The sequence below is a fragment of the Zingiber officinale genome, chromosome 5B, assembly GCF_018446385.1.
Source record: "Zingiber officinale cultivar Zhangliang chromosome 5B, Zo_v1.1, whole genome shotgun sequence".
Classification (NCBI taxonomy): Eukaryota; Viridiplantae; Streptophyta; class Magnoliopsida; order Zingiberales; family Zingiberaceae; genus Zingiber; species Zingiber officinale.
In genome coordinates this window covers 106,033,156-106,105,244 of record NC_055995.1, presented here as the reverse complement: position 1 = coordinate 106,105,244, position 72,089 = coordinate 106,033,156, and the positions used below count along the sequence as shown (strand labels likewise).

At 36.7% G+C, this 72,089-nt stretch overlaps 3 protein-coding genes and 1 long non-coding RNA gene across 4 annotated transcripts; all 4 read left to right on the top strand.

The window, feature by feature from the left end:
- Nucleotides 1-40,184: 40,184 nt before the first annotated feature.
- LOC121986893 (ethylene-responsive transcription factor 3-like) lies at nucleotides 40,185-40,481 on the top strand. The gene has a single exon (XM_042540821.1). It carries the CDS (start codon nucleotides 40,185-40,187, stop codon nucleotides 40,479-40,481), a length of 297 nt encoding a protein of 98 aa, XP_042396755.1.
- A 51-nt stretch (nucleotides 40,482-40,532) lies between these two features.
- On the top strand, nucleotides 40,533-41,467 carry LOC121985275 (60S acidic ribosomal protein P2B-like). Its single transcript, XM_042538623.1, has 2 exons — nucleotides 40,533-40,686; nucleotides 40,754-41,467. The coding sequence occupies exons 1-2, from the start codon at nucleotides 40,599-40,601 to the stop codon at nucleotides 41,032-41,034; spliced, it is 369 nt and encodes a 122-aa protein (XP_042394557.1). The 5' UTR covers nucleotides 40,533-40,598; the 3' UTR covers nucleotides 41,035-41,467.
- Nucleotides 41,468-41,885: 418 nt separating this feature from the next.
- LOC121985276 lies at nucleotides 41,886-42,327 on the top strand. Its single transcript, XR_006113109.1, has 3 exons — nucleotides 41,886-42,011; nucleotides 42,089-42,179; nucleotides 42,271-42,327. It is a non-coding gene; the product is annotated as an uncharacterized LOC121985276 (long non-coding RNA).
- Nucleotides 42,328-42,428: 101 nt separating this feature from the next.
- LOC121986892 (probable magnesium transporter NIPA6) lies at nucleotides 42,429-43,534 on the top strand. The gene is made up of 7 exons (XM_042540820.1): nucleotides 42,429-42,448; nucleotides 42,496-42,500; nucleotides 42,585-42,641; nucleotides 42,712-42,802; nucleotides 42,893-43,053; nucleotides 43,184-43,311; nucleotides 43,385-43,534. The coding sequence occupies exons 1-7, from the start codon at nucleotides 42,429-42,431 to the stop codon at nucleotides 43,532-43,534; spliced, it is 612 nt and encodes a 203-aa protein (XP_042396754.1).
- The last annotated feature ends 28,555 nt before the right edge of the window (nucleotides 43,535-72,089 follow it).

Sequence of the window (72,089 nt, the reverse complement as noted above, 5' to 3'; positions counted from 1 at the left end):
ATCAAAATAATTTAAAAAATATAAAGAACTCCTCCTCAATTTATGCCTTAGTTTTTTTTTTTTAAAACTTTTAAGTACTTATTTTGGACACAAATTTTGAATACAAAAATACTTAAATCATTATTTTGTTTTAAAAAAGTTTGAAAAATTAGGTAACACATGAGTAAAACCCTAGAGTCCAAGCATGTATAAAATAAAATGATTAATTTTAAAAAAAATATTTAAATATACTTCATTTATTAGCTTTAATAAATATGTCTAACCTTTAGGTTGAATCTATATAATAATTCTTTCTAAGGGGATAATGTAGTTTAAGTCCATAGCTCAATGTTAAAAATATTGATTTTAGAAAGATAGAGTTTAAAGTTTAAAACATATTAATTTTAAAAATAGAAATATTGAAAACAAATTTTTAAAGTAAAAATTAAAGACTTAAAAATAAGCAAGTTATAAACCAACTTATGACACCTTGCACATTTCTAACTGCCTTCTAAGTGTACTAAACTCAAGTAAGTTATAATTGTCTTCATGCTTTCTATATCAATAATTTTGGGTATATTGAACTTCCTGATTTTCCATCTCACTCATTCTATGTTTTCAAATATGTTAAACTTATGAGTTTATGTGAGATGTAGTTAAGTTAATCTTAGCTTTTAAGTTGATTTTAAGTTTGAATTTTGAAAATATTAAGTTTGAATTTTTAAAAAATAATTATGTTTTCAGTTTGGAAAATGTTAAGTTTGAATTTTTAAGAAATAAAATTATGTTTGAATTTTGAAAAATGTTAAGTTTAAATTTTTAAAAATAATTATGTTTGAATTTTTGAAAAATAATTAAGTTTGATTTTGAAAAATGTATTTTTTAAAAAATTTAAGTTTGAATGATATTAAAGTTAATTTAAATTTAATTTGGTTTGTATTTGACCAATTTATTTGAATTTGATTCAATTGACTTGAATTTAATTGATTTAAATTTGATCAATTTATTTTAATTTGATTGATTTGAATTTGATCAATTTATTTGAATTTGATTCAATTGGTGTTAGGTTAAGTAAGTTGATTAATCAATTCTAACATCTCACCCATTCCTAGGTTTTAAATCAAGAAACCTTATAGGTTTTCGTGAGATGTTTTTATTTTCAATTTAATTTGAAATCTAAAAATTGATTTACATTTAAATTAGATTTAAGTGTTACAGTTAGTAGGTCAAATATTCATTTCAATAATTGACTTCTAGACTGTGGCGAGGCACAAAGGTCTTCTTAGTTATTAGAGCAATAACTACTTCTAGACAAAGCCTTTTAAGAAAATTGAATGTTTAACTTTCTTTATAAAAATCCTTTGTTTAACTAGTTAAGTATCGATCAAGCTTAAGTCCTTATCTAATCATCCTAATCTAAGCAAAAATAAAGAAAGTAGTAAATAGAGTATTCAAGCAAATCTATTTAACAATAAAGATGACAGATCTATTTAACAATAAAGATGATCTTTCTATTTGATCCTCCTGGATTATAGCCTCGATAAAGTCTATCAAGGTAATGGATTTAATCTTTGGGGATCCAAAATTGATTAAGTCTAATTTGATTAGTTATGTTAGACTTACGGACCTATGCTTGGACTATGTTTCTATTTGTTTGATTCACTAAAGATAAGTAAGATTTGAATCGATGTTTGGCCTTGTATCCAAGTCCAAATTGATTGTATACATTTCCAAGGATTAGATCAAGGTTCTTGGAACTCAAAGTTAACTGTTCCAATGTGTCCTTCAGTTTCTTGACTTGACTTTTCAAAGTGGAATTCTCTTCCTCAAGTTGTTGGACTTGAGTTGAGGTTCCATCTTGAACTTGGTCAGTCAAGGAATTTAGGTTAGTCACTTTCTTAAGAGCTGTAACCTCCTTTTGGAGTGACTTAACCCGAACTTTAGACTTGGCTAACTTTCACATCAACTAATTAATTAAATTATACAACCGTTCTTCTATAGGAGAATATACCTCATTATTTGGATTGTCTAAAACAGATATGGATCCATGGGTTTACTCAGACTCAGCTTCGAATTTAGCTCTGGTTTCAAACTCGGACTTAGTTTCAGTAATGTAAACTTGTATTAGTAGAGCAAGGAAGTTCGCTTGCTCGTGTTCTTCATCAGAGTCTTTCAAGGAAGATTCGTCCCAAGTAGCCTTAGGGCCTTTTTTCTCCTTTGCTTCATTTCTCCTTTTAAGTTCAGAAACTCTGACTTGTAGTGCCCTTTCTTGTTACAACCGTAGTAGGTTACGTCTGAGTTGCCTTGTGTACTTTTATTTAGGCTTTGCTTCTTATCTTTTATATAGATCACCTTTTTCTTCTTAAGTATTTTATGAACTAGTTTGACTAGTTCGGCGATGATCTTGTCTTCGTCTTCGAGTTCAAGTTGGTAGTTGACCTTCAACTTCTTGTTTGTGAGTTTTTCTGCAAGTAGTATGATACCTTTCTTGATCGGAGTAGTATTAGATTGTTCATGAAGTTCAAACTCGGAAAATAATTTATCTAATCTAATTAAAGAAAGATCCTTAGAGCCTTTATAATCATCTAACATGGATACCCACAAAGTGTTCCTTAGAAAAGCATTTAAGGCATAACTAATAACATCATAGTTTTCCACTTTCTGATCGATCGCTTGGAGACCATTGAGCAAGTCTTGGATCCGAGCGTGTAATTAACTCATCGATTCACCATTCTGCATTTTAATATTATACAACTTATTTAAAATATGGTTGTGTTTACTTACTTTTGTATTGGAGGTGCCTTCGCATTGTTCGATCAGCTTCTCCCATAGGTCCTTTGCACTTGAAAATGGACCGACTCGATTCAGCTCTTCTTTGGTCAATTCACACTGTAATGTTTGTGTTGCCTTTGCATCGGTCTCAATCTAGGACTTTCATCTTGCTTAAGATCACTTAGTAATTTTCTGCACACTTGGTCATACTTGTTAGAACAATAATAAATCTCAACTTTGAACCTTTTACCATTATCAAAACTCAGGTTCGATCATCTGGTGTTTCTTGCACCAATAATAAGGGTAACTTAAGTTTATTTCTGATTTATCGATTAGTTAGTGATACTTAGATAGAAAATCTAGGTATTTTCTTTATGCTAAAATTACCATGATTGTGTGCCCTATCACATGCTATGACATCATTTCTTTTGTATTCATATTTTTATGAAAAATGTTCCATATCATACATACATCATTTAGCTATGATAGTTTCTCCTTTGAAAAATACTCATGATGTATGCCATAATCATTCTCATGCATTATTTTTAATTTCTTGTAATTAAGGACAATGACATTAATTGACATCCTAAGTTGGATGATCAAAGTTTAATTATCTAGTTAAAAATGCATAATTCCTTGGTTTAGGGCAAACATAATTTTTACATCTCATAAAACTATAAGGTTAACTTGTGTGTGCATTAAGACACAATAGATACAAGTGAAATGCTAGGAAGATGAACAAAACTCAAAATATTGATCTAGTGCATCTTTTAAGTTTTAGTATCATTAAAATAAATGACTATGTGAAGTCCAATCATGGGAAAAGCAAGTGTACAATTCATGTGCATTTAGCTTAAAGATCATTGTTGAAAATTTATTTTAAAAAACCTTGGTGAAATCTATCTTTTGATAAGGATTACTATTGATTGGTTAGATATAAAATAGAGTGAAACATTGAAGTTTCAATAGTTTTCAATTTTATATTAATCTTTAAAAATGGGATGTATTTTTATAAAAATATATTTTTTTACTGAGAGTATATGACATAAGTAATATCTATATAAAGTTTCATAATTTTTAAAATTTTATAGAATTATTTATATATTTCTGAATTTCAGATAGAAATCAAAAATAGAAATCAGATATTTTAATCGATTTAGCACTGTACCCAATCGATTGAACCATGGATGAATCGATTGGAAGCCAACTCCAATCAATTAAGACATGTTGAAATCAATTGGGAGCTTCTCCAATCGATTGGCATGCTGTGTTTGGGTTGAAATGGTTTGATTTCAGTTTATTAAGTCATGTTTAGTCAACTTAATCATCCCTAAGCCGATGAAATACCTTGATAAGTATCTAAGGGGTAATTTTCTTGAAGAAAATAAGAAAGGAGATGTTAAAAGAGATTAATTTGGAGTTAAGGAGAAGGTTTGGATTCAAAGTTAAATTTTCAACCTAAAAACTTCAATTTTGGGTTTCCTAAAGATTTAGGAATTCCAAATCATTGTTGGTGTAATGATAGAAGTTGGAGCATACTTTGAAGGGGAGGACTTCCTTAAAGACATGATTTTGAATTTTCTAATGAGGAGACAATAGAAGGTTCAGAACCTTCATTATGTTGGATGCTCTAGGTTGAGCATTGGAGACAATGAAAGGTTGGAAATCTTTATTGTGATACATATATATGCTCAAGGGTGAGTATAAGATACAATGAAAGGCATGAGACTTTCATTGGGTTGTTTTTGAACAAATTGACTCTTAAAAATAGTTTTTGATGTGTGTCAAAGGGGGAGAAGAATGTAGGGTTTAAGTTATAAACTCTCATGCAATGAGTTAGTATAACTTAAACATATTGTCAAACATAAAAAATGGAAAGATTATTGGTACAATCATCCTCGGGTCAAGGTTGACCAATTTAATTAAGATCGAGTGGATTCGAGCTTGAATTTCAATATTTGGACAATATGTGAGAAGTAGTCAAATAGATCAAGGTTGACTAGATACTTGACAATATGTGAAAAAGAAAATCGAAGTAGGTCAAGGAGGACAGGATACTTGGTGTGAAAGTCCAAGTGGGTCAAGGAGAATCACACGTTTGCAATGAAAGCTCTAACTACGGTTAGGCAAAGGAAAGTCCAAGTACATTAAGGAGGATCAGACGTTGACAAAGGGAAGCCCTAATTGAGGTTAGGTAGGGTGAAAGTCTGTCGAGTGACTAGGCAAAGGGAAGTCAAAGTAGGTCAAAGAGGACCGCACGCAGGTAAAAGAAAGCTCTAACTAACGTTAGGTAGGTTGAAAGTCTACCGAGTGACTAGTCCTAACTGAGGTTAGGCAAGAGGAAAATCTAAGTAGGTCAAAAAAGATCACACTTGGTGATTGAAAGTTCAATGGAAGTTGGCAATAGATGAAAAATCCAACTAGGTCAAGGGTTGATCAGACACTTGGTGAGAAAGTCTCAAAAGGTTACAGTTGATCTGATGTTGGGCAAGAAAATCCTAGACTCAGATTCGAGGTGCTAGGGTTGAGAAATCGATTGGATAATTGATTGAGACAGAACCAATCAATTAGGGTAATCAATTAAACCTTGTCAATCGATTGGGCAATATTTTGTCGCGAAGAGCGGGAATCGATTAGGTTAATCGATTTCAGCATCCCTAATCAATTAGGGCAATTGATTAAGTGCTAGTTTGTGAAAACACAGTGAGTTGGGTGATCGATCGGTCAATCGATTTAGCCCAAGCCAATCAATTTAGGCAATCGATTGGGAAAAGTTTGTGAACAAATAATAGGATTCTAAATTGATTGGGTGATCGATTGGGAAGATCCTTAATCGATTAAGGTTAAGACTTAATCGATTAAGAGAAGTAGAAAAGAACCGTTGCGAGTTTTGACGGCTAGATTGATCTGATATAACATGACAATATTGGGGTAAGGCCAATCGATTTGGAGTTCTAAATCAGCGCGATATAAAGGATTTCGTGAAGATTCATATCATATTTTCTTCTCTGCTATTCTCCGCCGATGCTTGGGACGTTAAGGAAGAAGTGCTGCAATATTTCCAACCGATCAAGAAGCATTTTCGCACAAGAAGAAAGCAAGCTAAGCAAGATTCAAGTACTGTAATCATTTTCAATTTCATTTGTATTTGCTTGTGCATTTTTTATTGTATTTCTCATATTTGCTTGTACGAGACTTCTCCGCCTCTGAGAATGAGGTGTTCATAGTGGAGCTGTAAGTGTGAGGAGCGAACCCTTGGATTAATCACTTCAAAGAGGTGGATACCAAGTAAAATCTAATGAGTTAGCATTGCTTCGAGTTTCTTCTATAATAAATTATCAATGAAATGATTGACCCTCGTAGCTATCAAAGTGTCCTAATAGTTGGCTGAGGTCGATTTGATACTGGGCAATGGTTTAAGTCATAGTTTGCAAAATCGCGATCCGGATCGTAGGATCGTACGATCCTACGATCCGGAAACCCAAAATCGATCCAGGATCGTGCAGAATCGTTTTTGCAGTAGGATCGCAGTAGGATCGGTAGGATCGGTAGGATCGGAGCAGGATCGGTAGAATCGGAGCAGGATCGGTAGAATCGGAGCAGGATCGGTGGAAGCTTTGAGAGGTCATAACTTTTGACTCGGATTGAACCACGGAGCCTATAATATATCAAATTAAAGCTCGTTCAGAGATCTTTAATAAATTTCAAAGTTTATCCTTAACCATTATATTTTTTTCATCTTATTAGAGTTTTAAATTATTTAAATATATGTTTATTTGTTTTTGAGTTAGTTTTTTTATCAATAACATTCTGTAATTTATTTTTCTCAAAATAATAAGTTTTTGGATGCCTATTGTCTAGTATTGTGTGACATCAACCAGTCTTTAGAAGATTATTTCCAGCATTCATATTTGAATCAAAGGATTCAATAGCTTCTCTTATATACTTTAGATGCTTTGTTGACATTTAAATTGAATTATCTTATAAATCAAGGAAATATTTTTGACATTGTATGTGTTATTATTATTGTGTTAATAGATGTTTTATATTCTTTCATTTTATGATATGAAAATATAAATATTATTACTGTGCGAGAATGATAGTTGAATTATAAGTTAATTTAAATTTGTACATGTAGTAATGTAATTTGATGTGTTGAGTGTAAATAATTGTATATATATACAAAATTAGTTATTTATTTATATGTAAATGAGTTTTTTAGATATTTTTTCTAATTATTAATCATGTATGATAAAATTTTAAGGATTTTTGATAGGATCGTACGATTCTACGATCCGATCCTAACCGATCCGATCCGATCCGATCCTGACCCTAAATCGATCCTGCGTAGGATCGCGATTCTACAAACTATGATTTAAGTCTCATGGACTAGGAGTCCTTGGGCATGGAAAATTCTAGTAGATTGAGGTCAATCTAATATTGGATGAAGTTTAAGTCATGATAAGTCAAGGTTAAGATGTCCTAGGCAGACAAAAAGTCCCGGAGGCTTAGGATTTTTTGGCATGGTACATTCTCAATTTTAGTGTGACTAGAGTTTGAATTCTAGTCTATTAGTGAAGTAGTAGCAGTCGATTATTGATAAATCTAGAACTATAAAACAATTATATGGTTGAATTCATGGCCAACTGATGGATATGGTCTAGTCTGCTAGTTCATCGGAAATCATGAAATTTTAATTTGAACAAATATAGGAATTGCAAAAATAGACTGTGGCCGATGGTTGTTGACTAATTTAGCAACTGATTTGATAGTCGACTCATGCTAAAATTCTAAGAATGGAATATTTCTATTTAAAGACTAGTCAACTATGATGTCGACTGGTGCATCACGGTCGGCTGGTGATAGTCAGTAGACGATGTGGATAGCCGAAACATAAGACGAAGTCATGACCCAAAGGATTCGGTCTTAATTTTATCTCATCTAATCAATTGATGGTAAGAAAGCAATTGACTGAGGAACCAGTCAATGAATGAATATGTCCGATTCCAAGCGAAATGCTAGTAACGTACATAATGTTTTTTTTGGGGACCGGTTAATTAGACAGTTGATTGAACAATGAAAAAGTAAATGCATCTATTCACTCCTCCCCACTCTATCCGCATTGAACGGTCCCAACAATGTATTTGTGCAACCTCTTGCAACCAAAAGGTCAACATGACATTTTAAAGATTTATTCCAATAGCTCTATTTTGCTGGTCTCTAGTTGATTGCTTAAACAAAAAGGACCACTGAACAACTACTATATCACGAGTCAATTGGAAGTTCTTTCCAATTATTGGTCAAGCCTCAAATTTAGTATTGCTCAATTTTTTTATATATTCATCGAAACCTCATGTTCAATCAACTTTTAAGTCAAAAGGACCCTTCAATCGATTGAGGTCCACCTCAAGTCGATTGAATTGAGTTGGTAATCCCTCCTTGACTTGATATTTGTTAGAGTGTATATTAAAAGTCTAGCTTTTGTAAATATTTATTTGTTGAAATCAAAGAATCACACTGGTCAATATTTATATTTATTTGTTAAATGTATTTGTTCAATTAATTTATATAGTAGATAACATGGAGTATGATGTCACACTCAGAAGATCATGTTGTCAGTTCTCTATAAATTATAAACAATTGCTCGCGACTAAGATAGAAAGGAACAAACCATCAGAATAGTCGTAGTGTAATTAAGTATTAGTTTATCTTAACTAATAAATTACACTGATACACTTTAAGTGTAAAACACCGGAAATAGCCAAATATTGATAAGGGAATTTTCTGGAATTTTTGAAAATTTTTCGGGAATTATTTGGAGCTCGTATGGATGAGTTAACGGGGATAATATTTGGGTTCCGGGAAAGCCTGTTTAGGCTACCCATTTAAGTGAGGAATTGTTTATTTTATAAATTCCTTTTTCCTTATTCTTTTTTTTATTTTCCCCGCTGATTCCTTTCTCCCTGCCGAACTCGCGCCGACGCCAAGCCTCCTCCCGATCCTTACCCTAACCGCCTCTCCCAATCGGCGATGCAAACCGCCGTCTCCTCTCGCGGATAAACCCTCAGCCAAGCTCGCTTTCTTCTTCTTCTCCTCTGCCGACGCCGACCCTTTTTCCCTGTGCCCTAGTTGCCAGCCCCCGAGACATTCTTCTTCCTCTTTCGAGGGCCGGAGCCGATCCCTAGCCGCGTCGCCGCCAATCCGACCCGACGCCACTGTCGCCGGCGACGCACGGAGCAGCGCCTCACCTCTGGTGCCCCAGCATCGACCACCACAGTGCCACGACCCTTTTCCCTCTTTGGAGCTGAGCGCCGACATCCGAGCCCTTCCTCCGATCATTGAGTAGAGCCCTTCTCCTCTTCCCTAGCCACCTCCATCGGCCGACCAGTTTCTCCTCAGCCCTAGCAGTCGAGCCTTCCTTTCTTCCTCTACCTTCTGCCCCAACGTCCACTGCCGACGCCAGGGTCCAGCAACATTCTGCCGTGCTTCAGACTTCACTGGCGGGTCTTCCTTCTTCGCCACCAGTCGCCGGCAGAGAGGAAACAAGGGGGGGTATTGAGTAGGTAAGGCATGTTAGGTATTTGGATTGTTGATTTGGAATCCTATGTTGGATTTGTTGGTGATTACAGTGGTATTTGTCACTGATTTCTCACAGCAGTTTCTCCGGATCTCGGCAGTAAGTTCTCCAGGATTTGAGCAGTGTTGAAGCATCGGAAAATTTGGGTAAGGTTTGTGTTAAGTTAACTACTGCATAAGGTGAGGTGTAGGAGTTGATATATTTTGGTAAATCGATTTCTAAATTGTATTAGCAATAATTGTTAACCTAGATATCAGTGAAAGGTAAGGTTTTTGTTTAACGTTGGTGGATTTAGGTCTTGATGTGGACAAGTTAATCGATGGCCAGTTAAGGTTGATTAATAATTTTGGTTTTCTTAATTGAATTAGGGGTTTGATTTAGTTATTTGATACATGTTGAATAACTAAATTATATGTGTTGAATTTGGTATGTTGTTGATTATTATTTAGGGTTTTGCCCTAAATAGTTTTAAGGATTTATTTAGCAATTCATTTGAACTTTAGCTAAATAAAAATATACCTATTGGAATTTCAGGACTTTGACGCGAGACGAGTATCTCGACGTCGTGTTCGGACCAGATTGGACATTTCCTATTGGAGGCGGGTACTTTTGACTTATGTCATTTGATATACATTGTAGTGAATATAACAAATTGCATTAATTATGTTTCTCATTCTGTTTCGGTTAATCACTATCCAAAACTTGATACATGCTTGATTGATTGATTGGTTTGCATCTCATGTATACATTACCTGTTTATACATGCTTGTAGGGGTAGTGATATACCATGCTTCACCATGTTCAGGACCTAGGTTTTATACCTTCTGTGTACCTTTGATTTGATTTGACTCGTTGACCTATGGTGCACTTTTATATACACATGGATTAGGTCAGGATATTTTGTGGTTAGTGTCATGCACCATTTGCATGATTGCATGCTGTGCGATAGTCCGCTCCATTATTGTTGAGCACATCGCCAGTTACATGGATCTGCACACACCACCACTCATGGGTTAGTGGTCGATTCAGGCAGAGTGTGTTGCAGCAGGGACTCTGTTAGGCATCGTTGGTCCGCTCATGGGTAGTGTGACACAACGTGTTATCCGGCAAGGATTCCTCCCCCGTCATCGTGTACCGGGAGTTGAGAGCATTGCGCTCCCCCATTTATGATTTGGGTTAGGAGGATAGGTGTACTCCGACAGCATCCCGTCCACTCGGTCACTCATCAGGAGTAGTGACGACAGAGTGCACGGTTGTCACAACCCTACCCATTCGGCCTCACTTTTGTGTGAGATAGTTGACTGGCGTCAGGGGTGACCAGGACGCATCATTGGCATCATATGCATGATGCATTTATTGCTTGTGTTTGTGTTTGATGCATTTATATGCTGCATATTGTTTGGATACCTATGTTTGACATGCATACAGGATTTCCATATCACTCGGACTGTTTGTCCTTATACCCAGGTCCTGGTTAGTACAGTTTCTTCCTGTTTACTTCAGATGCATTTTTATCCTTCATATATCAGGAGACTGTACGCATGATTAGTGCTAGGTGTTATTTTCTTACTTTGTATATCAATTGTACCTGCTGAGTGTTGGACTCACCCCGCCTCCATTGTTGTTATTTTCCAGGTTGATGCTGTCAGGAGAGAGTTCCAGTTGCTAGTCCCTGCATACCACAAGCTATTTTTTATCTTTTGGTTTGTTATTTAGACTGTGTTAGACTTATTATGTTTGAGGATTTGGATATTGTATGGATTCTTATGATCGATGGATTTTCGTATGGTTTAGATTTATTCTACTACATGCCTGCCTGGACGGCAGAAGAGGTGAGTTCATCGGATTTGAGCTTTACTAGTGTAGTTGAGTAGGGTTGATTTTGAGTCATGGTATTACTGCTTTGGTTTGCTTATATTTATATAAACTGCGTGGTGATGATTTATTTACATGTTATTATTCCAGCCGCATGTGGCTGAGGTATATGAGGATGTAGAAAAGTTTCAGATTGTCCGCCGTACAGGGGAGATGCTGTCGAAATTTTCTCGGACAGAGACTCCTCCGGGGCGTGACATTAAGTGTATTGAGTAGGATCATTTAGGTATGTTCTTTTTGTACTGACTTAGTAAAAGAACTAGACCTTAGTTATTATGGAAGTGTGTGCTCTTAATCCTAATATCATAACAAGCACATATATTTAATATTTATTTCTTTGACTTATCAAAGGGTGAGGTTTAGCTCGATAAATCAATATGCCCGATAAGTTGGGAAATGATATTACTTATAGTGTGTATTGTTGATTATAGAAGGAATCTGTGTCCTAGTTATCTAGGTTGAGAATGTCTCCAAGAGGATCTCATAAGGATTGCCATGTTAAACCCTGCAAGTGGACCTAGTCCGACATGACAATAAAGTTGAGTGGTACTACTCTTGGAGCTAGATATTAATTAAGTGAGTTGTCAGTAACTTACTTAATTACTGGACATTCGTAATCTTAAACACAGGGAGACTAACACACTCATGATAAAAAGGAGCCCATAATGTAATTTGGGATTGGTGCGGTAGTGCGGTAATAACTCTCTAGTGGAATGAGTTATTATCGATGAACTTGAGTTGTGTGTTCAGGGCGAGCACGGGATACTCAAGCTCATCGGAAGGTCAAAACCAATTTCTCCTCTAGGTCCCTGTCGTAGCCTCATTATAGCCTCAAGTCCATCCAAATGTAAGGCTCTTCTTGGTGTTCAAGAAGGGGGTCGGACCATTGCTTGGTGACCAAGCAATGGCCGGCCACATCCTCTTATAGGGGCCGGCCCTATAACTTGGTGACCAAGCTTGTAGGGGCCGGCCAAGATTAATTCAAATAGGAGGGGTGTTTTGAATTTTTAAAATCTTCTCTTTGTAGAAAACTATAAGTTTTAAAAGAGAGATTTTAATTTTTAAAATTTTCCTTATTTTGAATTAGGCCACATGTTTTAATAGAGAGTTTTAAAAGTTTTAAAACTTTCCTTTTTTAACCATCCTCATGGTTTAAGAAAAAAAAAGGGAGATAAGTTTTAAAATTAAAATTTTCTATCATCATGTTAAAAAAGAAAATTTTATAAGAGAGTTTTAAAATTTTTAAAACATGGTTTTAATTTTTAGAAACTTTTATTTTTTAACTCTAGGAAAGAGAGCTTGTAAAATTTTGTAAGAGTTTTTTCTCTTGTAAAATTTTATAAAAAAAATTATTATTCCTTTCCTAAAACATGGTGGCCGGCCATCTTTCTTGGTGCCCAAGCAAGGGGCTGGCCAAGCTTAATCCTAAACCAAATAGGATTGATCTCAACCATTGATTGATGATTGATTCAATCAAGAGGAAAGAAAAGGGAAAATAAAAAGGGAAAAGGAAAAACTCTTGGATGATTTTATTTTTGTAAAAGGTTTTTCCTTATTTGCCTTGGGCAAGTAATATAAAAGAATGGGTAAGGGGGCTTCATGAGACACAACTCTTATTCTTTTGCTTGGGTGATCTCTTGGTGGCCGGCCCTCTCCTTTCTCCGTTTCCCTTTGCTCTCTTCTCCTTGGTGGTGGTGGTGGCCGAATCTTAGAGGAAGAGGAAGGATTCTTTTGGGTGGTGTTCATCTTGGAGGATCGTCACCCACACGACGTCCAAGGCGAGGCGAGGAATACGGCAGAAGATCTTGAGGACATTAGCTTACAAAGAGAAGGTATTGTTGGAACCCCAAGGTTGGTTTTGGTGTGATCAACAAGTTAAGTTAGGTTCTGTTGTTTTCTAACCTTGTGTCTAAGTGTGCAGGAGCTTAGGAGCACAGGTACTCGAGCGGAAGACGCAGCTAGCGAGAAGGACGGCACGCTGTGCGTCCGAGGGACGAGGCGCTGCGGAAGAGTACACCGGCGGACGAGAAGGAAGCGCGCGGTGGTTCCGAGGGACGAAAGCCAGAGCGGAAGATTGCTCGGGGAGCAAGAGACGCAGCTAGCGAGAAGGTCGACGACCGAGGGACGAAGACTGCGGATGAGTACGCTGGCGGACGAGAAGCAAACACGCGGCAATTCCGAGGGACGAGAAGCCGGAGGGAAGCACGCTCGAGAAGACCGGAAGTTGGGGAAGGCAGAGATCACCCAAACGAGCGGATCCGGAGCGGAAGAACCGGACCGAAGCGGGACTGAACCAGAGAAGCGGTCCCGGATGAAAAAGTCAACTGTGTTGACTTTTGGGGTCCGGGGCGCCCGGAACTGACCGGGGCGCCCGGACCCCTCCGGGGCGCCCGGACCCCTCCGGGGCGCCCGGAACCCTTCCGGGCGCCCGGAACAGTAATTTTGACCAGATCGAGAATTATCTCGATCTGAACGTTGGAGGATAAATTTTATCCCCCCCAGGGCGCCCGGAACCTTTCCAGGCACCCCGACCAAGGCTATAAATATAGCCTTGATCCAGAAGCTCTTCATCAGTTCAGAAATTGTAAACAACACTTGTGTGCTTCCACTGTTTAGATTAGCTTCTGTCTTTTTGTGCTTACACTGCTGTAAACGAGGCTTCTCCGCCTGAAGGAGCTCTTAGTGCGATCTTCATCCTTGGATTAACAACCTCCCCGGTTGTAACCAAGTCAAATTCGGTGCCTTGTTTTTATGCTTTATTTTCTAGTTAATCTATCTTTTATGTGTTAGCTTAATCGTACGAGAAAGGGTTGTGCTTGATTTTTCAGGGCTATTCAACCCCCCCCTCTTCTAGCCGGCCGCATCGGTCTTACAAGTGGTATCAGAGCCGAGGCGCTTCAGGAGGACTAATCGCCGAACGAAGCAACAAGATGGCCGGATCCAACATCCACGCACCAAAATTCGAAGGGGACTTCGCTAGTTGGAAAAATCGAATGGAGGTATTTCTTGAAACAGATTATGATTTATTACTAACAATGGAATTTGGCTATGAAGCACCAGAGGGCAAAGCAAGAAATCAATGGTCAAAGAAGGAGCAGGCTGACCACGTGGCAAACAAGAAAGCAGAAATTGCATCTGCTAAGTGTACTTCCAACACAAGAAGTCAATCGAGTCGGTACCTACAACTCGGCAAAGGAGCTTTGGGAGAAATTCCTTGAGCTACACGAAGGAACATCCGAAGCCAAACTTGCAAGACGGGATTTACTTCGTAACCAGCTTACAAACCTCCGATTTGAAGAAGGTGAAACAATTGCACATCTACACTCGAGGATTCAGGAACTCATCACTAGACTTACGAATCTCGGAGAAAAGGTAAGTAACCGAGATTCGCTAAGGTATGCCCTAAATTCCTTTCCTAGAAACTCAAAATGGGCATCACTAGTAGATGCCTTTTACATTTCAAAAGATCTAGAAAAAATTTCATTAGACGAATTCTTTTCAACTTTTGAAGTGCATGAGTCAAGATGTGCAGGTCCGAAGGAGCCCAAGAATAATGTCGCCCTTAAAGCTTCGAGAGACGAACCTGAGTCAGAATCCTCTCTCGACGACGAGGAAATGGTAATGATGGTAAGACGATTTAAAAATATTTGTAAATCTAGGAAATCTAACCATCCGCAGGGAAGAAAGAAAAGAACCATCTGCTGCTACCATTGCGATGAAGAAGGGCACGTCAAGGACAATTGCCCTAAACTGAAGAACAACGGGAAGGACAAGGGTAAGAAGCCTATCCAAAAGCGCAAGGCCCTAAAAGCGACGTGGGACGATACGTCGTCGGAATCGGAAGTCGAGGAGTTCTCCGGGCTCGCGTTAATGGCGAGTCATCAAAACGATGATTGCGAATCAAGCTCTTCCGAAATGAGCATCGAAAGCATCAATGAAGGGGGAGCCACGTCCGAAGAGAGCAGCAGTTCAGGGGGAGAAACCGACAACGAGATCGACAAGGTAAGTGAGGTACGATCTCTTCCTCCTGATAAAATGTTTAAATTCATTAAAATTTTAACAAAAGATTGCTGCAAATTAGAAAATGAAAATAAAGATTTAAAAGCAATATTAGCTACATCTTGTCCGTTAGAAATGCTAGATAAATCAAATTTAGAAAATGAAAAATTAAAATTAGAAATTCAAAATTTAAAAATTCAAGTAGAAAACTTGGAAAACTCTGCTTGCTCATCTAAAACCAATTTTAGAAGGTTCAATAATTTGAATTGGTATTATAGATATCACCAGGGGCAAATTAAAAATATCTCTAGAAAATATGTCCCTAAGAAATTTTTAGTTAATCCAGTAGGTTGGAACCTGTATTGGGTTCCTAAATCTTGCTTAGTGTAAATTTTAAAATCAAAGTTAGCGCTTTAAGTGAGAAAATTAAACAAAAATTTCTTTATGAGCTTTGACTAGAAAGTGGTTGTTGCTCCAATAACCAAGAAGGCCTAGTGCCTCGTCACTGCCTGGAAGCCAAATATTGAAATAAATGTTTAATTAATAAGTTAAAGCTTTTTAATGCTTTAAAAAGTTATTCAAACATGTTTCAAAATTTTGACTTAAATTTTTTTTTTAAATAATTAATTTTTTTTTTAATTCTATTTTCAAAAATACCTTTTACTTAGAGTGTTTTCAAAAATTATTTTTTTTCCTAAGTTAAAATCTAAAAAAAAAAATAAATAAAATAAATCTTAAAATTCTTTTACTTAAAATTTTACTTAGAATTTTTTTCTGCTTTTATTGATTCAAAAATATTTTTCAAAATATTTAATTAAGTTTTATATTGAAAAATTCTCTTTCTAACTTAGAATCTTTTGACTTAGAATCTTTAACCCTTAGATTTTGTCTTGGAACCCCATTTTTTTGTGATCAAAGGGGGAGAGAATAAGTATAAGTCTAGGGGGAGGTAGCCTAAAACTATTTTTTTCTATCTTTGTGCACTAAATTGTAAATTTAGTTAGTTTATTTTTTGTCTAGTTAACCCTAGCTTAACTTGGGTTGATCACACCAAAAAGGGGGAGATTGTTGGAACCCCAAGGTTGGTTTTGGTGTGATCAACAAGTTAAGTTAGGTTCTGTTGTTTTCTAACCTTGTGTCTAAGTGTGCAGGAGCTTAGGAGCACAGGTACTCGAGCGGAAGACGCTAGCGAGAAGGACCTGTGCGTCCGAGGGACGAGGCTGCGGAAGAGTACACCGGCGGAGAAGAAGGGCGGTGGTTCCGAGGGACGAAAGGCGGAAGATTGCTCGGGAGCAAGAGAGCTAGCGAGAAGGTCGATGACCGAGGGACGAAGACTGGATGAGTATGTTGGCGGACGAGAAGGAAACACGGCAATTCCGAGGGACGAAGCAGGAAGCACGCTCGAGAAGACCGGAAGTTGGGTTGGGTGAGCCCTTTTCCGGAGGCCGAGATCACCCAAACGAGCGGATCCGAGCGGAAGAACCGGACCGGCGGATGAACCAGAAGCGGTCCGGATGAAAAGTCAACTGTGTTGACTTTTGGGGTCCGGCGCGCCCGGACCTAAGCCCCCGGACCATTGATTTTGACCAGATCGAGAATTATCTCGATCAACGCGTTGAGGATAAATTTTATCCCCTGTGGCCGGAACCTTTCAGCGCCCACCAAGGCTATAAATATAGCCTTGGTCCAGAAGCTCTTCATCAGTTCAGAAATTGTAAACAACACTTGTGTGCTTCCACTGTTTAGATTAGCTTCTGTCTTTTTGTGCTTACACTGCTGTAAACGAGGCTTCTCCGCCTGAAGGAGCTCTTAGTGCGATCTTCATCCTTGGATTAACAACCTCCCCGGTTGTAACCAAGTCAAATTCGGTGCCTCGTTTTTATGCTTTATTTTCTAGTTAATCTATCTTTTATGTGTTAGCTTAATCGTACGAGAAAGGGTTGTGCTTGATTTTTCAGGGCTATTCAACCCCCCCTTCTAGCCGGCCGCATCGGTCTTACAGGTATAACTAGTATTTTTCTTCCGCATCATTCTAGTTATTTTTCTTTGTATGAATTCTAAATACAAGAGGCAATTAGATCTAGTTTATCGAATTTATTTTTCGATTTTGTGTTTTCTTCTTTTTCGAATTTGTGATTCGATTGTTCTTTTCGGTTAACCTAGAGTTATTTAAGGAAATAAATATTAGCTTTCCTTAAAAGGCTTTGCCTAGGCGGTGGTGGTTGCTCCCATATCCAAGAAGGCCATGTGCCTCGCCATGCAGTCCTGGAAGCCAATTTTGGAAATTAATATTTATGGAATTAATAATCTAGGTAGATTTGAATCAATAGTGTTAAGTTCCGTTTGCGATTCAAATTTAAACCATTAAGAACAGATAACTTAAATTTGGAATCAATGATGTTAAGTTTCGTCTGCGATTTCTAATTTAACTTTTAAAGAATACAATAGGTTATTTAAGGAAAGGTTCGACACTTGTAAAAAAATTTTTGTACAGTGGAACCGGTATATTTTCCTAGGATTAACCAACAATCACCCTCATAAGCTTATGAAAAGTCCCAAGATTAAGCTTAACCACCAATTACAACCAAAAAATATTTTCCATTAGTTAAAGGCTTCATCCAAGCCACTTGGTAGTCTACCCTACCTAGCTAAACACATTATCCCTAAATGATGTTGCTCAAAAGAAAAGGCATAAGATTACACATCACCCACAATCTCTTACAACATTTATACCTATAGATTTTTCAACCTTAGCAATGCTGTTTGTTGCCTAAAAGATTACCTAAAGTTAGGCCCTCAATCCTTGAATGCTCAAGATCTGCAAGTTTGTTTAGTATGTCATCCTTCTCCTTTTACATAGAAGGTTACCACTCTTGGAGCTACTTTATGGTACACCTCACATTAGACCTCGTGTACCTAAAATGCATCAAGATCTATGAATTTGCTCCATGATTTATCCTTCGCCCTCACCTTCTAGATTCATCATAAAAGTACACCTCGTGTGAAGCCTCTAGCACCTCATATGGACTAAGCTCTCAATGTTTGGTCTAAGTTTCATTTCTCTCTCCTCGCTTTTTAAGTAGTCTTTTCTGTCAAACCTTTGAGCCATCAAATTAGCAATATACTCAACTCTGCTCTGTTAGATCATCCACCAAATCAACTCGATTTCACTAAGTCATCAAGATCTCTGAGGTCTTATATAAATTATAGAAAGTTTTTACATATTGGATCCACATGATAAAAAATAAAGTCAAACCTAATTTAAACTATTTATCAAACACACTAAAATAACTAAATCAAACTCGATGGCATATAAATATCATTTCAACATTACTTCATAATTGATCATCTTAACCTAAATTAACTTATTTCTTGAGCATATATACAATCTCCCATGACCTCAAAGTGAAGGTATAACACTACAAAAAAATACAACTTTGGGGACAAAAGTTTGGAACAAAAAAAATTCGTCCCAAAATTGGGACAAATTTAGGGTCGAAAATAAATTTTGACCCAAATAACCAACAAAACTTGCAACAAAAAAATTTCGTTTCAAGTTTGCAACGTAAAAATAATTCGTTGCTAAATTCGTCCCCAAATCTGGAACGAAAAAAGAATTTGTCCCAAATTTAGGGACAAATACTGGATTCGTCCCAAATTTGGGAACGAATCGAAGATTCATCCCAAATTCTGGGACGAATCTAGGATTCGTCCCAAAATTTGGGACGAATCCAGAATTCGTCCCAAAATTTGGGACGAATCCAGAATTCGTCCCAAACTTAAAAATATTTTTAAATAAATAAAATGAAACATGTAAGGCTTAAATATGGACCTAGAGATCTCGGATTTTGATGAAACAAGTTTCTATGCATTCGTATCGTTGAGCTGATCGTAAATACGTCATCATCCATAATTTTTAATTATTATTTTCAGTGATTTGAATTTTTAACACCAAATTGGGATTAAAAAATTCCAAATATATATATATTTGGTAAAAAATATTTTTATTGATGGATTTACGATCAGGACAATGAGACGAGCACATAGAAACTTGTTTCATCAAATTCCGATGTCTCTAGGTCCGTATTTAATCCGTCCAATTTTGTTTTTTTTTTTTTAAATAATTAAATATTTGGGACGAATTCTGGATTCGTCCCAAACTTTGGGACGAATTCCTGGATTCGTCCCAAAATTTGGGACGAATCCAGAATTCGTCCCAAACCTAAAATTATTTTTAAATAAATAAAATGAAACACGTAAGGCTTAAATATGGACCTAGAGATCTCAGAATTTGATGAAACAAGTTTCTATACATTCGTATCATTGAGCTGATCTTAAATACGTCATCATCCATAATTTTTAATTATTATTTTCAGTGATTTGAATTTTTAACACCAAATTAGGTCAAATTGGGATTAAAAAATTCCCAATATATATATATTTGGTAAAAAATATTTTTATTGATAGATTTATGATCATGACAATGAGACGAGCATATAGAAACTTGTTTCATCAAATTTTGATGTCTCTAGGTCCGTATTTAAGCCGTCCAAGTTTATTTTTTAAAAAAAAAATAATTAAATATTTGGGACGAATCTCTGGATTCGTCCCAAACCTAAAATTATTTTTAAATAAATAAAATGAAACACGTAAGGCTTAAATATGGACCTAGAGACCTCGGAATTTGATGAAACAAGTTTCTATGCATTCGTATCGTTGAGCTGATCGTAAATACGTCATCATCCATAATTTTTAATTATTATTTTCAGTGATTTGAATTTTTAACACTAAATTGGGATTAAAAAATTCCAAATATATATATATTTGGCAAAAAATATTTTTATTGATAGATTTATGATCATGACAATGAGACGAGCACATAGAAACTTGTTTCATCAAATTCCGATGTCTTTAGGTCCGTATTTGAGCCGTCCAAGTTTGTTTTTTTTTAAAAAAATAATTAAATTTTTGGGACGAATCTCTGGATTCGTCCCAAATTTTGGGACGAATCCAGAGATTCGTCCCAAACCTAAAATTATTTTTAAATAAATAAAATGAAACACGTAAGGCTTAAATATGGACATAGAGATCTCGGAATTTGATGAAATAAGTTTCTATGCATTCGTATCGTTGAGCTGATCTTAAATACGTCATCATCCATAATTTTTAATTATTATTTTCAGTGATTTGAATTTTTAACACCAAATTAGGTCAAATTGGGATTAAAAAATTCCCAATATATATATTTGGTAAAAAATATTTTTATTGATAGATTTATGATCATGACAATGAGACGAGCACATAGAAACTTGTTTCATCAAATTCCGATGTATCTAGGTCCGTATTTAAGCCGTCCAAGTTTATTTTTTTTAAAAAAAATTATTAAATTTTTGGGACGAATCTATGGATTCGTCCCAAATTTTGGGACGAATCCAGAGATTTGTCCCAAACTTTGGGACGAATCCAGAGATTTGTCCCAAACTTTGGGACGAATCCAGAATTCGTCCCAAACCTAAAATTATTTTTAAATAAATAAAATGAAACACGTAAGGCTTAAATATGGACCTAGAGACCTCAGAATTTGATGAAACAAGTTTCTATGCATTCGTATCGTTGAGCTGATCATAAATACGTCATCATCCATAATTTTTAATTATTATTTTCAGTGATTTGAATTTTTAACACTAAATTGGGATTAAAAAATTCCAAATATATATATATTTGGCAAAAAATATTTTTATTGATAGATTTATGATCATGACAATGAGACGAGCACATAGAAACTTGTTTCATCAAATTCCGATGTCTCTAGGTCCATATTTGAGCCGTCCAAGTTTATTTTTTTAAAAAAAAATAATTAAATTTTTGGGACGAATCTCTGGATTCGTCCCAAACTTTGGGACGAATCCAGAATTCGTCCCAAACTTAAAATTATTTTTAAATAAATAAAATGAAACGTGTAAGGCTTAAATATGGACCTAGAGACCTCGGAATTTGATGAAACAAGTTTCTATGCATTCGTATCGTTGAGCTGATCGTAAATACGTCATCATCCATAATTTTTAATTATTATTTTCAGTGATTTGAATTTTTAACACCAAATTGGGATTAAAAAATTCCAAATATATATATATTTGGTAAAAAATATTTTTATTGATAGATTTATGATTATGACAATGAGACGAGCACATACAAACTTGTTTCATCAAATTCCGATGTCTCTAGGTCCGTATTTAAGCCGCCCAAGTTTGTTTTTTTTTTTTTAAATAATTAAATTTTTGGGACGAATCTCTGGATTCGTCCCAAATTTTGGGACAAATCCAGAGATTCGTCCCAAACTTTGGGACGAATTCCTGGATTCGTCCCAAAATTTGGGATGAATCCAGAATTCGTCCCAAAATTTGGGACGAATCCAGAATTCGTCCCAAACCTAAAATTTTTTTTAAATAAATAAAATGAAACACGTAAGGCTTAAATATGGACCTAGAGACCTCGGAATTTGATGAAACAAGTTTCTATGCATTTGTATCATTGAGCTGATCTTAAATACGTCATCATCCATAATTTTTAATTATTATTTTCAGTGATTTGAATTTTTAACCCCAAATTAGGTCGAATTGGGATTAAAAAATTCCAAATATATATATATTTGGTAAAAAATATTTTTATTGATCGATTTACGATCAGGACAACGAGACGAGCACATAGAAAATTGTTTCATTAAATTCCGATGTCTCTATGTAGATATTTTTTAAAACATCTATAGATTGATACTAACTAAAAATGTGTTGTGTATTGAACGGTTGTAAATTAGTGTCCGAAAGCTTAAATATGGACCTAGAGATCTCAGAATTTGATGAAACAAGTTTCTATGCATTCGTATCGTTGAGCTGATCGTAAATACGTCATTATCCATAATTTTTAATTATTATTTTCAGTGATTTAAATTTTTAACACTAAATTGGGATTAAAAAATTCCAAATATATATATATTTGGCAAAAAAATATTTTTATTGATAGATTTATGATCATGACAATGAGACGAGCACATAGAAACTTGTTTCATCAAATTCCGATGTCTCTAGGTCCGTATTTGAGCCGTCCAAGTTTGTTTTTTTAAAAAAAAATAATTAAATTTTTGGGACGAATCTCTGGATTCGTCCCAAACTTTGGGACGAATCCAGAATTCGTCCCAAACTTAAAATTATTTTTAAATAAATAAAATGAAACATGTAAGGCTTAAATATGGACCTAGAGACCTCGGAATTTGATGAAACAAGTTTCTATGCATTCGTATCGTTGAGCTGATCGTAAATACGTCATCATCCATAATTTTTAATTATTATTTTCAGTGATTTGAATTTTTAACACCAAATTGGGATTAAAAAATTCCAAATATATATATATTTGGTAAAAAATATTTTTATTGATAGATTTATGATCATGACAATGAGACGAGCACATAGAAACTTGTTTCATCAAATTCCGATGTTTCTAGGTCCGTATTTAAGCCGCCCAAGTTTGTTTTTTTTTAAAATAATTAAATTTTTGGGACGAATCTCTGGATTCGTCCCAAATTTTGGGACAAATCCAGAGATTCGTCCCAAACTTTGGGACGAATTCCTGGATTCGTCCCAAAATTTGGGACGAATCCAGAATTCGTCCCAAACCTAAAATTTTTTTTAAATAAATAAAATGAAACACGTAAGGCTTAAATATGGACCTAGAGACCTCGGAATTTGATGAAACAAGTTTCTATGCATTTGTATCATTGAGCTGATCTTAAATACGTCATCATCCATAATTTTTAATTATTATTTTCAGTGATTTGAATTTTTAACCCCAAATTAGGTCGAATTGGGATTAAAAAATTCCAAATATATATATATTTGGTAAAAAATATTTTTATTGATCGATTTACGATCAGGACAACGAGACGAGCACATAGAAAATTGTTTCATTAAATTCCGATGTCTCTATGTAGATATTTTTTAAAACATCTATAGATTGATACTAACTAAAAATGTGTTGTGTATTGAACGGTTGTAAATTAGTGTCCGAAAGCTTAAATATGGACCTAGAGATCTCAGAATTTGATGAAACAAGTTTCTATGCATTCGTATCGTTGAGCTGATCGTAAATACGTCATTATCCATAATTTTTAATTATTATTTTCAGTGATTTAAATTTTTAACACTAAATTGGGATTAAAAAATTCCAAATATATATATATTTGGCAAAAAAATATTTTTATTGATAGATTTATGATCATGACAATGAGACGAGCACATAGAAACTTGTTTCATCAAATTCCGATATCTCTAGGTCCGTATTTGAGCCGTCCAAGTTTGTTTTTTAAAAAATTAAATTTTTGGGACGAATCTCTGGATTCGTCCCAAACTTTGGGACGAATCCAGAATTCGTCCCAAACTTAAAATTATTTTTAAATAAATAAAATGAAACACGTAAGGCTTAAATATGGACCTAGAGACCTCGGAATTTGATGAAACAAGTTTCTATGCATTCGTATCGTTGAGCTGATCGTAAATACGTCATCATCCATAATTTTTAATTATTATTTTCAGTGATTTAAATTTTTAACACCAAATTGGGATTAAAAATTCCAAATATATATATATTTGGTAAAAAATATTTTTATTGACAGATTTATGATCATGACAATGAGACGAGCACATAGAAACTTGTTTCATCAAATTCCGATGTCTCTAGGTCCGTATTTAAGCCGCCCAAGTTTGTTTTTTTTTAAATAATTAAATTTTTGGGACGAATCTCTGGATTCGTCCCAAATTTTGGGACAAATCCAGAGATTCGTCCCAAACTTTGGGACGAATTCCTGGATTCGTCCCAAAATTTGGGACGAATCCAGAATTCGTCCCAAAATTTGGGACGAATCCAGAATTCGTCCCAAACCTAAAATTATTTTTAAATAAATAAAATGAAACACGTAAGGCTTAAATATGGACCTAGAGACCTCGGAATTTGATGAAACAAGTTTCTATGCATTTGTATCATTGAGCTGATCTTAAATACGTCATCATCCATAATTTTTAATTATTATTTTCAGTGATTTGAATTTTTAACCCCAAATTAGGTCGAATTGGGATTAAAAAATTCCAAATATATATATATTTGGTAAAAAATATTTTTATTGATCGATTTACGATCAGGACAACGAGACGAGCACATAGAAAATTGTTTCATTAAATTCCGATGTCTCTATGTAGATATTTTTTAAAATATCTATAGATTGATACTAACTAAAAATGTGTTGTGTACTGAACGGTTGTAAATTAGTGTCCGAAAGCTTAAATATGGACCTAGAGATCTCGGAATTTGATGAAACAAGTTTCTATGCATTCGTATCGTTGAGCTGATCGTAAATACGTCATCATCCATAATTTTTAATTATTTTTTTCAGTGATTTAAATTTTTAACACTAAATTGGGATTAAAAAATTCCAAATATATATATATTTGGCAAAAAAATATTTTTATTGATAGATTTATGATCATGACAATGAGACGAGCACATAGAAACTTGTTTCATCAAATTCCGATGTCTCTAGGTCCGTATTTGAGCCGTCCAAGTTTATTTTTTTAAAAAAAAATAATTAAATTTTTGGGACGAATCTCTGGATTCGTCCCAAACTTTGTGACGAATCCAGAATTCGTCCCAAACTTAAAATTATTTTTAAATAAATAAAATGAAACATGTAAGGCTTAAATATGGACCTAGAGACCTCGGAATTTGATGAAACAAGTTTCTATGCATTCGTATCGTTGAGCTGATCGTAAATACGTCATCATCCATAATTTTTAATTATTATTTTCAGTGATTTGAATTTTTAACACCAAATTGGGATTAAAAAATTCCAAATATATATATATTTGGTAAAAAATATTTTTATTGATAGATTTATGATTATGACAATGAGACGAGCACATACAAACTTGTTTCATCAAATTCCGATTTCTCTAGGTCCGTATTTAAGCCGCCCAAGTTTGTTTTTTTTTTTTTAAATAATTAAATTTTTGGGACGATTCCAGAATTCGTCCCAAAATTTGGGACGAATCCAGAATTCGTCCCAAACCTAAAATTATTTTTAAATAAATAAAATGAAACACGTAAGGCTTAAATATGGACCTAGAGACCTCGGAATTTGATGAAACAAGTTTCTATGCATTTGTATCATTGAGCTGATCTTAAATACGTCATCATCCATAATTTTTAAATATTATTTTCAGTGATTTGAATTTTTAACCCCAAATTAGGTCGAATTGGGATTAAAAAATTCCAAATATATATATATTTGGTAAAAAATATTTTTATTGATCGATTTACGATCAGGACAACGAGACGAGCACATAGAAAATTGTTTCATTAAATTCCGATGTCTCTATGTAGATATTTTTTAAAACATCTATAGATTGATACTAACTAAAAATGTGTTGTGTACTGAACGGTTGTAAATTAGTGTCCGAAAGCTTAAATATGGACCTAGAGATCTCGGAATTTGATGAAACAAGTTTCTATGCATTCGTATCGTTGAGCTGATCGTAAATACGTCATCATCCATAATTTTTAATTATTATTTTCAGTGATTTAAATTTTTAACACTAAATTGGGATTAAAAAATTCCAAATATATATATATTTGGCAAAAAAATATTTTTATTGATAGATTTATGATCATGACAATGAGACGAGCACATAGAAACTTGTTTCATCAAATTCCGATGTCTCAAGTTTGTTTTTTTAAAAAAAAATAATTAAATTTTTGGGACGAATCTCTGGATTCGTCCCAAACTTTGGGACGAATCCAGAATTCGTCCCAAACTTTGGGACGAATCCAGAATTCGTCCCAAACTTAAAATTATTTTTAAATAAATAAAATGAAACATGTAAGGCTTAAATATGGACCTAGAGACCTCGGAATTTGATGAAACAAGTTTCTATGCATTCGTATCGTTGAGCTGATCGTAAATACGTCATCATCCATAATTTTTAATTATTATTTTCAGTGATTTGAATTTTTAACACCAAATTGGGATTAAAAAATTCCAAATATATATATATTTGGTAAAAAATATTTTTATTGATAGATTTATGATTATGACAATGAGACGAGCACATACAAACTTGTTTCATCAAATTCCGATGTCTCTAGGTCCGTATTTAAGCCGCCCAAGTTTTTTTTTTTTTTTTTAAATAATTAAAATTTTGGGACGAATCTCTGGATTCGTCCCAAATTTTGGGACAAATCCAGAGATTCGTCCCAAACTTTGGGACGAATTCCTGGATTCGTCCCAAAATTTGGGACGAATCCAGAATTCGTCCCAAAATTTGGGACGAATCCAGAATTCGTCCCAAACCTAAAATTTTTTTTAAATAAATAAAATGAAACACGTAAGGCTTAAATATGGACCTAGAGACCTCGGAATTTGATGAAACAAGTTTCTATGCATTTGTATCATTGAGCTGATCTTAAATACGTCATCATCCATAATTTTTAATTATTATTTTCAGTGATTTGAATATTTAACCCCAAATTAGGTCGAATTGGGATTAAAAAATTCCAAATATATATATATTTGGTAAAAAATATTTTTATTGATCGATTTACGATCAGGACAACGAGACGAGCACATAGAAAATTGTTTCATTAAATTCCAATGTCTCTATGTAGATATTTTTTAAAACATCTATAGATTGATACTAACTAAAAATGTGTTGTGTACTGAACGGTTGTAAATTAGTGTCCGAAAGCTTAAATATGGACCTAGAGATCTCGGAATTTGATGAAACAAGTTTCTATGCATCCATATCGTTGAGCTGATCGTAAATACGTCATCATCCATAATTTTTAATTATTATTTTCAGTGATTTGAATTTTTAACACCAAATTAGGTTAAATTGGGATTAAAAAAATTCTATATATATATATATTTGGTAAAAAATATTTTTATTGATAGATTTATGATCATGACAATGAGACGAGCACATAGAAACTTGTTTCATCAAATTCCGATGTCTCTAGGTCCGTATTTAAGCCGTCCAATTTTGTTTTTTTTTTTAAATAATTAAATATTTGGGACAAATTCTGGATTCGTCCCAAATTTTGGGACGAATCCATGGATTCGTCCCAAACTTCGGGACGAATTTGGGAACAAAATATATTTGTTCCTAATAAACCCTAGATCTAAAACTCACCCGATACTTTTTCCCTTCCCTCTTTTCTTTCCCCTCTCTCTCCCCCGTTCCCCCTTCCCAAGCTGCGATTTCCACGTTTCGGCCACATCTCCGACCGACGACGGCGTGATCTGCGACGATCGCTTGATCTCCGGGTAAGCACTCTGCCCTCGGATCTCTCCCTCTCGCCGTCGTAGGGCTGCTTGCCGGCGCTGCCTGGCTGCGGCAGGCGCTGCCTGGCCGCGGGCACGGCTGCCTGGGCGCGGGCAGGCGCTGCCTGGCCGGCGCCGGGAGCTAATGAGTCATCTCAACAAAGAAGTATGAAAAGAAAAGTTTCATTATTGGAGGCATTGAATGGGGGTGGTGGGGAGAACGTACACAGGATTGGTTTGGATTAAATTGGTGCCGAAAGTTTATTGCCGGCAATTAAATGGACTACCGTTTCTTCTGTAAAGGATCAAAGTTATGTATTGAGACCATTGTGGCAGATAAAATTGGCCATCCGACGTTGGAGTTTTTATGCCAAACAAGAAGAAATAGGACTTGTTTATTGTGGCTGTCTGACAGTTTCGAAGTTGGTTGAGCCAAGTTATGCAGATCTCTAGTCCACATTTGACACTTTGATTTTGTTGCTTGATTAAAACTTTGGAGGATCGAATTATACAGGGAAGAAGATCTCTCTTTGCCTTGCCTTATATTTATTTTGCAAAAATACAATCTGAATTTTGATATATCCTAGATTTATTTTTCCCAAGGAATCCTGTGGCGAATTGGAAAGGGAAGGACTTCAAAGTGATGCATTGGAGTCATCAAAGTGTCAGGTAAACTTAATCAACTGTCTTGAATTAGCCATTCACAATATATCTTTTACAACTTTTAATCAGCAATATGCAGTTACAGTATATGGATTCCTTTTTCGGTTAATTATATTGAGCTCTTGTTTGCTCTTAATATTACTGAGCTTATAGACATCCAAAGTAGTCTGTTGATTAACTTATATAACATATTCTTGGGCCAAGTGTTTGATTTGTCTACCATGAATCAATTTGCAATTCTAGTTCAGCTGTTCTGTTTTTGTTGTTACTGGAGAAATGCTCCAAGAAGAACAATGTTGCCTTCATTGGTTCATGTGAGTGCACTGTAGTTTAACTAGTCAAATGCTAGCATTACCTTCCTATTTGATATGGTACGAGTCCACTAGACACGAGTACAATAAGAGCTCCTCGGATGAAAGAGAAAGGTAGTTGGTGCAGTAGTTGGCCGGACCCCTCATTGTTTGTAACGTGATCAGAAATGAAGTCAAACAGGAATTGTGCACGAGAATAAAAACCAAAAACACTGAAAAGTTGAGTAGTTGAGCTCATTGGGAGCTTTGTGTATGATATACTGACATCTAATTAGGCATTTAATGCAAGTTCTCAGTAACTCGTAAACAGGGAGCTTTGTCATAGACAACGTACAAAAAGTATGAAAGTGAAGCTCCCAACCACACTAGTAAGCCTCGGTGGATGCCGCACTCGGTGGCGGCGGAGGTGAGGCTTACGATTTCTGTTAGAAAAATATGTTTTTCTTTTGATTCACCTTGCTCTTAGAATCTGACTGTATAAGCTTGGAGAGCCAAAATGGAAGATGAAAATTGTTTTGATCTTGTGAACATGAATTCATTATCCTCTAATGAATTCAAGTTGATAATTGATTGACGAAGACCTCACTTAGCCAATGGAGTGCGAAATAAATAAATTTTATGACCTTTGAACAATGCATGCATATCATGGGTCTGTTCTCAAAATGTGTATGATTAAAAAAATATGATAACAAATCTTAAAAGAACTGGTGCCCTGCATGAATACTACAAGTATGATATGTCCATGTTTACACAGTAAAACATTGTGTTAATTAATGTAAACTATGCATATCATGGGTCTTGTTTCCAATTATTCTTGTTACATGGCCATATCGTATAATTTTAAAAGCTTTCTTGTTACACTTGATCTGGTTTATTTGTTTGTTATTATGTAGGCAAAGGAGATTTGATGGGGATCAAAGATTTTTGTGGCACACGAAGATGACTATATGTATTCTTAGTGTTCTTGGATGGCCGATGGACTTTTAAAACATTCGGTTGTTGAACTTTGTATCATATTTTCTAGTAGCTTGGATGGATCTTGTAAACTTTGTATCATATTTTCTAGTTAGCTTGGATGGATCTTGTAAACTTTGTTGAAATGTAAACTTCATGGAATCTTTATATTTCTTGAATTATGAGTTGATGTGTTGAAATGGTAAATTAGGATGTGTTGAAATGTTAAATTAGGATGTGTTGAATGCATATTATTGCTATTTGAATTTGTTTATGTATTTATGGATTGTATTGTAGAAATAAATTGAATCTGGAAAAAATATTTGATATAGGGACGAATTTGGCAACGAAAATTATTTGAGCCAATTCTATTGTAATTTGGGACAAAATTATTTTCGTCTCAGAATCTGGGACGAATTTGGATTCGTCCCAGATTCTGGGACGAATTCTGGGATGAATTTTGTGGATTCGTCCCAAAATTCGTCCCAGAATCTGGGACGAATTCTGGGACGAATTTTGTGGATTCGTCCCAAAATTCGTCCCAGAATTTGGGACGAATTCTGGGACGAAAATTTACCATACGATTTTCAAAATCGTGGACAATTTTTGTTGCCAAATTCGTTGCCAGATTTGCAACAAATTTATTATTCGTTCCAAATTTAGGAACAAAAATGGCAACAAAAAAAATTTTGTCACCGAATTTGTCCCCAAACTTGTTGCAATATTAGGGACAAAATTGGCAACAAAATATAATTTGTCACCGAATTCGTCCCCAAATTTGTTGCAAAGATAGAGACAAATTTACCCATGTGAATTCGTCCCCAAATTCGTTCCTAAGTTTGCAACAAAAACTATTTTCGTTGCAAATTTGTATACTTTTTTGCAACGAATTTGGGGACGAAAATTTTATTCGTCGCCAAATTCGTCCCCAAATTCGTTCCTAAATTTGCAACAATCCATATTTCGTTCCAAAAGTTGGCATCAACCAGTTTGGGACGAAAAAATTTTCGTCCCTGATTTTGTCCCAAAAATTTTTGCAACGAATTTTTTTTTAAAATTCGTCCCTAATTTTGTCCCAGAATGCTTTTTTTTTTGTAGTGTAAGGAGCCCCACAACATAACCAAGTTGGTCAATACATGATAGATTTATAGAAATGGGCAAGGGTTGATTCCCGATGAAGTCGGTGGAGATACCATCCCATGTGATGGTCTGCTCAATTTCCTAATTTACCTCTCTACAAATGAATATAAGGTGAGTCATGTGGAGCGTCTGAGGTCAACATATGACCTTTTGTAGAAAAAGTAAAGGTATAAGGTGGAGTTGTCAAGAACCAAAAGGGTTCACATGGAGAGAACATTGATCATGATCATGGTCATTTAGTGCAACTATGATCATATTGTTGGTGCAATCAATCTTAAATCAAGGTTGATCAGGGTGACCAAGCTCAAGTTGACTTGAGTTTCAATTTCGATGTTTGATTGATATATTAGTAAGATGTCAAGTAGGTTAAGGTTGACTAGATATTTGATGGTAAAAAAGTCAAGTAGGTCAAGATTGATCGGATAGTTGATGATGTCAAAAGTTCTAATCGAGAGTTGGCACGAGAAGTTAAGTAGGTCAAGGTTGACCAAAGATTTGACAAGAAGTAAAAAGTTCAACAAGAAAGTTGGCAAGAGGAAAATTCAAGTGGATCAATATTGATTAAACACTTGATGATTGGAAGTCCAATGAGAAATTGGCAAAAGAAAAGTCTAGATGGATCAAGGTTAATTAGACACTTAGTAATCGGAAGTCTAATGGAAAGCTGGTAAGAGAAAAGTCGAAATGGGTCAAGGTTGACTTGACTTTTGGTGATTGAAAATTTAACGAAAAATTGACAAGAGGGAAGTCCAAATGGATCATGAAGGACTAGACATGAGATGGAAAGTCCAAGTGGGTCATGGAGTACCAAACACTTGACACGAGATAGAAAGTCTAAGTATGTCACGAGTGATCAAACACTTAACAATGAGGCGTGAAATCCCAGCAAGTCAAGGTTGATTAGATGCTAGCTAACAAGAAAGTTCCGATAGAGAAAACTTCTGAAGGTCATAACTTTTGATTCGAATATCAGAATGAGGTGATTTTCATTACAAAATTTAGCTCATTCAAAGATCTATGTTTGTCAAACTCAAGTATTAGTCAATAGATGGGCATTATCAGTCAACTAATGGCTTTAGAAATTAAATAAAAGAAAGTCCATTCAGTTTTTAGATTCAACTGATGAAATCAGTCAGTTGATGAGTTTCATGAATCAATGGATGACGATTAGAATCGAACAGAAGCAAGTTGATTTGGTTGTTAGACTCGACTGATGACATGAGTCAACTGATGAGTTTAATCACTTGATTGATAGTGTTTAAATAGGTCAAGAAAGAGCCTTTTTATAGGTTTCAATAGTCGGATTTGATATATCTACTGATGAGTAAGATCAGTCGATTGATAAATGAAAATCAACCTCATCTTAAAGGGCTATAAAAGAAGGTTCTTGAGGAGATTTTGGATGTCAGTTCTTGGGGGTTTTGGAGGATAATGTTGCTGTATTTCTGGTCCAATAAGGGGCATTTCCAAGCTACAAGAGATTAAGCAAGCAAGGTTTTGATAGTAAAGTCATTTTTGATTGTATTTGCCTTTTCTTTTTTATTTATTATTGTGTTCTTGCAAGAATGAGATTGTAAAAGACTTCTCTGCCTCTAAAATATTTCTGAGAAGGAAAGAGTTCTTAGTAGAAGAGATCACTAGGAGTGGACTTTTGGATTAGTTGTCTCAAGGAGATAGATACCAAGTAAACCAAGGTGTTGTGCATGTGGAGTCGAGATTGAATTAAGGTTTTCGTTGCGCATTCAACGACAAGAACAAACATCGAAAAGAAGCAATCAAAGTTATTCGCCCCCTCTAGATCGCATGGGTCCTAACAAGTGGTATCAAAGTGAGATTTCTATTCATCAGACTAACTGCTAAAAAAAGTATGAGCTAGAGGAAAGAAGAAGAAGGTGTGATTTTTAGCTTTTCAATAGTAACAAGTCATTGGACTGACCACCTAGAGAAGCAACATCAAAGGGAGTGTGTATTTGGGATGGAACCCTAGGATGAATTCAGATATGACATATGAGTATCTCCATCATTCAGATTGGGAGGATTTGAGCATTGGAAGTCAAGGATAAAATATTTACTCATAATGGATATAGAGAAATGATTTACTCTAATGGAAGGATTTAAAGCTCTAAGAGATACAAAAGAGAAATTTCTTTAGAGGAGCAAATGGACTAAAGAGTAAGTTTAAAAATCCAAGGCAAATGAAAAGGTAACTAAATTATTATAAAATATTTTACCTAATGATGCCTTTTGCAAGATAGGTTAATATCAAGATGTAAAGAATCTATGGAATAAGATTGCAAAACTTTATGAAGATCTAACGTTAATACAAAGTGAAGACGAGCCCAAGGAAGGAGACTCGTTGACACTAGAACAAGAGGACTTGAAGGTTAAGAGATGCTCAACATCCGAGATAGAAGATGAAGAAGTATCTACCTCAAGAATTAATGGGGATCATAGGCCATTTACATTGAAACAAGAAGAACCCTCGATATCCGGAGCCAATGAGGATGATTGTGCCACCTCTACGAGTGGAGATAGCTCAACTCATAAAGGTATATCAACTCCAATTCATAAAAATAAAGAGTATATGATATGCTTTCAGTGTAGGGAGAAAGGACATTATATGAGAAAGAGTCTGAAATTAGTTAAGAAGGTTAAAATGACATGCAAGATAAAGGAGAAATCAAAAGAGATTGACTCTATGATACGAACGGGTAAGGAGAATATTGTGTGTTTCTCATGCAATCAACAAGGACATTATCAGAATCAATGTCCTAAGAGCAAGTACCTAATAAAAGCAAGGGATGAAGATTAAATCAAGGGGGGCTTCTAAGAGTAAATCTAAGGTATCATTTAATAATGCAATTTCCTTCTGCCAAGATAACAAGCATCCTAGCTTAAAATTTACAATTTTATTACTTATTATCATGAAAATAGAAGTCATGATAAATCTAAGGATAATTTTAAGTAATGTTTGTAGGATCAAGACATGCTAGAGGGGGGATGAATAACAATCGTATCATTTTCACGTTTTTGCCAAAACACAAAATGCACAGTGGAAATAAAGAAATAACAAGTAATCTCAGACACCAAGATTTATTTGGTTTATAACTTATGACGACTCTTACTCTAAGATCCGCCCTTGAGAGTGCTTTCATTAAACAATCACTATAGTTTTAGAAATTCAAGTACAGAGATGAAATACAATGATAATGTAATTAAAGTACTATGAACATTTATACCGAAAACTTTATAATTTGGAGAGATGTGCTTTCGGTCCTTAGAGCAACGTTATGACTTCATGGACTTGTATTTGGAGTAGCAAGCACTAGATAGATTGCCAAAATTTGTTGTTGAAGTGCTTGGTTGAGGCCTCCTTTTATAGTCAAGTTGAGCCTGATCCAGATCCATTGATCTCAAGATCAGGTTTGACTTGACGCTAATCGGTCGATTGATCCCCCTAATTGATTGACCAATCCCCCTTATCGATCGACTGATTCTACCTGAATTCGCCCAGCTTTTTATCTAGATGTTGTTGCTCAGATAAGACCTTCATTTGGTCGACTGATCTCGTCGTACGATTGATCGAACCCTCGATGCTCCTTGGCTTATCTGATCCTATCAACCCAGTTTGAAGTTTATCCACCGTTTGATCGACTGAACCTCCCTATTCGGTTGACCGATCCCTCAGTCTACACTTCATCGTGACTTGGAATTTGATCTTCTTGCTTAAGGGTTCGATCGATTGATCCAGACGTTTAGTTGACTGAACAAGGTAAAATCTAAACATGCAAAATTGTTAGTTTCCTACAAAACAGAGTTAGAAGAAAAGACAAATAACATATAAAGATAAGTTTTAACAACCTTCAGACTGTCCGGTCCTGACTTTGAGTTTCGCTGAAACTCTAGGTCAGATCAACACCTACTGTTCCCTCTTCGGGGAACACATCCTCACCTACTCCTCTCAGGAGAGTTTATCTTTTGCTAGACCTGTCCTCCAGACCATCTGGACTTCTTCTTAGCGTTCTAGATTCTAGGACTTCATGCTAAACGTCTGCTCCACGACCCGTCCAAACTTCCACCTAGTGTCTGTGACCCCCAGAATTTTCACCTAGAGTTCTCAACTCTAGGATTTGGCCCAAAGTCCTCAATTCGCTAAGACTTCACAAGTCCCTCGGACCAGGACTTCGTTGCCTAATCGCAGCTAGGACTTCCATAGCCTAGGATTACCACCCCTAGGACCTAGGGTTATCTCCCCCTAGGGTTTTCTACCTGCCTAGAATTCACTAGGGCTTTTGCCTAAGAACACTTAAGACTTTCTTATAAGCTCAGTCACACTTGTTAGATCACAGGACATCTTAACTTTTAAACCCTTTGCTATTATCAAAACTAAGGTTCAATCGTATGGTGTTTCCTACACCAACAATCTCCCCATTTTTGATTATGACAACTTAATTCAAAAGTTAAGGAAAACATATAGCAAAAGTTAAGAGATTCATTCATAAAGAAAAGAATTAACTTGTTAGCTCCCCCTTAGTCCCTTAACTTTCTCTCCCCCGTAAATTTGAATATTCTCTCCCCCTTTGACATATATCAAAAATAATTTAGGGAGAAAAATACTTAATTTTAAAATAAAATATTTTTGTTTTTTTATATACTTAAAAAAAAACTCTACTTTTGAGATAGTAGAATTTTGCTTTGAAATTTTTTTGAAAAGGGAGAGTTAAAAATAATTTCAAACAAACTATGTTTTGAAAGTACTTAGTATTTTTGTAAAAGCCTTGAAGAAGAACTTGACTTTTGAAAATACTTTATTTTTGAAAGATATCTTTTTAAAAATTTATTATCTTTGAAAGTATACTTAAAGTCTTTGAAGAAAAAAAATTAGCTTTTTTCTTAAAAACTTAGCTAAATTCTTAGATTTGAAAAACACTTTGTCAAGTACTTAGTTATTTTTTGAGAATATTTCATAAAAACTTAGTTAAAAATATTTTTTCAAAAATTTATATTTTCAAAAATAATATTTAACCTTACTTTTTCAAAAATATTTAAGATTGCTTTTCAAAAATGGTTAAACTTTCTTTTGAAAAATAGTTAAATAAAAAAAACTTAAAATACTTTGACTTTTGAAAATTTCTCTTGATTAATACTTTAAAATTTTTTAACTAAATTATTTAAGTTTGAGGGTCCTAGAGTCTAAGCGTGAGAAACAAAAATAATATAAAAGTTATTATCTATTTTCTTGATTTCCCATATCGCTCTTTCTAAGTTTTCAAATATGTTCATCTTATGAGTTTGTGTGAGATAAAGTTAAGTTAATTTTGAAATTAATTTTAAAATTTGAAAATTATTAAGTGAAAATTTTAAAATATTTTAGTTTGAATTTGTAAAAAGTATTTTAAAATAATTAAGTTTGAGTTTAAAAATAATTAAGTTTGAATTTTAAAATATTTCAAAATATTTATATTTAAATAATTAAATTTGAAGAATTAGTTAATATTTGGAAATAATTAAGATTTGAAAATAATTAAGTTTTAAAATTAAGATTTTGAAATTAAAATTTGAAAATTAATTAAGATTTGAAAATAATTAAGATTTTAAAATTAAATTTTTAAAAATAATTATGTTTTTAATATTAATTAACATTTGAAAATAGTTAAGATTTGAAGATAATTAAGATTTTAAAATTAAAATTTGAAAATTAATTAAGATTTTAATATTAATTAACATTTGAAAATTATTAAAATTTGAAATTAAAATTTGAAAATTAATTAATATTTTAATATGAATTAACATTATAAAATAATTAAGATTTATAAATAATTAGGATTTTAATATTAATTAACATTTGAAAATAATTAAGATTTAAAATAAATTTTTTAAAATTAATTAAGATTTTAATATTAATTAACATTTAAAAATAATTAAGATTTGAAATTAAAAGTTAAAATTAATTAAGATTCAGTTTAAGTTTGATTAAGTTTAGGTTAATTTAAAGTATATTTTCATCGATTAAGTTAGGTTATAGATTTATTTAATTAATTTTAAATTTAAATCTGTCTCACCTTTTTCTAGATTGTCAATCATGTAATGCCCCGCCCCTCCTGCTAAGGCGACGGGGGTTACTTACCATACTTAACAACTTAATAACTTATTACAACGGAAGTCTTACTTGTAAATTTTTGAAACATAGAGTCCATATGTCATACTTAACATTATTTCAAGACATATAGAGTAACATGATAAAATGTCATGAGGATATAACGTAGTAATATAAACTAGGCATAATTCCTATTAAATAAAAGCAGGTCTTTTTCTTCTTTAGCCAGTCACTGCCACACACATCCTGCTAGTCCCTCCTACTGCTCTCCTAGTTCATCCATCCTTTGCCTTATCTGTGGTACAAGAAAGTAAGCTGTGAGAACTCATGGCTCAGTAAGTTCCTTTCCTACTCACAAAAACCGTATAGCATGTCGACAATCATAAAGCATACATCATAGCATAAGGTATCATGACATAACATACATGATCATCATACATGTCATAAGCATCATCATAGATATCATGGCATAATCATGGCATAAACACAAGGTAGCATGGCATATCATAAACATGATCATCATAATTATCATGGCATATTCCTAAGGTATATGCAGGGTGAACTCTTAAACATACATCATGAAACATGTGCATCATGTCTTTTTAAAACGTATAGCATAGATACTTAAACATAATCTCAACATAAGAGGGGATCCCGGCTTGTACCACGTACATAACTGCGCGCGTCCTAGTAGGTCCAAGGTAGCAAATCTTGAACCCTACAAGGCATACATATACTAGGCCCATTTCTTAGTCCATCGACCTAGGGGCACTTAGGAGTCCATCCCTAACGAGGCCCGTTTCTTAGTCCATCGACCCCGGGGCGCTTATGGAGCCCACCCTTGGTACAAGCCTTAAAAGTAAAATAGCATGTCATATCTACATAGTCCATATCACTCATGTCATATTCATGTCATGAAGAGTGCTCTTGATCCCACTTATAGGGAAGCAACTCTTTTAGGCATAGCTTAAAGCATGTATATTTGAGCACACAACATATCATGATTTTGAGCACACAGCATATCATGAACACATGCATAATTAAGCATACAATCTATCATGAGTTTAAGCACGCAGCATATCATGAATTTGAGCACATAGTGTAACGACATAATTTTCCCTATTTTGAGTTCTAAATATCCTTAAAAATATTTGGAAATGCTTTTAAAATATTCTAGAGATTTTTAGGAAATTTTAGAGTATTTTTATGTAATTTTTGGAGTCCGTTTAGTATTTTTACCGAGAGGAGAAAGTTAAAAAAAAAAAAAAAATTGTAGAAGCTAGGTTTCGAACCCAGCTCCTCGGACCCAAGCAAAACCGGCCAAACCAGCTGAGCTACACGGTTTTGTTAACCTTATATGGTGAGAATTAAATTTATAGCATAGTTAATGATTAGGGAATAAATTGGGAAAAAGTGCGCGGCTGAGGGATTGAAGCCGAGACCCTTCGATTCGGTTAAAAGCCGGCTGACCAACTGGGCTAGCGGCCGGTGTTAATTAAGGAAAGAGTGAATAATACTTAAGCAGTAGTTAGATGATAAAAACCCTAGTTATAAGAAGAGGACTTAAGTTTCACCCGTGACCTAAAAAAAAAAAACTCTCGATTCCTCTCCTCTTCTCACGCGACAGCGTATCTCTCCACGGGGGAAACCGCAGCGAGCAAAGCTAGGGCATTGCGGTGGCCGGCGAGCACTCTTCTCCGAGAGGTCATCACACCACCGAGCTCCTCCCGTCAAGAAGAGGCACGAGCACAAGAAGAAGCCGAGTATTTCAAGCCTCCGAGCCCTAGATCTTCTTCCTCTCCTTCGGTTGTAAGTCCAAGCAAATCCCGGTGAGTTGCTTCTCACCTGCAGTAGGAGTAGTTCCCTTCGATTGGTTTTCGAAAGAGTTTTGTCTTTGAAGATTTCTGCCGTGAATTGAGGATTTGGATTTCTACACGAGTTTTGTGTCTTGTACTACTTCTTCTGGGTAGTTTGGGATTCCAGATTAAGAACGTGAAGGATTAGGCAATTAACTTGAGATAGTATAAATTTGTTTGTTGGTTTAGCATGAAGTTTGATTTGAGTAATGAAAAGGGCACAAGTAGTTTTTCTTTTTAGGTTTGCTGTGCAGGTTGGTTTGTGCCAATTAGCCCTAGCTGTTTTTCAATTGGCACATTAGTTTAGACTTCCTTTTCTTGCTGCAATGGGCACGAACAACCCTCATTGCCCAGTTTCGGTTGGTGCATATGAGGAACAGAAATGATGTATATAAATGTAGCATGTAGAACAAGTATGGTTTTGAGTTTACAGTAGCAATTCCCATTAGATTTATTGGATTGATCCCTCTTGTTAATAAAAGAGTATACCATTAGCTGTATGTGTAAGTTGACTCTCCATCTCGTATATCTAAGGTTATGGCTTTTCTTTAGTCACATATCAGTTATTTCACATGCACCTATTGACCAATTTCATTCATGCCCAACCAAGGTATTAGAGTATGATATGGCACATTCACAGTAGAAGCAACAGCAATTTAGTCAAGTAACTCCACCTTTAGGGAAAATTCTTTAAGTATGACCACGCATCCCCAATAGCCTTTTGGTTAATGACTTAGAACTACATGAACAGATTTAGATTTCTAGTCCCCTTGCTATTAGAATAACATATGCAGATTTTGTTAAGCATTGTAGTGCAGATTTGCTTAAAGTATTTAGTTTCTTTAGCAGTGCAGATTTTTATAAGTATAGCATGCAGATTTTTATAAGTATAGTATGCAGATTTTTAATAAGCAGGTTTTCGTAAGTATTGCTTGCAGATTTTGATAAGTATTCCATGCAGAACTTCAATTTTAGGAAAGATTTTTATTAAGCATAATATGCAGAATTTTATTAGCATATTAGACAGGTTTTTTTTGGTTTAAGCATTTCAAAGATAGAATTTGCTTAAACATTTCAGTTTCTCTTTAAAGAAGTATTCTGTTAGAAGTATTAACAAGTATAAGAAAGAGAAAGAAAAGAAAGAAAAAGGCCAAGACCTTAAGTAGATCCCAAAGTCAAGACTTTAGGAATTTTTGGCACACAACACTACAACAAAATCGCTCATAGACATCAGTGGAACAACAACAGTTTTAAGCAAAAACCGATGTCTTTGAGTATTTTACACCGGTTTTTCCAAAACCCGATGTCTATGAGCGCAGATTTTCGCTAATAGACATCGGTTTTTTTAGCCGATGTCTATGAGCGCCTTTTTTCATTAATAGACACCGATTTTAACCGCGGTTTTTAAAACCGGTGTCTATGAACCAAAATTCTGGCGGACTTTCTTAGCGCCCTTTCTTTTGGGTTTCTCCTCGCCTTGGATGAAGCAACCAGCCAATTTATCTCCTCGCCTTGGGTTTCTCCTCTTCCTTTGATCCCATTTCTCGCTCCCTCTTCCCCCTTCTTTTGTTCCTTTTCATTCCGTCGATCTGTTGGCCAGATGAAGAAAGGCCGAGTTCTGGTGGAGCCGGCGGCAGCAGTAGCGGAGACACGGTTCCGCGGCGTGCGGAAGCGGCCGTGGGGGCGGTTCGCGGCCGAGATCAGGGACCCCTGGAAGAAGGTCAGGGTGTGGCTCGGAACCTTCGACTCGGCCGAGGCTGCCGCTCTGGCCTACGACTTCGCCGCTCGCGCGTTCCGTGGTTCCAAGGCCAAGACCAACTTTCCCCTAGCCGCCGCCGCTGCGTCTCCCACCCTACTCCTACATTCCGCTACCCTCCCTCCGCTGACCCAACCCTAGGGTTTTGATAAGATACAAATTGGAATTAAGCTGACCCACCTCATTCTACGCACTCATCACCGAGAGGTCCGAGACCTTGCAACAGCGGCATCGTCGTCTGCAAATCTCGAAGCGAAGATGAAAATTGTGGCGGCTTATCTCCTGGTCGTCCTCGGCGGCAACCCCAACCCCTCCGCCGATGATATCAGATCCATCCTTGAATCAGGTCGAACTCTCTTCCCTCTCATATTTATCTTGGTTTCATTTCGGTGATCCTTGTTTCTTGCTTGTAGTGGGAGCGGAGGCAGAGGATAAGAGGATCAACCACTTCCTCGCGGAAGTCAAGGGCAAGGACATAACGGAAGTCATCGCTGCCGGCCGGGAGAAGTTCGCTTCCGTGCCCTCCGGTGGCTCTGTGGCTGCCATCGGGGTCGCCGCCCCTGGTAGCGGCGGCGCGGGCGGCGCCCCAGCTGCAGAGGATCCTAAGAAGGAGGAGAAGGTGAAGGAGAAGGAGGAATCCGATGAGGTGAAACTCCCTGTCTTTCCCTCCCGCAAATTTTCGTTTCCGACATAAATTTGTGGTTTTTTTTCTTTCTCGTTTCCAATTTCTGTTTTTGGAAAACACAAGCTATGGAGATTGGTTTGATTGCTATTTGTTGTAAGTTTTGAAGGTAATGGCAATCTTTTTTATTTTATATACTAGCATATCACTTAAACGGCTACAAGTATGCCACTTTTTCCAAATTTAATAGCACATGGTAAAGTCCTATCTTGTGATCAAGGTTCACAAAGCATATACAGAGGCATAAAGTCATGCATAGAAAGACTGAATATTGTTAGTAAAGTGCATAAACTCTCAAGTATTTGGATTAATTAGAGTTGAAGATGTAAGGGGTGGAGGGAAAAAGGAAATCTTTGTTAGTATTAATGATAAGTCGCCATGATGATTACCATTGTTATTGCTAAATTTGTTGATCTCCTATGTTTAACTCATACCTCAAGTATGTAATTAAATGGTTTAATTTAATACTTTTTCGTATTGTTGTGCATACGTAGGATTTTGTTTCTCTGCAGGGAGTTAAATGAGTGGTTTATAGACACCTAGTTGTATCTCTTATTTTCCTCTACATGTATGCACATTTTTTGACATCGGTTGGCAATTCATGTGTATTTATCTTTATTTTAACATACTTCTAACTTTTAACTATGACCAGTGCTTCTTGAATTATCTTTGAAGGTTTGGAATCTTCAACCCAGCAGTCGTGTATGATCACCTGGGAGAAATTTATTCAGCACTTATTATGGGAAGCTTAGTGTTCTGCATTTTGTTATACTTGAAAGTGAGCTTCTGTAAATTTCAATCTAGCTTTTCCTATGGTTATTACTGTCCTTTGTTCCTAATTTGAGAGCAAGGAAAGGAGTAGCAACACTAAGCAGTTCAAAGAATTTAACTGCTACGAGAACTGTTTCAATTCAAAAACCATCTGTTTTAAAGGAGAAAAGCAAGTTGTCCTCTGGCCAACCTTCAAAAAATGCTAAGAATGTGACCAAGTAAGGATTTCGATTTTGCAGATATTCTATCATGAATTACCATGACATGTTTTTATCTATAACTGGTGTCCTGGTAGTGTTGCTGCAAAGAATATAACGTCTATTGGAATTGCACAAGAAAATCAAGCTATTAAAAGGCAAAAGCTGGATGATGGAAGATCCAAACAGGTTAATACTTTTGAAATATTTTTTCTAATAACCTTTTTTTACTTGGGACAGTATAATTATTAATATTTCATTTTGATATGGTCATAAATAGATACACAATTTGAAAAATAGAGTTCTACTCCATAAGTCGAGATTGGGTTTAGCTAGTGCTCCTGACGTGCACTCCTCTGGTGCTAAAGTTGGCCAGGGAGAGAAACCATTGCAGCAGGTACATGATAATATGGTCAACTTTATTCTTCTGATAATTAGATGAGTGTTGAAACCATTCAGTAAGACCTTCATTTGCTCATGCATCATCATCTTTAGGATGATGCAGATTCAGTAAGACCTTCCTCTCCTTTCTTTGCCCTAGCCTTTCCCAGAGGCAATCGAATAATGGAGTCTGCTTTTTTTTGGTTGTCTAAGGCGGAGGCGGGTATGGATATTTGCTGGAACCTCTATGGTGGATCGGGATGGTCACCAGTAAGCACCCTTTTCCTTCAATTACTCTCACCTTTCTTATTTTAATTTGTCTACTGGATTTTTTTTTCAGTGATAATAGGTGAAATTGCGAATTTTGTTGCATACATCTTTGCCCCAGCTGTCCTTGTTACACCACTGGGTGCGTTGAGCATCATTGTGAGGTAAGAGTTGCCAAATTTTATAGATCGAGGGGGCACATATTTTAATTAATGGTAAGAAATATTTTTCATGCTGAGAAATGGTGGGTGCAGTGCCGTTTTGGCCCATTTCATTTTGAAAGAGAGATTGCAGAGGATGGGTGTCTTGGGTTGCGTGCTCTGCATTGTGGGTTCGACAGTCATCGTGCTCCATGCCCCAGAGGAAAAGACGCCGAGTTCTGTTGAGCAAATTTGGGATTTGGCAACCCAGCCTGGTATTCTGTAATGATTATTATGTGATTGATATATTGTATATATAATTTAGATGCCTTTGCGATTCAATCTACCTGCTAGATTTTCATGTAAATGCGTATCTGATCCATGATATATTCCTTGTTTTCCCAGCCTTTCTATTGTATACAGCATCTGCAGTTGCAGTATCCCTGGTGCTCATGTTGCATTGTGCTCCACGAGTCGGGCAAACAAACATACTGGTTTACTTGGGTATTTGCTCTGCCATTGGATCTCTGACGGTAATGATTCTATGATGATTGTACTGCTATTTGTTTCTTTTCCTTGCTTTATTTAATTTCATTAGCTGTGCAGGTGATGAGTATTAAGGCCATAGGAATAGCAATCAAGCTCACGTTAGATGGCATCAACCAAGCTGGTTACTTCCAGACATGGGTATTCGCTATGCTGGCAATCTCCTGCATTGTAATTCAATTGAATTACTTGAACAAGGTTGGTAACTGAAGACTTGCTACGGCTTGATCTCACTCTGTTTGTTCTTTTAATATGCATGTTCTATGCACTACAAGATGTATGGTATCTGTGTACAAAGTAAATTATGATCATACATGAACAAGTTAGGTTTCTATCTTTTCTTCATTTCACTATGTATCTATGTTGGAAGTAAATTATGATCATACACGATCAAGGTAGGTTTCTATCTTTTCTTATTTTTAGTGTGGTATCTATATAGGAAGTAAATTAAGATCATACACGATGAAGGTTGGTTTCTATCTTTTCTTCGTTTTAGCATTTTATAATTTTCTTCTTCCATTTTATCAAAATATTTTCATCTTTTTTGTACTCTAAGCTTGATATACAATGGCTTTTCTATTCCTAACATGAGGTCCAGCTCAGGGCTCCACGAATATTTTGCTAGATCAAGGTAGTTTATTTTTTATGATCAGAAATAGCAATCAGGGGTGACTTAAGGATTAGATTATTATATAAGAAAAATTATAGCCTTTCATTTTAAACTTACACAAATATGTTTTATGGAAGACCCCATTTGTTTGAATATCATTATTCCTCAGAGAAGCTGCAAACAACTCGAACTGAAAACTTATATGTTCATGCTAAAAGACTGCAACTTGTGTATTTGGTATATTTCCTAGACAAAAGATAGACAATCTAAGTAAATAGAAATAAATTCTGTGATTTGTCTCCATAATTTGGAAGACCTAGAAGAAAATTCTCAAACTTGTATCAAGTGTTTTGTGCTTAAATTATCCAAGAGCTTCTTCTTGTTGTGCAATGCGATTGAGTTGCATGTGACTTGCTTAATCAATATTTTCTTGTGGAAGGTCTATTAATCATTCAAATACATGATTTGGTTTTATATCTAAAATATTTCTGTTTGTGGCACCAGGTTCCAAACTATTCTATTTGAGTGGTATACATTCAGCCCATTTAGCTATAATTCTCTAGTGCTGTTTAAGAAGACCTCTAGTATAATGAATTGTTGGTTAGATCTAGGTCTTGATCATCTGAAGCTAAAACTGACGCATTTGTATAATCTCTAGATAACATTAGAGGTGATGACATTCAGCAAGTTCATTCGTGTTTTGTTTGAATTAATTTCCCTCCTCTTTTGTTGCTTCCAGATAGTTTTTGATGTTTCAAGGTGGTTCTGACAGTTTTAAGTTTGTTAGAAATTTATCAGTTGATTATATTTGCTCTGTTTTAAGGAGGTTCTATCTGCAGGGTGATCTTAGCTGTTACTGATCAATCTCTTATTAATTTCAAAAAGAAAACTTTGGTTATATTGTTCAGCCATGAATGACAATCAGGTCAAGGTTTGCCCTTGAAACAGATCTTTCAGTAATACACAGTTTAAACTTTCCTCGATATGTTTTTGTTTGGTGCAGTTGTATGCTAGCACATGATTAATTTCATGCTAACTGTACTGATGATGCAACATAGAAACAGGTAATTTGCTGCAGTTCCACTTAATTAACACTTTCACTGCATATCAACCCACCTTGTGTTTGCCTGCTTCATTGATTGCGTGGTGATGGTGAATTTTATAACTTTTGCTCCTTATTGTATTATGTCTATTAGCCATGTGTATACAAAGGGCACAGTTGCATTCTTGCTTATGAGATTTGGAAGATGGCATCAGAGGTAGTACAATAAATAGTATATCTCTTCATTTGCTTATTAACTATGAACATTTTCTTTGTTCTTCTATGCTTCCTTCACTGTTCTATTCGTTATCTTCCACAGCAGCCTTTAAAAACTCAGTATTCTATTTTATTTGATACATGCACACATTTGTTTTAGTTATTTGACATATGGTGAATTTATGTGTTTTTACAGTTTACAAATCTCAAGTACTCCAGAGTTGAAATTGATGAAGTGCGGTTCGAGTGGGCTGAATGCATGCTAGATTACATTTGAGACAGTTGTACCTTAATGTGTTAACAGAATGTTATACTTTGATTTTGATATCTATTAGCTAGCTGTTGAAACATGTAAAAAGAATGTTTGGGTATTTTATGGATATTGTTGTAAGAAGATTATTTATATAATTTGTGAATATTTGTGTATTTTATGGATATTATTGAATGAAGAATATTTGTACAATTTGTGAATATTTGTGTATTTTTTTTTGTTATTGTCGATTTTAAAATCAAATCTGTGCTGTTAGAAAAAATACATATTACATCGGTTTTCCACCGATGTTAAACCGGTGTTATAAAGTAATATTACATCGGTCATTTACCGCTGCCAAAACTGGTGTTATTAACATACTATATTACATCGATTTTACACCGTGTATGAAACGGTGTCGTTAAGTGATACTACACCGGTTAATAACCGATTCGAAAACCGGTGTCGTTAAGTGATACTACACCGGTTTTTACCCGATGTCTAAAATGGCAGACTTTTAACATCGGCTTCATAGACATCGGTCGAAAATCAAATAGACACCGGTGGAAAACCGATGTCTATGAGCGATTTTGTTGTAGTGCAAGGTGCTTATTAAAATGCCAAGGCATTTAAAGAAGAAGTAATTAAGATAATAAGTATTTTACTTTTAAAGGGCATGTACCGGACACAAGGTCCAAGGGATGGGCTCCAAGTTGACCCTAGGCACAAGGCCTAGAAGTATCTTAGTAGTTTCGGGATTAGCTACCTCGATTCTTATTAAGAATGCGCGCTAAGTGGTACAATGTCGGGCCCAAAAGAAGTTTATTATTATTTTGAAGTATTAAAGTATAAGTTTTGAAACAAATGAAACAAGCTTCAAATATGTTTAGAATTAGAAAGTTAGTTTCTTGTTATTTGAAGCATGCAGTAGTAGTTTCAATTGTTTCCTTGCTACTAGATTATTCAGCATGTTTAGCTTTACATGTTTGGTAGTTTTACATGTTTAGTAGCTTTACATGTTTAGTAGTTTTACATGTTTAGTTTTATTTGCTTTCAGCATGAAGTTATAGTTTTATTCTTATGAGCATGATTAGCTATACATGTTTAGTATTTCAGTTAGCATGATTCCTTTGCTATATATGAGCATGAGTAGTTTTATATGTTAGCATTCAGTTTTAGCATGTTTTATTTATATATACATGCATATCGAGTTTTTGTGAGTAGATAGCGCTCACTAAGCTTTATGCTTATAGACTGCATTTCCTCCTACTGCAGATAAAGGGAAAGAAAAGATACAGTGAAGGAAGGCGACAAGGAGATGCAAGAGGAGTGTGTGATGTGTGGACTATGGAGGTCCTTGGGACTTAGCTAAGGAATTCATTTAGTTTAAGAATGTGATTAGTTTGATTTCTTATTAAGTTGATAAGAAAAGGATGTAGTAAGAAGTTATGTTTTCGGTTTTTCATTACCTGCATGATTTGAATTATTAAGCTGCGTGGTTGTGGTTAGTTTTCATTTCTTATTAAAATGCGTGGTTGATTGAAATATATTTCCAGCCGCCTGTGGCTGAGTATATTATGCTTGTATTATGGAAAATGGTCACCGGTACAAGGGAGATTCTGCCGAAATTTTTCGATAGGGTTTTCTCGTGGTTTTTTTAATAAACCGGTTAAGTAGAGTTAGTAGATAAGTAACGGTCATTCTTAGAGAGTAGTAGTAGTAGTAAGAAGGGTGGTCGTTACAATTGGTATCAGAGCAGTGTTCCATTCTCCAGCATCACACACACATCAGCATCATCCTTGCCGTCTCCAAGTAAGAAAGTATTTAAAATTCTTTCTTTATTATGCTTTCCTTATTATTAACTGCAGTACAGAGTAATTGCTTATGAGTTCTTAAGTAAGATAGAAGTTATTGTTTCTCCTTTCTTGATCCATATATATATATGCATGTTTAGAAAGGATTATGTTTAGAAATACCTACTCATAGGTGTTGAAAGTCAAGAATCAGGTATAAGTAAGATATATCTAGAAAGTATAGTGATAATTTTAAGTTTTCTTTTCCTCTGCCTGACTTGATGGCAAGAAGAGGACGTCCCCGTACCGCTGGTATTGAGGACCGAGCTCAAGAGAACGAAGAGCCCAGAATAACTGGGCCTAATCTCTCTGAAGTTGTTGCTCAACTTCAGAGACAAGTAGTAGAGCAGCAACAAGTGATTGCCAATCTGATGGCAAATCAGCAACCAGATTCTCCCACTCCAACAGTAACTGTGGAGACTGCAGGGGTAATCGAGGTTCCACCAGCTGCCCTGGGAGTCGTCACAGCACCTCAGAGACAAGAAGTCTACCTGATATAGTGGCTGAAGCTAAAACCAGAAAGCTTCTCAGGCACGACTGAGCCCTAGGATGCCCAGGCTTAGTTCAAGACACTTGAGAGCACAATGGAGCTTCTTGACTGACCAGAAGTCGAGAAGGTTGATACCATTAAGTGTGCCTCTTTCTGCCTATCTGGAGATGCTTGTATGTAGTGGGAGCGAGTTAAGAGTAAGAGAGCAGTCAACCAGATGAGCTGGGTTGACTTTGAGATAGAGTTTTACTAAGAGTTCTTCCGCCAACGGATCACCAATAAACATTATGAGCAGTTTATAGAATTTAGACAAGGTGACCTACCAGTAGAAGAAGCAGTCAAAAGATTCAACAGGCTAGCTCGTCTTTGCCTAGAGTTAGTAAGTACAGTGAAAGAACGAGTCATACTGATAGACCAGAAATAACACCTAATGTGAGTAGTGAAACTCACCGACTATAGATTGGTGAAGAGCTGGTCAGCATGGCATTAGTGAGCACTATCTGAACAGCAACAAGGCACAACAAACGCAACACAAGCTAGTCAAGATAGAAGACAAGACAGTGGGGAAACAGAGACCCCAGTCAAGTAATCAGAACTGGAGTACAGAAGAACAAGAAAGACCCAAGCAGGAAGACGTTCGGGTAGTCTGTGAATATCCAAAGGTATTTCTAGAAGAGCTACCTGGACTACCTCACAACAGAGATGCGGAATTTGAAATTGAATTGGTTCCTGACGCCAGCCCAATTTCAAAAGCCCTGTATCAAATTTCTCTAGCAGAGCTAAAAGAGTTACAAGAACAATTTCAGGAGCTACTTGACAAGGGTTTCATCCGCCCTAGTCATTCACTCAAGGGAGCTCCAGAGTTGTTCGTTAAGAAGAAAGACGGATCCATGCTAATGTGCATAGATTATAGAGCGCTGAGCAAAGTAGTAGCTAAGGACAAGTACCCTTATTCCAGAATAGATGATCTATATGATCAGCTAAAAAGGGCAACAGTATTCTCAAAGATAGACCTGCGCTCTGGGTACCATCAGTTGAAAGTGAAGGAAAGTGACATACCCAGAACAGCTTTCAGAACCAGATACGGACACTACAAATTTGTAGTCATACTATTGGGTGTGACTAATGCACCTGCAGTTTTCATGGACCTAATGAATAGAGTGTTCAGAGAATACTTTGACAAATTTGTCATCGTATTCGTCGACGACATTCTAGTCTATTCAAGGACTCCAGAGGAGCATGACACGCACTTGAGGATAGTACTGCAAACTCTTCAGCAAAAGCAGCTTTACGCTAAATTCTCAAAGTGCGAGTTCTGGTTAGATCAGGTGGCATTTCTATGTCACATAATTTCTAAAGAAGGCATCCAAGTGGATCCATCCAAAATCGAAGCAGTCAACAACTGGAGCAGACCTAAGAACGCCAGGGAGATCAGAAGCTTCCTTGGTTTAGCTGGGTACTACAAGAAGTTCGTGGAGGACTTTTCCAGGATAGCCTCTCCACTAACAGCCCTCACCAGAAAGAACAAGAGATTCGAATGGTCAGATAAATGTGAGCAGAGTTTTCAAGAGCTAAAGAAGAGATTGATCAGTGCTCCTATTCTGACTGTTCCACAGAGCGACAAGAGTTTTGATATTTACAGTGATGCTTCTAAGATAGGCTTAGGAGCTGTACTCATGCAAGAAGGAAAAGTCATAGCTTATGCCTCCAGACAACTCAAAGATTATGAGAAGAACTACCCTACTCATGATCTTGAGCTGGCAGCTGTGGTCTTTGCACTGAAACTCTGGCGACATTATTTGTATGGCGTTCAGTGCAGGATCTTCACAGTCAGAGTCTTAAGTACTTCTTCACTCAAAATGACTTAAACATGAGACAGCGTAGGTGGCTAGAGTTGGTCAAAGATTATGACTGTGAAATCCTCTACCACCCAGGCAAAGCTAATAAAGTGGCAGATGCATTAAGCAGAAAATCCAGTGCATCCCTGATGTCTTTGTCATCATTAGCCCTACCACTGCAGAAGGAGTTGTCAGATTTTGGAATGGAAATTATTTATGGGCAACTCTCTACATTGACCTTAGAGCCAACCCTGCTTGAGGATATACAGAGAAAGCAAAGTGAAGATCCTAATATCCAAAAGATCAAGCAAGGGATACAAGAAGAAGGAAATTTGGAGTTTCGAGTATCAGACAGTGGAATTCTTTATCAGGGGAGCCGCCTTTGTGTCCCCAATGATGAAGAGCTGAGAAAGAAAATTTTAGAAGAAGCTCATAGTACACCTTATTCCATGCATCCTGGTTCTACCAAGATGTATCAAGACGTGAAACAGAGAATTGAGACTACCAGAGTAGACAGAAGAGATATGCTGACACACGCCGTAGGCCACTTGAATTCCAAGTAGGGGATTCAGTCTTTCTCAAGGTTGCTCCTATGAAGGGAGTGATGAGATTTGGCAAGAAGGGCAAATTAAGTCCTCGTTATGTAGGACCTTACCTGATCACAGAAAGGATTGGGAAAGTAGCTTACAAGCTGGATTTTCCACAGGACATGTCAGCAATACATAATGTATTTCATGTCTCTCTGCTAAAAAAGTGTCTCCACGACCCTAGCCAAGTGATTTAGCCTCAGTCAGTGCAGATCCAAGAGGATCTTAGTTATGAGAGCAGACCTACACAGATAGTGGACAGAGCAGTCAAGAGACTAAGAAATAAAGAAGTGTCACTAGTGAAGGTTATCTGGCAGAACCAGAAGCACGAGTAAGTCACTTAGGAGCGAGAGGACAGTATGAGAGAGAAATATCCAGAGCTATTCTAAGTTCGAGGACGAATTTTTTATAAGGTATGGGGAATTGTAACGACCCAATTTTCCCTATTTTGAGTTCTAAATATCCTTAAAAATATTTGGAAATGCTTTTAAAATATTCTAGAGATTTTTAGGAATTTTTAGAGTATTTTTATGCAATTTTTGGAGTCCGTTTAGTATTTTTACCGAGAGGAGAAAGTTAAAAAAAAAAAAAAAATTTGTAGAAGCTAGGTTTCGAACCCAGCTCCTCGGACCCAAGCAAAACCGGCCAAACCAGCTGAGCTACACGGTTTTGTTAACCTTATATGGTGAGAATTAAATTTATAGCATAGTTAATGATTAGGGAATAAATTGGGAAAAAGTGCGCGGCTGAGGGATTGAAGCCGAGACCCTTCGATTCGGTTAAAAGCCGGCTGACCAACTGGGCTAGCGGCCGATGTTAATTAAGGAAAGAGTGAATAATACTTAAGCAGTAGTTAGATGATAAAAACCCTAGTTATAAGAAGAGGACTTAAGTTTCACCCGTGACCTAAAAAAAAAAAAACTCTCGATTCCTCTCCTCTTCTCACGCGACGGCGTATCTCTCCACGGGGGAAACCGCAGCGAGCAGAGCTAGGGCATTGCCGTGGCCGGCGAGCACTCTTCTCCGAGAGGTCATCACACCACCGAGCTCCTCCCGTCAAGAAGAGGCACGAGCACAAGAAGAAGCCGAGTATTTCAAGCCTCCGAGCCCTAGATCTTCTTCCTCTCCTTCGGTTGTAAGTCCAAGCAAATCCCGGTGAGTTGCTTCTCACCTGCAGTAGGAGTAGTTCCCTTCGATTGGTTTTCGAAAGAGTTTTGTCTTTGAAGATTTCTGCCGTGAATTGAGGATTTGGATTTCTACACGAGTTTTGTGTTTTGTACTACTTCTTCTGGGTAGTTTGGAATTCCAGATTAAGAACGTGAAGGATTAGGCAATTAACTTGAGATAGTATAAATTTGTTTGTTGGTTTAGCATGAAGTTTGATTTGAGTAATGAAAAGGGCACAAGTAGTTTTTCTTTTTAGGTTTGCTGTGCAGGTTGGTTTGTGCCAATTAGCCCTAGCTGTTTTTCAATTGGCACATTAGTTTAGACTTCCTTTTCTTGCTGCAATGGGCACGAACAACCCTCATTGCCCAGTTTCGGTTGGTGCATATGAGGAACAGAAATGATGTATATAAATGTAGCATATAGAACAAGTATGGTTTTGAGTTTACAGTAGCAATTCCCATTAGATTTATTGGATTGATCCCTCTTGTTAATAAAAGAGTATACCATTAGCTGTATGTGTAAGTTGACTCTCCATCTCGTATATCTAAGGTTATGGCTTTTCTTTAGTCACATATCAGTTATTTCACATGCACCTATTGACCAATTTCATTCATGCCCAACCAAGGTATTAGAGTATGATATGGCACATTCACAGTAGAAGCAACAGCAATTTAGTCAAGTAACTCCACCTTTAGGGAAAAGTCTTTAAGTATGACCACGCATCCCCAATAGCCTTTTGGTTAATGACTTAGAACTACATGAACAGATTTAGATTTCTAGTCCCCTTGCTATTAGAATAACATATGCAGATTTTGTTAAGCATTGTAGTGCAGATTTGCTTAAAGTATTTAGTTTCTTTAGCAGTGCAGATTTTTATAAGTATAGCATGCAGATTTTTATAAGTATAGTATGCAGATTTTTAATAAGCAGGTTTTCGTAAGTATTGCTTGCAGATTTTGATAAATATTCCATGCAGAACTTCAATTTTAGGACATATTTTTATTAAGCTTAATATGCAGAATTTTATTAGCATATTAGACAGGTTTTTTTTGGTTTAAGCATTTCAAAGATAGAATTTGCTTAAACATTTCAGTTTCTCTTTAAAGAAGTATTCTGTTAGAAGTATTAACAAGTATAAGAAAGAGAAAGAAAAGAAAGAAAAAGGCCAAGGCCTTAAGTAGATCCCAAAGTCAAGACTTTAGGGATTTTTGGCACACAAGGTGCTTATTAAAATGCCAAGGCATTTAAAGAAGAAGTAATTAAGATAATAAGTATTTTACTTTTAAAGGGCATGTACCGGACACAAGGTCCAAGGGATGAGCTCCAAGTTGCCCCTAGGCACAAGTCCTAGAAGTATCTTAGTAGTTTCGGGATTAGCTACCTCGATTCTTATTAAGAATGCGCGCTAAGTGGTACAATGCCGGGCCCAAAAGAAGTTTATTATTATTTTGAAGTATTAAAGTATAAGTTTTGAAACAAATGAAACAAGCTTCAAATATGTTTAGAATTAGAAAGTTAGTTTCTTGTTATTTGAAGCATGCAGTAGTAGTTTCAATTGTTTCCTTGCTACTAGATTATTCAGCATGTTTAGCTTTACATGTTTGGTAGTTTTACATGTTTAGTAGCTTTACATGTTTAGTAGTTTTACATGTTTAGTTTTATTTGCTTTCAGCATGCAGTTATAGTTTTATTCTTATGAGCATGATTAGCTATACATGTTTAGTATTTCAGTTAGCATGATTCCTTTGCTATATATGAGCATGAGTAGTTTTATATGTTAGCATTCAGTTTTAGCATGTTTTATTTATATATACATGCATATCGAGTTTTTGTGAGTAGATAGCGCTCACTAAGCTTTATGCTTATAGACTGCATTTCCTCCTACTGCAGATAAAGGGAAAGAAAAGATACAGTGAAGGAAGGCGACAAGGAGATGCAAGAGGAGTGTGTGATGTGTGGACTATGGAGGTCCTTGGGACTTAGCTAAGGAATTCATTTAGTTTAAGAATGTGATTAGTTTGATTTCTTATTAAGTTGATAAGAAAAGGATGTAGTAAGAAGTTATGTTTTCGGTTTTTCATTACCTGCATGATTTGAATTATTAAGCTGCGTGGTTGTGGTTAGTTTTCATTTCTTATTAAAATGCGTGGTTGATTGAAATATATTTCCAGCCGCCTGTGGCTGAGTATATTATGCTTGTATTATGGAAAATGGTCACCGGTACAGGGGAGATTCTGCCGAAATTTTTCGGTAGGGTTTTCTCGTGGTTTTTTTAATAAACCGGTTAAGTAGAGTTAGTAGATAAGTAACGGTCATTCTTAGAGAGTAGTAGTAGTAGTAAGAAGGGTGGTCGTTACACATAGCATATCATGAGTTTAGGCACATAGTATATCATGAATTTGAGCACACAACATATCATGAAGTTAAGCACATAGCATATCATGAAATTGAGCACACAGCATATCATGAAAATAAGCCCATAGCATATCATGAAATTTAGCACACAGCATATCATGAAAGTAAGCACATAGCATATCATGAAATTTAGCACACAGCATATCTTGATCTTAAGTACATAGCATATCATGAAATTTAGCACACAGCATATCATGAAAGTAAGCACATAGCATATCATGAAATTTAGCACACAACATATCATGATCTTAAGTACATAGCATATCATGAAATTGGACCTAACATACATAAATCAACATCACAACATGTCATACTCTTAACATATCATAAAGCATTGCATGTGAAGTTCATGGGAGAAGCTAATTAAGTCTCTAACCCTAGTAACAAGGGGTGGCCGAAACATGTAGAGATGGCTTGGGTTATCAAGCAACAAAAAAAACATGTGAACCCTAAACATTTATCATTTCTTAGAACATAAGGAACATCTTAAGCATGTTAGGTATAGTTTCCAAGCTTTCTAGGTTCCTTTTCATAACATGGCCGAAATCCATTAAGCCTTTATTTTGGGTTATAAACATCATACAAGCATGAAAAAAAACCTAACAATTGTCACATCATATTTCATAAGAAACAACTAGAGCATGTTTGATTTAGGTTCTAAGTTCTCTAAGCCTTTAACCCCAACATGGCCAAAACCCTAGCAACATGTTTCTAGGTTACAAGTAACATAAAAATGTTGAACTTCATACTAATATCCCAATACATATCATGAGAAGCACCATAAGTACTTTTAGTCTAATTTTCAAGCTTCTCAAGCTTTTTAACCTAATGTGGCCGAATCTTGTTAAGCATGGGAATTAGGTTTCTAGTGGCATAATAGCATGAAGACCATAAGAATTTTCCTAGCATTCATTTCAAAGAATAACATGGACCACTTAGTTTAGAATTTGAGCATCCTAGGTCAAAGAAACAAGTGTGGCCGAAAGTTGTAGAACAAGAATTCAAGTTTCAAACAACATAAGAACATTAGTTTACTTCATATCTTTTCATCAAGAAGATCCTAAGTATCTTAGGATTGATTTAAACTTTCCTAGGGTTCAAGTCTCAACATGGCCGAATCATCATATGCATAAAAAAAATATAGTTCAACTTAACCTAAGAGCATGACATGTCATATTAGCTTCATATCTTGTCTTATGAAAATCATAGCATGCTAAATTTTAGGTTTAAAAGCCCTTCTAGGCCCTCAACTCTATCATAGCCGAAAGTTCATGAAGATGGAATCAAGTTTAAATTAACATACAAGTGGGAAAAACATTAACAACACCATCTACCATAAGGTACATATCATAAGGACAAGAGAGCATGCTTTGATTTAGGTCTAGAGTTCTTCTAGTTCTTTTGTTCTTCCTTGGCCGAAAGTCTAAGCCCATAAACTTATGTTCTAACCAAATATTCTAGCATGAAAATATTAGTTTAACCCCCTTACCATCGGATACATATCATAGGAAACATCATGAACATACCTAGTTGGTTTTCAAGTTCTTAAAACCTTTCTTTTTTTTTTCTTTTTTTTTTTTTTTTGTTTTGGCCGAAACCCTCATGAAACAAGCATAGGTTTTTCTAGCAATATATTTACATGACAATCATATAACTATTGTACCACAGGTGAGGGGAACTTACATCCTTTCGCTTGTGGTTTTTCTTAAGGAGAAGAATATCCTAGGAGCTAAGAAATGAAGGAGCTTCCTCTTCTTGTGTCTCCTTTGGTTTCCTTTGCTTGGAAGGGCTAGAACTTGAAGATTCCTTCTCGAAAATTAGTTTTCTTGGAGAAGAAACTTGACTTAGTGTTCGGATCAAGGAGAGGGAAGACCTCTTAGTCTCGGTGAAGAAGAGAAAAGGAGGAAGGAGGAGGAAGAAGGAGAAAATGAGAGATTTATTTTCTCATTTTTCTATTTATTCACCATGAGGGGAATTTATGCCTTCATTTATTCCCTTTCTTAACTCTCCCATGTCTCTTCCCTTGGTTCTCACGAGAATGAGAAAAGGGAGAAGTGAGGAAGGCAACTTGCCTTCTTCTTGTTCCTTCTCTTAACCAAGAGGAAGGAGAGGTAAGCAAATTTGGTTTTCTCTTGCTTCTTGCTTTATTTTCTTTTTCTCTCCTTTAACTAACATTTTTATCTCTTCCTATCCATATGTTACTCTCTATCCTAGTGGTGATCATGTCATAAATCTTTCTCCATTGTTTGTGGGAGGTTCAAGGTTCAATCCTTGACCTTCTCCTCTTACCATATTATTATATCATTTTTTTTTATTTCTAAGTTCTAGTGGAAATAATTTCTCATGTACTCATAAAAATTCGTGGGTGTTACAAATCAGGGAACTTTATCTATTTTGTAAGATGGTTAATTTTATCTATAATTTAGATTCAAAATCTAAGGATTAATTTACACATGAGTTAAACTAAGATTTAACAGTTAGTCAATTAAATATTCATTTCAATAATTAGTTTCCAAGCTGTGGCGAGACACTAGACCTTCTTGAATATTGGAATAACAACCACTTCTAGACAAAATCTTTTAAAGAAATTAAATATTTATTTTTTTTCTAAAAATCCTTGGTCTTACTAAATAAGTGTCGATCAAGCCTAAGTCCTTATCTATCGTAATCTAACCATGTATAAGGAAAAAGCAGTAAATCAAGCATCAATCATGTTTATCTAATAATAAAGATGATCTTTTTATTGGCTCCCCTGGATCATAGCCTTGATAATGTAACGACCACCATTCTTATAACTACTATTCTAAGGGCGACCGCTACCTCACTACTAACTATACTAAGGTTGTTCAAAGCAATAAAAACACTGCTTGAAATTCCTGGAAAGAAATTCTGAATTTAATCTAGCTTCCTACTAAGCATGCACGGTATACTACACAAGTGAAGCATGGCATATTACTAAATTCATACATTGATAACTGTAATTGCAAGCTAAGGACTGGTGTAGGAATTAAATCCGAATAATGAACATGGCATGCTATGGCTTCCAGCAACCAAAAGGAGAAAACTTCAACCATATCAAAAGCACATAAGCAAAAGAAACCGCCTACTACTAAACTTGTATGCATGTATATACTTTTTGCATAGTTCGGTCATGGATATACCTCATATTAAGCATACATGGCAATTACTATCAAGAAGAATTTTGGACAACTAATACCTCTACTGGTCTACAGCTAGCATAACAGCATGTAATTTACAGCAACTACAGCACATTAGAATTTGAGCTAAAATGAGCATGCAATTTATCACTAAGCCGACAACATAAAAATGTCTGCACTTGCATGCTTATAAAACTCCACTACAGCAAACACAGCCCCCTTTTTCAGCAGCCCAGCAATCAATTCCAGCCAACTTTAAAATTTCCAGCAAGGCATGGCAATACGAGTTTAACAATGCAAACTGAAACAGAACAGGAAAACAGCAATGCACTCATCCACCATATACTAGTAGCAGTAATACAAGAAAACTTAGTCTTTAGCAATGCAAAAGAATCAATTCGTAGGGACTCTTAACATTTAAGGACGACTCTAATCAACTCTTAGCAGTAAAGAAAAGAGATTAAATTAACTGTATATCCAATGACAAGGAAAAAGTCTAATTATATTCTTGACAATGTCCCAAGCTTTCATAGTTCAACATCACACACATCCATCACGCATCTCCTTGTCGCCTTCCCCCATATACTTTAGCTTTTCCTTTATCTGCGGTAGGAGGAAAAAGGAGAAAAAGATCTATAAGCGAAAACGCTTAGTAAGTACTAATCTATCTCACAAAACTCGCAATGCATAAATATAATGCAAAAGTACTGAAACTGGAATACTAAAGCAATCTGCATGTGCTCATGGTATACAGAAAATAAACTGGATACAAGTCATACTCACTAACTAGCAGGATAACAAGAAATTAATACTATAAGCTTAGAATTTCAGAAACTAACTTTTTATTTATTCTAAGCATGTAACTTGTTCCATTTCTTATATCCTTGTGTTAGAAATTAATCTTTTAATTCCTTTCTTTTACTCACTTCTTCTTTCTTTCTTACTTAACTTTTCTTTTCTTTCTTTCTTTCTTAACTTTTCTTTTCTTTGGGCCCAGGCTTAGTACCATCTCATGCGCGTTCTCTAATAGGTTGGGGTTGCGAGCCACCAATCCTAAAAGAGCAGACCTCGGTCTACCAGGGCCAAGACCTTGGAAATGGCCACCTGGATTTGTTTAATGACAAGCTCTTGGATGTCGGGTACTAGCCTCTTGTTTTACTTACTTGTTATCTTTCTTATTCTGATATTACAAATGCCTTGGCATTTAATTAAGCTTTTGATGTGCTTTTAATCCTAAACCACTTCCAAAAGAAAATAGCTTCAGAAATTCTAAAACATGATAGTAGCATGGAAGGGAAACTAATTCCAGCAACCTAAATCATGGTAACTCAACTGAAATACACAGAAATAGCATGACAACAGCATAGAATTTCTACACAGCAAGTTCTAAAGGAAAACATAGCATATTGTTCTGCATATTACAATAAACTAGCTTGCATGTTCAAAAGGGAAACTTAGCATGGCGAATTCTAAAGAATAGCTATCATAGAATGCCTCTTGGTGCAGAAATTCCAAAACATGCTAAATCCGAAATCTTATAAATCTCAAAGGATGTCTATATGCAAACTCAGCAAAGGATCCATAACACAAAACCAACTTGGAGTTTGTCCTAAAGTTCTGGCACAGCTAAAGACCAAAAACAAGGAAACAAACCCTTGACATAAAAATTCAGCATCCTAATGCTTTAGAGGAGGTTTGGCATAGTCACTGTGGCACAACTCAGGGGTCCAAACAGCCATCTTAAAACCTAAATCCATTCTCCCAATTCGGCACAGCATGGAATACAATCCAGCCCTAGCATGAATCAAGTTCGGCACAAGGGAGCCCTAGTTTAAAAACTCAACAAGAAAACCAAGCGTACGGAGCAACTCCTACCGCAGGTGAGTAGTACTTACTTGCTTTCTTGGACTTACAATCGGAGAAGAGGACTCTAGGGTTTCGGCTAGCTTCAAATCTCGACGTTCCTTTTGTGTCAGCGTGCTCCCTTCGACGAGAGAAGCTCGGGTCCAAGGAGATCTCACGGAAGTGTCCTTGTTCGACCGCCGGAGATGAAGCCCGAGCTGCGGCTGCGTTTTCGCCCGAGAGGGAGTCGCCGCCGCGAGAGAGGAAGGGATCGCGAGATTAGGTTACGGGAAAATAATTCCCTTCTCCCCTTAACTTATCCCTTTTATAGCCTAGGTTTAACTTTGCTCTTTACTATGACTCATATATATCCGCTTCATACTTATTAACAAACCACGAGTAGCCCAGTTGGTTGGCTGCGTCCGGTTAGGTCGGGTTCAGCCGGAGGTCTTGGGTTCGAGTCTCACCTTCCACGGTTTTTGTCAAAACTTCTTTTCTTTTTGTAAACCTACTAAACGACCTCCAAAAATTATGTAAAAATACTCTAAAAATTCCTAAAAATCTCTAGAATATTTTAAAAGCGTTTCCAAATATTTTTATGGACCTTTAGGACTTGAAATGGGAAAAATTGGGTCGTTACAATCCCCCATACCTTATAAAAAGTTCGTCCCCGAACTTAGAATAGCTCTGGATACTTTTGTCTCATGTTGTCCTCCCGCTCCCAAGTGACTTCCTCGTGCTTCTGGTTCTGCCAGACGACCTTCACCAGTGGTACTTCTTTGTTTCTCAGTCTCTTAACTGCTCTGTCCACTATCTGTGTAGGTCTGCTCTCGTAACTGAGATCCTCTTGGATTTGCACTGCCTGAGGCTGAATCACTTGGCTCAAGTCACGGAGACACTTCTTTAGCATGGAGACATGAAATACATTGTGTATTGCTGACATGTCTTGTGGTAAGTCCAGCCTGTAAGCTACTTTCCCAATCCTCTCTATGATCAGGTAAGGTCCTACGTAGCGAGGACTTAATTTGCCCTTTTTGCCAAATCTCATCACTCCCTTCATAGGAGCGACCTTAAGGAAAACCGAATCTCCTACTTGGAATTCCAATGGCCTACGGCGCGTGTCAGCATAACTCTTCTGTCTGCTCTGGGCAGTCTCAATCCTCTGTCTAATTTTCTGGATTGCTTGAGTAGTCTCGTCTATCACCTCTGTCTGAATGCCCAACTCTGCCTCCATCTCTTTTCTCTCTCCTGCTTCTTGCCAGCATATGGGTGATATGCATTTCCTGCCATATAGTGCTTCATAAGGTGCCATCTTGATGGTGGCCTGATAGCTATTGTTGTAAGCGAATTCAGCTAAGCACAAATACTTGCACCAACTTCCTTTAAAATCTAGCGCACAAGCTCTGAGCATGTCTTCTAAAATCTGATTCACTCGCTCTGTCTGTCCATCAGTTTGTGGATGGAAAGCTGTGCTGAACTTGAGTTTGGTGCCTAGTGCATTCTGAACGCACTCCCAGAAGTGTGAGGTGAAGCGTCCATCTCTATCAGAAATGATAGATTTAGGAACTCCATGAAGTCTGACTACTTCTTTAACATATAGCTGGGCCAACTGCTCTATGGAGTGGGACAACTTGATGGCTTAGAAGTGAGCAGACTTGGTCAATCGGTCTACTATTACCCATATCGCATCATATCCATTGGTGGTTCTTGGAAGACCTGTTATGAAGTCCATGGAAATGTCTTCCCATTTCCATTCTGGTATTGGGAGAGGCTGAAGAACTCCTCCTGGTCTCTGGTGTTCTGCTTTGACTCTCTGACATGTCAAGCAGGTACTGACATACTTAGCTACATCTCTTTTGAGTCCTGACCACCAAAACCTCTGTTTCACATCTTGGTACATCTTGGAAGAACCAGGATGCATGGAATATGGTGTACTGTGAGCTTCCTCTAAGATCTTCTTTCTCAGTTCCTCATCATTGGGCACGCAAATGCGACTCCCCTGATAAAGAATTCCGCTATCTGTCACTCTAAACTCTGAGTTGTCTTCTTTCTGTATCCCCTGCTTGATCTTCTGGATGTCCGGATCTTCACTTTGCTTTCTCTGTATCTCCACAAACAATGTAGACTCTAAGGTCAATGCAGAGAGCTGTCCTTCGATAATTTCAAGTCCAAAATCTGACAACTCCTTCTGCAGTGGCAGGGCTAGTGATGACAAAAATATCAGTGATGCACTAGATTTTATGCTGAGTGCATCTGCCACTTTGTTAGCTTTGCCTGAGTGGTAGAGAATTTCACAGTCGTAATCTTTGACCAACTCCAGCCACCTACGCTGTCTCATGTTTAAGTCCTTCTGAGTGAAGAAGTACTTAAGACTCTGATGATCTGTGAAAATTCTACACTGGACTCCATACAAATAATGTCGCCAGAGTTTAAGTGCAAAAACTACAGCTGCCAGCTCGAGATCATGAGTAGGGTAGTTCTTTTCATAGTCTTTGAGTTGTCTGGAAGCATAAGCTATGACTTTTCCTTCTTGCATGAGTATAGCTCCTAAACCCATCTTGGAAGCATCACTGTAGATGTCGAAACTCTTGTCACTCTGTGGGACTGTCAGAATGGGAGCACTGATCAATCTCTTCTTTAGCTCTTGGAAGCTCTGCTCACATTTATCTGACCATTCGAATCTCTTGTTCTTTCTGGTGAGGGCTGTTAGCGGAGAAGCTATCCTGGAAAAATCCTCCACGAACTTCTTGTAGTACCCTGCTAGACCAAGGAAGCTTCTGATCTCTCTGACGTTCTTGGGTCTACTCCAGTTGTTGACCGCTTCCACTTTGGCTGGATCCACTTGAATGCCATCCTTAGAAATTATGTGACCTAAAAACGCCACCTGATTTAACCAGAACTCGCACTTGGAGAATTTAGCATAAAGCTGCTTCTGCTGAAGAGTCTGCAGTACTATCCTCAAGTGCGTGTCATGCTCCTCTGGGGTCCTTGAATAGACCAGAATGTCATCGATGAATACAATGACAAATTTGTCAAGATATTATCTGAACACTCTGTTCATTAAGTCCATGAAGACCGCAGGTGCATTGGTCACTCCAAAAGGCATAACTACAAACTCGTAGTGTCCATATCTGGTCCTGAACGCCGTTCTGGGTATATCTCTTTCTTTCACCTTCAGCTGATGGTACCCAGAGCGTAGGTCTATCTTTGAGAACACTGTTGCTCCTCTTAACTGATCAAATAAATCATCGATCCTGGAGAGGGGGTACTTGTTCTTGATTGTCACTTGATTTAAAGCTCTGTAGTCTATACACATCCGCATTGTCCCATCTTTCTTCTTGACAAACAACACAGGAGCCCCCCAAGGTGAGTGACTAGGGCGAATAAAGCCTTTGTCCAGTAACTCCTGTAGTTGCTCTTATAACTCCTTCAGCTCTGCTGGAGACATGCGATACGGAGCTTTTGAAATTGGACCGGTTCCAGGAACCAATTCAATCTCAAATTCCACCTCTCTGTTGGGAGGTAGTCCAGGTAACTCTTCTGGAAATACTTCTGGATACTCGCGTACTACCCGAACCTCCTCCTGCTTGGGTCCCTTCTGCTCTGCTGCCTTTACTATGTATGCAAGAAAACCTGCACACCCTTTAGCTAACATCTGGTGTGCTGCTAGAGATGAGAGGAGCTTCTGGGTCTTCTTCCTTGGCACTCCTGTGAACTCAAAAGTTGGCTCACCTTCTGGACTAAAAATTACTTTCTTTCTGCGGCAGTCCACTGAGGCACTGTACTTGCTGAAGAACTCCACCCCAAAATGATATCGAAATCCTGCATGGCGAGAACTATCGAATTTACATATAATTCTCGTCTGCAATTCTAACCAAGACGGAGCCATCGATTGATTCCATGACTTCCCAAGGTAGGGTCGTCGAGAACTTGGAGTTCGTACTCTGAGGCACCGTAAACCATCGCAAAAGGTATCGATAAAAGAATGGGTCGCCCAAGTGTCAAATAGTACAGTATGGAAAATAACTACTTGACCTATTACGACCGTGGAGGCACTAGCTTCTTCTTTGGTGAGGAGAATACTGCACCATCAAAGGTTGGAACCGGTGGAGCTTCTAACCTTCCTCGACCGATATAGGGTCCCTCCAATGTCGCTTCCATATGGTGCAACTGTGCAGGCTGGCCTCCATATTGCAATTGAGGTACTCTGAATTTGTTAGGACACTCTTTAGCCATGTGTCCCTCCTGACCACAGGAGTAACATCCAGTTTTACCCAAAAGGCAGGCTCCTGGGTGTGTTCTCCCACATTTGAGACAGGGAGGGAACTTGGTCTGCTTGTTTGCTGGTCCTCCCTTCTGGCCACCTCCCGTGTTCCACTGCTTCCTTTTACCTTTGCCTTTCCAGTTCTGCTTACTTGACTGTGACTTCTGGCTTCCTGCTGTTTTGTCCTCTGTCTTCACTGGCTGATGTTGTGCATGCTGTTCTTTGATGTTGTTCATGTAATGTTCCGTAATTAATGCTCTACTGATCAATTCTTCGCCAGTCTGAGGCCGATGAGCTCCACTGCTCACATTCAGTGCTATATGTGGTCTCAACATTCTGAGCATCAGCCTGACTCGCTCCTTCTCTGTACTCACTAGCTCTGGACAGAGACGAGCTAGCCTGTTGAACTTCTTGGCTGCTTCTTCCACTGACAAGTCACCTTGTTTGAACTCTATAAACTCCTCGTAGTGCTTGTTGGTAATCTGCAGGTGGAAGAACTCTTCATAGAACTCTGACTGGAAATCTACCCAGGTCATCTGATCAGCTGCTCTCTTGGTCTTTATCCTCTCCCACCACATGCGAGCATCTCCAGACAGACAAAAAGAGGCGCACTTGACCTTCTCGACTTCTGGCCAGTCAAGGAGCTCCATAGTGCTCTCTAGTGTTTTAAACCAAGCCTGGGCATCCCAGGGCTCAGTCGTGCCTGAGAAGCTCTCTGGTTTCAGCTTCAGCCACTGTATAAGATAAGCTTCTGGTCTCTGGGGTGCTGTGACGGTTCCCTGAGTAGCTGGTGGAGTCTCAGTTACCACTGGGGTCTCTGCAGTGACAGCTGGAGGAGGGGGAGGAACTGCTGGCTGGTTTGCCATCAGATTGGCAATCACTTGCTGCTGCTCTGCTACTTGCCTCTGGAGCTGAGCAACCACTTCAAAAAGGTTAGGCTCAGTTGCTCTAGGCACTTCGTTCCCTTGAGCTGGTTCCTCAGTGTGAGTAGCACGGGGACGTCCTCTTCTTGCCATCTATTTATTCAAGGTAAAGGCTTGATATCTTACTTTAACCCTTCTAATCGTACTTAAATATGAATAAAGAAAAGGGAACTAAATCTTTTATCTTACTTAAGCACTCAAACAAATAAGTACTCTATACTGCAGTTAATAATAAGAAAAGCAGAAATAAGAAAGGATTTAAATACTTTCTTACTTGGAGACGGCAAGGTTGATGCTGATGTGTGTGTGATGCTGAAGAATGGGAACCGCTCTGATACCAACTGTAACGACCACCCTTCTTATAACTACTATTCTAAGGGCGACCGCTACCTCACTACTAACTATACTAAGGTTGTTCAAAGCAATAAAAACACTGCTTGAAATTCCTGGAAAGAAATTCTGAATTTAATCTAGCTTCCTACTAAGCATGCACGGTATACTACACAAGTGAAGCATGGCATATTACTAAATTCATACATTGCTAACTGTAATTGCAAGCTAAGAACTGGTGTAGGAATTAAATCCGAATAATGAACATGGCATGCTATGGCTTCCAGCAACCAAAAGGAGAAAACTTCAACCATATCAAAAGCACATAAGCAAAAGAAACCGCCTACTACTAAACTTGTATGCATGTATATACTTTTTGCATAGTTCGGTCATGGATATACCTCATATTAAGCATACATGGCAATTACTATCAAGAAGAATTTTGGACAACAAATACCTCTACTGGTCTACAGCTAGCATAACAGCATGTAATTTACAGCAACTACAGCACATTAGAATTTGAGCTAAAATTGGCATGCAATTTATCACTAAGCCGACAACATAAAAATGTCTGCACTTGCATGCTTATAAAACTCCACTACAGCAAACACAACCCCCTTTTTCAGCAGCCCAGCAATCAATTCCAGCCAACTTTAAAATTTCCAGCAAGGCATGGCAATACGAGTTTAACAATGCAAACTGAAACAGAACAGGAAAACAGCAATGCACTCATCCACCATATACTAGTAGCAGTAATACAAGAAAACTTAGTCTTTAGCAATGCAAAAGAATCAATTCATAGGGACTCTTAACATTTAAGGATGACTCTAATCAACTCTTAGCAGTAAAGAAAAGAGATTAAATTAACTGTATATCCAATGACAAGGAAAAAGTCTAATTATATTCTTGACAATGTCCCAAGCTTTCATAGTTCAACATCACACACATCCATCACGCATCTCCTTGTCGCCTTCCCCCATATACTTTAGCTTTTCCTTTATCTGCGGTAGGAGGAAAAAGGAGAAAAAGATCTATAAGCGAAAACGCTTAGTAAGTACTAATCTATCTCACAAAACTCGCAATGCATAAATATAATGCAAAAGTACTGAAACTGGAATACTAAAGCAATCTGCATGTGCTCATGGTATACAGAAAATAAACTGGATACAAGTCATACTCACTAACTAGCAGGATAACAAGAAATTAATACTATAAGCTTAGAATTTCAGAAACTAACTTTTTATTTATTCTAAGCATGTAACTTGTTCCATTTCTTATATCCTTGTGTTAGAAATTAATCTTTTAATTCCTGTCTTTTACTCACTTCTTCTTTCTTTCTTACTTAACTTTTCTTTTCTTTCTTTCTTTCTTAACTTTTCTTTTCTTTGGGCCCAGGCTTAGTACCATCTCATGCGCGTTCCCTAATAGGTTGGGGTTGTGAGCCACCAATCCTAAAAGAGCAGACCTCGGTCTACCAGGGCCAAGACCTCGGAAATGGCCACCTGGATTTGTTTAACGACAAGCTCTTGGATGTCGGGTACTAGCCTCTTGTTTTACTTACTTGTTATCTTTCTTATTCTGATATTACAAATGCCTTGGCATTTAATTAAGCTTTTGATGTGCTTTTAATCCTAAACCACTTCCAAAAGAAAATAGCTTCAGAAATTCTAAAACATGATAGTAGCATGGAAGGGAAACTTTTCCAGCAACCTAAATCATGGTAACTCAACTGAAATACACAGAAATAACATGACAACAGCATAGAATTTCTACACAGTAAGTTCTAAAGGAAAACATAGCATATTGTTCTGCATATTACAATAAACTAGCTTGCATGTTCAAAAGGGAAACTTAGCATGTCGAATTCTAAAGAATAGCTATCATAGAATGCCTCTTGGTGAAGAAATTCCAAAACATGCTAAATCCGAAATCTTATAAATCTCAAAGGATGTTTATATGCAAACTCAGCAAAGGATCCATAACACAAAACCAACTTGGAGTTTGTCCTAAAGTTCTGGCACAGCTAAAGACCAAAAACAAGGAAACAAACCCTTGACATAAAAATTCAGCATCCTAATGCTTTAGAGGAGGTTTGGCATAGTCACTGTGGCACAACTCAGGGGTCCGAACAGCCATCTTAAAACCTAAATCCATTCTCCCAATTCGGCACAGCATGGAATACAATCCAGCCCTAGCATGAATCAAGTTCGGCACAAGGGAGCCCTAGTTTAAAAACTCAACAAGAAAACCAAGCGTACGGAGCAACTCCTACCGCAGGTGAGTAGTACTTACTTGCTTTCTTGGACTTACAATCGGAGAAGAGGACTCTAGGGTTTCGGCTAGCTTCAAATCTCGACGTTCCTTTTGTGTCAGCGTGCTCCCTTCGACGAGAGAAGCTCGGGTCCAAGGAGATCTCACGGAAGTGTCCTTGTTTGACCGTCGGAGACGAAGCCCGAGCTGCGGCTGCGTTTTCGCCCGAGAGGGAGTCGCCGCCACGAGAGAGGAAGGGATCGCGAGATTAGGTTACGGGAAAATAATTCCCTTCTCCCCTTAACTTATCCCTTTTATAGCCTAGGTTTAACTTTGCTCTTTACTATGACTCATATATATCCGCTTCATACTTATTAACAAACCACGAGTAGCCCAGTTGGTTGGCTGCGTCCGGTTAGGTCGGGTTCAGCCAGGTCTTGGGTTCGAGTCTCACCTTCCACGGGTTTTGTCAAAACTTCTTTTCTTTTTGTAAACCTACTAAACGACCTTCAAAAATTATGTAAAAATACTCTAAAACTTCCTAAAAATCTCTAAAATATTTTAAAAGCGTTTCCAAATATTTTTATGGACCTTTAGGACTTGAAATGGGAAAAATTGGGTCGTTACAGATAAGGTCTATCAAGGTAGCAGATTTGATCCTTGGGGATCGAATATTGATCAAGTCCAACTTGGTTAGTCAGGTTAGACTTGGAGACCCATGCTTGGACTAGGTTCTTAGTTGATCAATTCACTAAAGACAAGTATGATCTGAATTTTTGTTTGACCTTGTACCCAAGTCTGGTTCAGTTGTATACAACTCTTTATTTTCTAAGAATCAGATCAGATTCTTGGAACCAAAGGTGAACCTTTCCAATGTGTCATTGAGTTCTTTAACTTGAGTTTTTAAATTAGAATTCTCTTCCTCAAGTTGTTGGATTTGAGTTGAGGTTCCATCTTAAGCTTGCTCAGTCAAAGAACTCAAGTTAATCACTTCCTTAAGGCTGTTACCTCCTTTTGGAGTGACTTGACTCGAATATTGGATTTGGCCAACTTTCTTAATAACTATGAAACTAAATTCTGTAGATCATCTACTTGAGCACTAGCAACCAGAGAACTTACAATAATTTTTGGTCCTTCAAAAATGGACTCACTTTCTGACTCAGCTCTAATTTTGGATTTGGACTCGGTATCGACAACGTAAGCTTGTACCGGTAGAGCAAGGAAGCTCGCTTGTTCGTGTTCTTAGTTGGAGTCTTCTAAGGATTCAGACCACGTTGCTTTCAATGCCTTCCTTGTCTTTTGGTTCTTTAGCAATTTTTGAATTCGGTTGACTAGTTTAGAGGTGATCTCCTTGTTATCTTCTAATTTGAATTTGGGTTCAGGTCAGAAATTGAGCTTTGATTTCTTAGTCTTGCTTGTGCCTGTAACCAAAGTAATACCTTTCTCGGTCGAGCATGCATTAGTCTGTTCGTGTAACTAAAAATTGGAAAATAATTAATCTAATTTAATAATTGAAAGATCCTTGGATACTTTGTAAGCATCTATCATCGATGTCCACAATGTATTCCTCGGAAAAGCATTAAGCGCGTACCTGATGACATCACTATTCTCCACTTTTTGTCCGATTGCGTGAAGGTTGTTCAAAAGATTTTGGATGCGAGCGTGTAACTGGCTCGCTGACTCACCTTCCTACATTTTAATATTATATAACTTATTTAATATTAAGTCACATTTACTTACTTTTGCATTAGAGGTGCCCTCGTATAGTTCGATCAATTTCTCCCATAACTCCTTGGCGTTGTTGAAGGGGTCAACCCGGTTCAACTCTTCTTTGGTTAGGCTGCATTGGAGGGTACATGTCACTTTTGCATCCTCCTCGATCTTCCTCTTTGTTTGTGCATCCCACTTGTCACAGGGGATGAGTACTCCACCTTTTGTGGGAAATGTGAATCCTGTCTAGATAATTATCCATATTTCCACCTGTGTTTTGAGATGGTACTCCATTCGGCTCTTCCAATAGTCGAAATTCTTATTGGAGAAGAGAGGTCGATGAGTGGTGTTGTAGCTTTCTTGGTGGACCATTTAGAAAAATTTTTCACACAATAAAAAAATGATAAATGTCCCAAGACTTGATCTTTGATTAGTAGTACTGGAGAAAAATAAAATAAGATTATTTCACTAATTTTGAGAAAAATAATAAAATAATAATACAAATAAAATTTTTTGTTAAATGCGATATTTGACCAACTCTGACTAAATGAAAGTGAATTTTTCAAAAAAAAAAATTGGAGGAAAAAAAATGAAAGACGTAAGAATATTTTTTAAACAAAAACGATATACAATTTTTTTTTAATAAAAAAGGAACCTCCTGCGCGATTGGTGGTTTCACTAATTTAGAGTGGTCTTGTTCTGATACCAATTATAGGATCGAGATGTGCTAGAGGAGGGGGGGCGGGAGGTGAATAGCACACATGGCGTTTTTATATTTTCGCAAAAAACAGAATGCACAGCAGAAATAAAGAAACAACAAGCAATCTCAAACAACAAGATTTACTTGGTTTAGAGCCTATGAAGACTCCTACTCCAAGGCCCGCACTTGAGAGTGCTTTCGTTGGGCAATCACTATAGTTTCAGAAATTCAAGTACAGAAATGAAGTATAATGATAATGTAATTATAGAACTATGAACAATTATACCGACAACTTTAGAATTTGGAGCGGTGTGCTTTCGGTCTTCGAAGCAGCATTACGACTTTGTGGACTTGTCTTTAGAGTAGCGAGCACTAGAGAGATTGTCAGAATTTGTTGTTGAAGTGCTTGGTCGAGGCCTCCTTTTATAGCAAAGTTGAGCCTGATCCAGATCCACTGATCTTGGGATCATGTTTGACTCGACGATGATCAGTCGACCGATCCCCCTAATCGGTCGACTAATCCTGCCTGAATTTGTCCAGCTTTTTATCTAGATGCTGTTACTCGGATAAGACCTTCATTCATTCGACTGATCCCACCGTTCAGTCGATCGAACCCTCGACGCTCCTCGACTTATTTGATCCTATCAACCCGGTCTGAAGTTTATCCACCGTTCAGTCGACTGAACCTCCTTGTTCGGTCGACCGATCCCTCAGTCTACACTTCATCGTGAGCTGGAATTTGATCTTCTAGCTTAGGGGTTCGTTCAATTGATCAAGACGTTCGGTCGACCGAACAAGGTAAAATCTGAACCTACAAAATTATTAGTTTCCTACAAAACAGAGTTAGAATAAAAGACAAATAACATGTAAAGATAAGTTTTGACAGCCTTCGGACTGTCCAGTCCTGATTTTGAGTTTCATTGAAACTCTAGGTTGGATCAACGCCTATTCTTCCCTCTTCGGGGAATGTGTCCTCACATATTCCTCTTAGAAGATTTTACCTTTTGCCAGACCAATCCTCTAAACCATCTAAACTTTTGCTTAGCGTCCGAGACTCCAGGACTTCATGCTAAACATCCACTCTATTACTCATCCAGACTTCCACCTGATGTTCACAACCCCCAGGATTTTCTCCTAGAGTCCTCGACTCTAGGATTTCCCCCAAAGTCCTCGACCCACTAAGACTTCGCCCAGTCCCCCGGATCAGGACTTTGTTGTTTAACCACAACTAGGACTTTCCATAACCTAGGGTTATCACCCCTAGGACCTAGGGTTACCTCCCTCTAGAGTTTTCCACCTATTTAAAATCTACTAGGACTTTACATAAGAACACTTAGGACTTTCCTGTAAGCTCAGTTACACTTGTTAGATCACAAGACATCTTAACTTTTGAACCCTTTGTCATTATTAAAACTCAGGTTCGATCGTTTAGTGCTCCCTGCACCAACAATGTCATGCTAGAACAACTCTACCTAAGGATAGGAAGGTATAAAATAATCTAAGTAAGAACCATAAGGAAATTAGACATATGCATAGAAAAAGAAATATCCAAGGTAATAATGAAAAATCAAAATTTGAGGATTCAAAATCAAGTCTTGAGGTCAAGAATTAATAAGTTAGAGAAGACCTTACAAGATGGAAAATATATTTAAAGGGTCAAAAAAGAAAGATCTAGGCTTAAATAGATAAGGGTCATCTAAGGGAAAGAAAAGTTTGGGATACAAACCTAAGTCCAAGAAAAGCATGACATTATATCGTAGAGTTCCATATAACTATGAGACTATTGTAGATCTAGAAATCAAGTAAAGGTTACAAGGGAGGTTATCCTTAGTGTTGAAATTGAGGAGACTACAATGACTAAGGTTTTTAAGAAGTCTAGAAAAGTCATTATGAAGGTATCTAGGGAGGTTATCTCTAGTAAATATCTAGTACATCCAAGTAGCTCCAATAGGTATTGAGTTCCTAAAAATATGATCTCTTCATACTAGATGAGTATAGGGTATGCCAACCTTAATTGGAAAGGTAGTTAACCTAACCATGATGAAGTTTGCATTCTTGGAGCATTTTCAAGGTATTGTGACATCTTGAAAATGAGAAGTTGATTTTTGTCAATGAAGAGTTTATAGTGTGCTAATAAAAATTTTAGGGTACTGAGATTAATCAATTTGACAAAAATATGATAGAATTCTAAAGTGTGCCAAGTTAGGATCTTAGAACATTCAAGGGAGATAGGGCCACCTATATCAAATCGTGAATTTGGCATAGTAATTAGTTGATGACATTTAGATGAAAATCTAGGTATTTTCTTATGAGCTATAACTACTATGCTTGTGTGCCCTGTCATATGCCATATCATCATATTATACATTTATCTTGCCATGAAAAATAATACATGTCATGTCATACATACATCATTAAGTTTGTTAGATTTCTTTAAGATGTTATGAAATTGATGGAAATCATCTTATTTACATGCATTATTTCAATTCCTTGTAATTAAGGACAATGACATTAGTTGATATCTAAGGCATGATAATCAAGTTTAAAATGCCTAGTTAGAGATGCATAATCCCTTAGTATAGGGGAAACTAATTTATACATCTCACTAGGACTATAGAGTTAACTTGTTGTATGTGTATTGAGATACATTAGATATAAGTGAGATGTTAGGAGGATGAGCAAAACTCAAGATGTTAATTTAGTTCATCTATTTGAGTTTTAGTTTCATGAAAACAAATGAATTTTGTGTTGGCCAATCATGGTGAAAGCTAATGTGCAAGTTATGTGCATTTAGCTCATAGATCATGGTTGGAAATTAGTTGTCCCCTCAGATGGGTCTAGTGGCTAGCGCATGAGGTGTTGCCACCATGAGGTTTGGGGTTCAAATCTCCGTAAAGCCGAGGTAAATACCTCTCTTATGTGCTAGTCACTATTCCAAAGGCAAGTAGTCGCCCGTGATTTACCTCCTCCGTGTTATCCCTAGGATGGGTTGGCGGGGGCGCTAGGGGCGAGCGTATTCGCCTTTTGCCACCATGGTTGAAAATTAGTTTTAAAAATCATTTTAAAATTATTTTAGAAAACCTTGGTGAAGTCTATTTGTTGATAGGAATCACTATTGAT

Excerpts from the sequence above, each read along its gene's own strand:
- LOC121986892 (XM_042540820.1), top strand. The coding sequence starts at position 42,429 with ATGAGTGTTGAAACCATTCA. Across the intron at positions 42,642-42,711 it reads GTGGATCGGGATGGTCACCA|TGATAATAGGTGAAATTGCG; the intron begins GTAAGCACCCTT and ends TTTTTTTTTCAG. Across the intron at positions 42,803-42,892 it reads GCGTTGAGCATCATTGTGAG|TGCCGTTTTGGCCCATTTCA; the intron begins GTAAGAGTTGCC and ends TGGTGGGTGCAG.
- LOC121986893 (XM_042540821.1), top strand. The coding sequence starts at position 40,185 with ATGAAGAAAGGCCGAGTTCTGGTGGAGCCGGCGGCAGCAGTAGCGGAG.
- LOC121985275 (XM_042538623.1), top strand. The coding sequence starts at position 40,599 with ATGAAAATTGTGGCGGCTTATCTCCTGGTCGTCCTCGGCGGCAACCCC. Across the intron at positions 40,687-40,753 it reads CAGATCCATCCTTGAATCAG|TGGGAGCGGAGGCAGAGGAT; the intron begins GTCGAACTCTCT and ends TCTTGCTTGTAG.